At 45.3% G+C, this 72089-nt stretch overlaps 1 long non-coding RNA gene across 1 annotated transcript; it reads left to right on the top strand.

Annotated features, from left to right (window-relative positions):
• Positions 1–49775: 49775 nt before the first annotated feature.
• LOC105881044 (uncharacterized) lies at positions 49776–68603 on the top strand. Its single transcript, XR_012914513.1, has 4 exons — positions 49776–50071; positions 62695–62856; positions 67594–67640; positions 68502–68603. It is a non-coding gene; the product is annotated as an uncharacterized LOC105881044 (long non-coding RNA).
• Positions 68604–72089: the final 3486 nt, after the last annotated feature.

Here is a 72089-nt window from a genome sequence, read left to right as displayed (position 1 = left end):
ATTTACCAAAGTTTCAGTATTTGATGACAGAATGTGCTAAAGGCCAAAAAATGACAGCTAAGCCTGCTCTTCACGCTTTCTATTGCGGCTCCATTCCCCGCTCAAGGTAGAAAGAAGAATGTTTGAAGTAACAAAACCTGAATAATTCTAGCCACAAATCTAAGCCCCAGCCTCCAGACTGTGGATTCTCTGGAACATTCCTGAGATAGGCGCTTCCACCCTGACTCTTGTCTGTGAAGTTCATTGCCAGTTTCAAGGGGTTGCAATGTCTTTTCTGGTATTTATGAGTTTAGATTCCTGTAAGCCAGAAGTATCACAGGACCCAATCTACTAGGTTCTAAGGTCCTCTCTAACAGGTCAGCATCCAACCCAACTACTGAGACAAGTGTTGTCATCAGAGGTCTAAATCCTGGGTGATAGCATGATGAACTCACTTCCACCCTGGTTCAGAGCCCAGCTGCAGAGACCTGGGCACGTGAGTGGCCTGCTCAGCTTCAGGCCACTCACGTGCAGGTTCTGCCTTGCCTTGCCTTCTTTGCTCCCCCAGTTCTTGTCCTTTTTATCCCCTCTGGTCACATCAAAGCCACAGAATGGTATAGCTGGAAGAGTTTAGCTGTGCCTAACTTCCCCTGCCCATCACACAACCAGTTAGAAATAGTATTAATAGTAGTAACAGCAACAAACACAGACAGCATTCACTATGACCAGGCACCAGACTAAAGTCTTAAATATAGCAACTCATTTCATCTGTGTCGCAACGCTGTAAGATGGACACTGTTATTATCACACCCACCTGGATGAGGAAACAGCCTCCCAGAGCTTAAGCAACTTCCCCAAGTTCATGCACTGCCAGAACTCAAGCCCATGCACGTGGTGACCAGGACCCTTGCTCACCTGATTTACCATTCAGTGTTTTTTCCCAAAATACCACGGCATTACCTGGAACTCAAAAGCTCATAGCAGCAGCCAACACCATTAGAATCTTTCTCTTGACTCTGCTGGACCAGACAGAAAATAAGTAAAATACTCTTATATCAGAGGTGCAAAAAAAAAAAAAAAGTCCATTTGATTCTATCTCAAAAACATGTTCTGACCCCCAGCCTTGCGTGTCAGGCACTGTGGGAAAGCCAGAGAAAGATAAACACGGGGCACTGCCTTCATTTAACTTAGAACATAATAGGGCGAGATGGAAGAATGAAATAGGTTGACTACTGATACATGTTGTAGGAAAAGGGCTTTTTTGTCTTTTACTTTTTTTAAGGACTGGGCACAATACAAACATTAAACTGCAATAAAAACAAGGAGTCCTGACCCTCCCACCATCGTACCCTTCGCCAACACCAACCGTGCAGGTTAAGACCCTCAGCCGGCCAAGGCTATGATCAGCCAAAGGAAGGGGAAGGGAGTTCATACTGGTTGATGATCCCATGTGTGCTTACAAGGATGCTAGGTATTAGCCCCATTTTAAAGATAAGGCATCTGTGGCTCAGAGAGGTTCACTAATTTGCCTCTAAAGTTACAAAACTAGTTGGCTTTAGTATGTTGCAAAGACAGGGTTTGAAACCCCGTCTGGGCCCAAAGCAGATGCACCTGCCATTGCCCTGCACTCCTTCCACTGGCTCTCTTCCCTAGACCTGTCTCCCAACACAGCCTTCACCCCTGGGTCCCATTTGGTGAGTGATGGATGAGCGTTTCTGGGCAACGCCAGCCCCTCCTCTACGCCTGGCCTGGCTGCTTTGCCATTCCAGAACAAACCCATGTTTGATCTACGAGGCTACTTTGTTGCCATGAAAGGATGTGTCTCCCAGGTGACCTCTTCCTTGGTAGTTGGAGAGAAAGTGTGATAAAAAGCAAAAGCCGTGTCCTTTGAAGATAATTCATATGTTGGCCAAGAGATGCGATAAAGTAGCTGGAAATCCAGCACAGGCTACAAACAACTCCACATTAAAGGCATCTGTGTTTAATAAAACTAATAAATCAAGCGCTGTGAGGTGGCGCCTCTTGGCTATGTTTTAGGCCCCTAATTGGTGCACGTGGATATGATACAAAAATAAAAGGCATTGAGTCAGCAGAGAAGCTGCTAACCTCTGATGAGGCCCTCAAGTATTTCTAGGATTCTCTCCACGATTTTGTTTGGGGAAGTGTATTGAAAAGCAGAGTCCCTCTGCTAGAAAAGAGCCAGGCTATCAATTCATGTGCAAAAATGGGCAGCGTGCCCTGTCTCCGAGAATCTGCAAGGGCAATGAAAAAGCCAGGGAGGAAAGGAAAGGTAGGAAAGGGGAAAAATAATTAAGTGCCATATAGCAATCTGTTGTGCATTCCGCACGTGCACTTTCCATGTATTTTCCGATTTACTTCTCACAACAACCCTGTGAGAGACATGACAGCATCCACTTGTTGCAGGTGAGAAGACGTTATGTCAGTTAAATGACTTGTCCAACAGCAAAGTAGTGGGCTCCAGACCCAGGGAAGGAAAAGGCTAAAGAAGCCTGGATTATTTGGCTTGGAGAAGATAGGACTAGGAGAACAGCTCCTCCAAACTTTAGGTTGGTCTGCAGTTATTACTTAGATTATTTATTGAAAGAGTGGAAATCCGCGTGCATTAGGGCAGAAGAGAAGGTTTTAGATACAGAAGGAGGGATACATATTAGGCGTCTCTGAAGGCTGGTAGACCTGAAAGAAAGTGGTAGAAATTCCTTGCCTGGGGAGAGCCCCAGTCCCCCAGATAGCTCGGAGCAGTGATGTTGTACTATAAAGGACATTTGATAAGGTCCATGCCTAGGGGCTGGCACTCGCAAGCAGCATGACTTTCGGCATGCTACAACCTATGTGACCTTCAATGTGCTTTGTAAAATGGAGACAGTCATAACTAATTTGAAGTATTTGGGGGAAGCAGTAAATGAAATGATGTATGTAAAATGCTTGGTAAACACTAAAGTGCTATCAAGCATGGGGATTGTTATTACTCCACCTTTCTGGAACTTTTAAAAAAATATATAATACAGCGTAGAGACAGAGGCATGGACTAAATGACTTATTGTGGCTCCTTTTTTTCCCCGGCAGAAGTAGATTATTCAAAGCTTGGGAGTGAAGTCAAGCTGTTTCTAGGGATCATTAGCTTTATAGTTTTCAGGAAAACCTCAGCCTAAAATAAAGATCACTTATTCCTCCCCTCCCCAGTAAAAGGCTTCGATGGTATAGTGAGCTCCACCTCTAGCAGAGTTTGAGAGCTGTGGGACAGGTCAAGGTCAGCCTCCTCCTGCCGGGAAGGAAGATGATTAGGGTGAGGAGTAAGAATACCACAATACCAAAGGTGGGTCATGGTCCGGGGCTAGAAGAAATTGGCCTTTTGCCTCACGGGACATTTATTGCCATGAGATTCCTTTCAGAGGCCAACTCTGAAAAAAAACAAAAAACAAAAAAAACCACTGTGGCCTTAATTATTATATTATAACAGATCGGTTAGTTAGGGACAGATGGCTTGAGGTCTATTCCCCACACTCTTCCTATACCTTACATGCTACACACTAAATTCATCTCTTAACCAATGTTGTAAATAGCTACCTCCTTTCATTAAATGAGAGGTAGTATCAATCTTTAATGATCAGTAATATGCAATGTCTATTTTATTCTTTGGTACCTAGAGGAAGGACTGTACAAGCTGGTAAGAAGGAATGGGCTCAAAAATGTTAAGAAGCATTTAGGTGTACAAAAATACAGAAACAGAAATTCATATAGATATGCTTAGCATGAAGAATTAAATAGCAAAGCAGTCTGAGATCTTATCTGTCATTTGTTTAAATAGTGAGAAGCTCCATCTACTTCACAACTGCACCCTTATTCTCGCAATACTTTGAAAGGCCTTCTGATTTTTAATAGGTTAATAGCACTTTGGTCTTTTTGAAAGACTTGGAGTATGATTTAGATAAACTCTCCCATATAAGTCAAGAGAAATCCTTCATCAGACTAATTACATCACCAGAAGTGACTGCCTTTCTTTTTCTGTTTTTGAGAATGAGTCTCACTGTGTTGCCCAGGCTAGAGTGCTGTGGCCTCAACCTAGCTCACAGCAACCTCCAACTCCTGGGCTCAAGAGATCCTCCTGCCTCAGCCTCCCGAGTAGCTGGGACTACAGGCATGCACCACCATGCCCGTCTAGTTTTTTCTATATATTTTTAGTTGGCCAATTAGTTTCTTTCTATTTTTAGTAGAGACAGGGTCTTGCTCTTGCTCAGGCTGGTTTCAAACTCCTGACCTTGAGCGATCCACCTGCCTTGTCCTCCCAGAGTGCTAGGATTACAGGCATGGGCCACCGCACCCGGCCTGTGACTGCCTTTCTTAAGGAATCTTGCAGATTACAGGTGAAATGAACATCAGCCTGGTACAGAAAAGATGTTCTTAGATGGGAGATGTTAGCTCTGACCACACAGAGGCACTACCGGAGGAGGGTTTTCTTCTTACACGATTCCTGAGCATTTCGTAGAGCCTGCAAAGTCGGAAGTGGGAGACTTGCTCAGCCACCCTCTTCAGTTCTGTGCTCAGTATGTGGTGGCAACTACCTACCTTACCCCATGCCTTCCCTCAAGGAGTTTACTAAATGTCAAGATGACAAGACAGGGTGATGTTTCAAGCCACAGGTGGTAACCCACATTCTTCTGTTCTCAACGCCACGTGAGCATGATAGATGTTGAAAGTTACAAACCTTCAGAGGAGGGAGAGATCACTTTTACACAGAGTCACTCTGACTTAAGGACGTTCTGAAAGGGCACAGTGAGAATCCATCAAACCACTGGTGGCTCCTCGGTATTCTGTTAGCTATGGGCAAACGGACTGTAGAATGTTATTCTAAAACCAGTTAACATCTCAGCTCTCAAAGGAATTTTCCATTTGCCTCTTGGCCCTCCAACCCAAGTCTTAGCAACAGGAAACTTCAATGCCTATGAAACTATATTATTTGATATAGCACTGGATTTTCAACTTGACCTCAACGGTCAAAATGTAATATTGCAGTCCTTTGTGTTGCGAAATTATTTCTACTTTTTAAAGAGTGCTCCCATTTTGGGGCTATTTCATCTTCATAGGATTTATTCATAGGAATAATTTCCAAACAGGACTTATTAACCTCAATTTACACATGAAATAACTGAGGTCCAGCAAAGTTGTTCAAGACCACACAGAAGTCCTGAGCAGAGGCAGGCCCAGGACCCAGGGCCTCCCAACCCCCTGGTCCAAGCAGGGAGATGAAATTGTCAACTGCAGCCATCTGACATCAAGGTAGGAAGGCGTGATTAATGGCTGTTTGCCAGGTATCTGCAGATCCTAGGAGGAAAAGGCATTATAAAAGGGTTTACATTTTAAGCTAATTAGCAGGAGGGGAAATTCCTTGAATGGCATTTCAATCAGAGGCTCTCTTTAGAGGCTCCACAAACAGTTGGTGGCTCTGTAAAGCCAACTTTCCCCCGTGGTGCAGAAATCATAACCACAGTGTGGCCATGCCTCTCCCGCACAGAGCAGAGACCTGAACAGAATAAGAAACTGCTTTCAGCTCCCAAGGAGTTGGGTTGTAGACTGAACATTTGCCCTGAACCTGCTTCATTGTAAATGAAACCAAGCTTTCACTCCAACTGGGGCTGGCTTCTCCGGGCAGGGAAGATGATGTGGAAAGAATCTATGCTGATTTCCAAGAGTGAAGGCGGCAAAGAGAGCAATGTTTATTGAACGTCTACAGTGTGCCAGGCCATTTTGCATGTACCCTGGCATTTAACAGTCACCACACCCTATGAGGGACGGACAATTGTACTCCTCTAAAGGGCAGGGGGGGTCTTGCAGAGGCTAACAAATGTGCTCCGTGTCACATGGGTAGTAAGCGGCAGGCTCCCAGCCAGCACCTGACCCAAGGCCCATCCATGTCTTTTGCTTTCTCGATTCTAAGCCAAGCCAGTCACTGAAATGAGGCAAGAAAGAACAGAGTCAAGTCTTAGAGAGAAATTTTATCTCTGGCCAAATTTCTCTGCAGTAGGACGGGCTATATAACCTATGGGGCCCAGTGCAAAGTGAAAATGCAGGACTCCTTATGCAGAAATTATTAAGAATTTCAGGACAGTGACAGCAGAGCATTACACTGAAGACAGGGAACTGCTGAGGACCACACCGTGTGCAGCCGCACAGATTGTGAGGCCAGGAAGCTGGCACTGTGCCACCGAGTCCAAAGGAAGGGACAAAAGTGGGAATGCAAATGTCTTCCGTGGGCCCTGCAGTCCACATCCCACTGTGGACCTGTTCGTTACACCCTTGCTGTGCACGCTTGCACGGCGCACACACACTCACACTCACACACACACAGGCACGCACACTGCCCAGGGGAACTCACAGATCAAGACTGATAAAAATTACATGGCAAGGCCCCGAGGGCAATTGTAATCCTTTTTCTAATCTCAGGAAGATTCGAAATAGCATCCCGGTGACACAGCGAATGAGAGAACATCACCCCTATTGCAGCTGTCACTTGTATCTGCAATCGGGTGAATTATAGAGATTAGCCACGTCCAAGAATTACTGCACTTTTTGCATGGTTCTGTGCATGGCCCTTCTTAAGGTGGAATTGCTCAGTTTGCATCCAGCCTTAGAAGGAGGCTTAGGAAGTTCTGTGCTGCCACCCAGTGTTCAGGCGCGGGCCCAGGAGGACGGAGGCCTGGTGCACGTGGCAGGCTCTGGAGGGGCTGGAACAGGCAGGAAGCCACAGAGAAAAGAGCTGCAACACTTTCCTGGGCCTCTCAAGTAAGCTTCTTTTAGAGGTTGCATCCCAAACCACATCAAAGATATTAAGATGCACGCACTTCCCGCACTAAATACCTTTGCATGTAACTGAGAGTTGACTTGAGCTGCTTTTGAGTTGGTTAACATGTTCTGTTCTGTTAACATGTTTGCTTAGTTCAACATTTCTTAATTTTGACTTTTCTGTTTTCCATTTGAATTACAGATCCCGTGTGAGGTTTTGTGGTAGGGAAGAGGGATGTTTAACCTTCCCCTAAGTCAGAAATATCTGAAAAGCTCCTACCTAGACCCCGAGCTTGGTGATTTCAGTGCCTGCTCCTGTGGGGAGACATGAGCACAGAGGAAGGCCGTGGAAGAAGAGAACACACAAGAGATACTTGGGTTTGGTCACCTCTGACAATCAGTGCACTACAACTATTACCGTGTTTCCCCCAAAATAAGGCAGGGTCTTATATTTTTCCTCAAGAAGGCACCCTAGGGCTTATTTTCAGGGGATGTGTTATTTTCCCCTCAAAGCCTCAGCTTGCAGCACACACAGAGTGGCCGGGACCTGACAGGAGGAGCCGACCTTGGTGGGGCTGTCCACACCATTCTGGTCACCTCTGGGATAGTAGCTGTCACAATGGGGCAGATGAGAGGGGCTGCTCGTCTTCTTTTCCGCTCCTCGACAACATGCACGGGTTGTGCAGATGCGCTGCATAGCCACGCCCATCACTAGGTCCTATTTTTGGGGTAGGACTTCTATTGTACAAATGCTTAGAAATCCTGCTAGGGCTTATTTTATGGGTAGGTCTTATTTTTGGGGAAACACAGTAAACCTTTAGTTTTTTCCCATATAATTTAGCAGCCTCAGTCTGCTGAACTTATCTAGAGGAATCGCAGGCAAACCATGGCCAGGATCGGTCACACCTTAGTGTGATAAGTGGAATAAAATTTTAAAAAAAAGATTGCATTTTAAAATAGCAAAAACAAAAAACTCCTGGTCAGGTGTCCCATCCCAACTGGCAGGCGTGGGCAACCTGTGGTCTCAAGGCTATATCTAGCGCAGTTCCCAAAAAGGGCCCAGGTCCCCCCCACAGCTCCGGGTGGCAGCTGCTAACGGCAGCCGACACTGAGTTTCACGCCCTTATGTCTCCGAACCCTCCTGGAGATGAAGAGAAGAGGGCATGGTGAGCGACTTTTAATTACATGGGATAATAAATGCGGAAGCCCCTTGCACAGCTCCCGGGACAGAGACACAGCATGCAAATATTAATCCCCTGCGTCTCCCATGTGGCTCGTGCCCCTGGTTAACAAGGTCAGCCAACTCCGTCATGTGGCGGTGCAGAGGCAAAACCAGGGGGTGCAAAAATAACCGGCTTTATGTAAATGGGGACAAATTGGACCAGGAAAAGAAGTACATTCATGCTGGAAAAAGCTACAGAGGGCATTTAATCCATCCCCCTGCTCTCTGGCAGAAGTGAAGTGGATCTGTTTTGGTCCCCTTGTCACTTACGGACTGGTTTCACAACCCTGCACCTTTGTGGATTCAGGATTTCTGTAGATTTAGGACATGAAAGGTTTTATTCTGCCACCTAGTCTCTCTTTTTCTCCCTTCCATTATCTGTTCTTCGGACTCTTTAATTTTATCTTCAACCACATTGGTCAAGACCCTATTGGCTCCTTTAACTATCTGTGACGAGCCTGTATGACCCAGCCTACACACACACACACACACATACACACATGGATTATGGGATCACGTGATTCACAGTTGGCAGAGCCTTTGTGAATAACATCTAGCTCCATCTGGAGCCAGGATCTTCTTACAAGGCTCTTGCAGACTCTGCCTCAATACTTACTTCTTGGCCGGGCGCAGTAGCTCACGCCTGTAATCTTAGCACTCTGGGAGGCTGAGGCATGTGGATTGCTCGAGGTCAGGAGTTCGAAACCAGCCTAAGCAAGAGCGAGACCCCGTCTCTACTATAAATAGAAAGAAATTCATTGGCCAACTAACACATATAGAAAAAATTAGCCGGGCATGGTGGCGTATGCCTGTAGTCCCAGCTACTCGGGAGGCTGAGGCAGGAGGATTGCTTGAGCCCAGGAGATTGAGGTTGCTGTGAGCTAGGCTGATGCCAGGGCACTCACTGTAGCCTGGGCAACAAAGTGAGACTCTGTCTCGAAAAAAAAAAAAAAAAACTTCTTGAGCAAAGAGGCTGTAACTTTCTGAAGCAGAGAGAAGCACATCTTTCTTCTACTCTCCCTTTAAGATTTACACCACGGTGAGTGAGTGCTGCTGCGTTTGGGAGTGGGCATTTGACTCCTCTCTGCTACAGGGCACCAGTGGAAGCTCTATATAGCCTTGGAGGACTCCACAGGGAACTGGCAACACCCCACACAGAGAGACACAGAGACAGCAAAACATCAGCCCCCCACCCCCTCCCGCCATATCCCCTCCAAATGCCTGCAAGGATTCCGGACGTTGGTGAAAGACTTTAACTTAGGGACCCCGGGGACAATTGAGCCTGGAAGACAGTGGCCAACGTCTTTCTTACACTTGTGGCAGGGCTCAGTCTTGCTCTGAGATCCCGGAGCTCTTCTTTGTCTAAGCTATCCAACAGCATTCTTGAAATGTCTGAAACCAGGACCCTGCAGAGACCTTCATGCATACTTCTTTACACCGAGCGTGAAACTGCCACTCCAGGGCCTTGACTATGTGTGGTTTTAAATGTGGGTGGGTGGGTGTCCAAATGCTGAAACCTGAGGCCTGGGCTTCTGAAATCCAGAAGGAAAAAGCATGGAGTGTGAAGGGAATGCCACATTTGCTTTGAACTTTATACTGCCTGCATAAGAAGAGAAGAAAATGAGCCCTGAGGTCCTGCTTCGGAGGAAGGCATGCTTCAGAGAACAGACAGTAGCTTTGGGGATTCCATCCATCCATCCATCGCAAAGCAAGTGATTATGAGTTGACTGAGGAGCTGCTGGGCTTGGTGCTAAGTGCTAGGTACGTGGGAATGAACAGAGCAAACACAAATTCCTGGCATTCCAGGGCTTAAAGGGAATAGAAACAATTAAACAACTAAAAATATTCTTTTTTTTTTTTCCAGACAGAGTCTTACTCTGTTGCCTGGGCTAGAGTGAGTGCCATGGTGTCAGCTTAGCTCACAGCAACCTCAAACTCCTGCGCTCAAGCGATCCTCCTGCCTCAGCCTCCCAAGTAGCTGGGACTACAGGCATGCACCACCATGCCCGGCTTATTTTTTTTTCTATATATTTTTAGTTGTCCAGATAATTTCTTTCTATTTTCAGTAGAGACAGGGTCTCACTCTTGCTCAGGCTGGTTTCAAACTCCTGACCTTGAGCGGTCCACCCACTTTGGCTTCCCAGAGTGCTAGGATTACAGGCGTGAGCCACCGTGCCCGACCTAAAAATATTCTTGAAGCCGAGTTTAAGGTGCAATGATTCTTCTAACGGGAGGACCTTTCAGTCTACTGATGATTGTGCACTTTCCCCAACTGTAAGTAACTATGGCCTAAGAAGGATGGTCTCTAAACCGGAAGCTCTTCCAGGCCCCGTCCTACCCCTCCTGCACCCAGCAGGACCCAACAGTGGGCAGGGATCTGAGGAAAGTGTTGTATTAGTTTGCCGCTGTAACAAACTGCCACACACTTAGGGGTAAAAATGTGTTCTCTTACAGTTCTTAGGTCGGAAGTCTCACTGGACTAAAATCACAGTGCCAGCAGGGCTGTGTTGCCTTCTAGAGGCTCTTGGGGATAATTTGTTCCCTTGCTTCTAGAAGCTCCCTGCATGTCTAGGGGGATGGCCTCTTCCTCCATCTTCAAAACCAGCAACGTGGCATCCTCAAATCCCTATGACGCTGACCTCTCCTGTCACCTTCTTTATAAATTGTCACCGTAACCCGCAGTGACTACATTGGGCCCACCCGATGATCAGAATCATCTTCCCACTCAGGATTCTTAATTTAGCCACATCTGCAAAGTCCTTTTTGCCAGGTAACCACACGTGTTCACAAGTTTCAGGAATTAGGATGAGGATATCTTGGGGAAGGGGCCATTATTCTGCCTACTTACATGTGTCATCTCTTCTGTTCATTTTTCAACACAAATAATCCATGTTCATTCTAGAAAAATTGGAAAACACAGAGAAGGTTAAAATTGGAAAATATAGAAAATTACCACTTTCAAAAATCTCCAATTTAAAAAAAAAATACCAACTATTCTCTTAATGCACGTTACTCGCTTTACAATAGAATATGATCATCCTCCTGCACCAACAAATAGAACTCTGTATATCAGCGTTTTAATGGCTATCCAATATTCTGTTATGACATTGTACTATAATTTTTGAACATGTAGGTGGTTTACAGTTTCCTGTACACCCAAATACTGCTGTCATCGACATTCTTGTTCATGCATATTTGTGTATTTGCCTGATATTTTCTGAGAGTGAATTCCCAGAAATGTACTTACTGGGCCAATGGCTGTGGCTGCTTTTAAGGCTTTCAGTGTGCTTGGACTAAGTGCCTGCAAGAACTTCGTGCCAATCCACAGACTCCTCTGCAGAACTGGAAACTGTTACCTCACATGCTCAGAACCCTGGCCGGGACCAGATGTTCAATCCCTTACCAAACTGATATCCCATTATTGTCTTAAATCTAATTTCTTGGATAACCATAAGGTTGTGTGTTTTTCATACACTTTTGTTACTTGCCACCTTATGTCCTCTCTATATTGAAGTGCTTACATTTTTCTTAAGCTTTAATAACTCTGAGTGTTAACCCCTATGTCATATTGGCTGCAAATAATTTTCTCAGTTTGATGTTTAAAAAAAAAAAGCTTATTTTATCCATTGAGTTTTTATTGCACAGGGTTTTGAAAATTTTTGTGTGGTTAGATCTATCAATCTTTTTATTTATAGTTTCTGCCTTAGATTTCACACTTAGTATCACAGCATCATGGTATCTATCACAGGCCTCAACCACCTTAATAGTATATAAATGACCACTGGAAGAGTTATTAATCCATCTTGATTGTTTTGCCTAAAACATGTGTTAGTGCCATTTGTTGCAAGCATTCTGTTAAGGCAGTCACTTGAAGCACAGAGGTGCAGCTTCTTGCAGGGTTGATTGACATCAGGCCACATCAGGTGGCCTTGTCCAAAGCCCTGGCAGTCCTGTCTCCCACTGGGGCTATGAGTGAGGTCCTAATTCACTGTGCATTTTAAATGGAGTGAGGAGCCTTCAGAGAGAGAGAAGACCTACCACGTCTTTCCATGCAGTTGAGAAAAATATGACCCAGCTTGTGCTTTTCATGGTGGAACAGTTTATTTTCATTTTCCATGTCATTTACCTCTGTAGCTCTTTGGATCGCTGAAGTGTGGGCAGAGATTCCATGAGATGGGGTCCAGGCCCATGGAGTTCTTAGCTCTGGCTATGCTGCTCTAGGCTAAGGCCGAGGGGAGTCAGGGAGTGAGAGGTTTAGGAAATTTGAACTCAAAGAGGTGACTGCACAAGACCCACCAACGACAACTGCCCACCACTCAGAGGGGAGACATCTGTTTGTTCTTATCTCATCTGGATGGGTGTTTGCTGCTGAGTCTGGGCAGGTGCAAGAAAGCCAGGCTGGCATGGAGGGGACTCTGCTTACCAGACAGGCTTGGCTGCACTCTGAAAACCTAATGAGTTAGAGATGAAAGCACTTCTATTTTCCTGCAAGTCTAACTGAGTCCTAGAACTTTCTGTTGAACAGAGGAATTACATGCTGAATAGCCTCTGTCCTGCCCAGGTCTGCAAATGAGTGAGTAGAAAATCCACCAGGGACAAAGCCTCATTACTAAGGACAACCCTCATTAAAGTAGCAAAGTGAACCATACCTACTTTCTAGTCTATTTACTCAACAAGCAGTATTGACGGTCTGCTTCACACAGTCGCTGGTGCTGTTTCCTCTGCCTGGCACACCTTCCTCTGCACCCAGCCTGTGAGATCGCAGTCATCAAGGTCCAACGCAACATCTGCCTTTAATTTAAAGACTTTCTCAGCATCTCTCCAACCTGCCTGTCTCTCCTTCCTCTTCCTCCCCTCAACCCCATCTACCACCTGCACAGTGGCTTTGGAGCCAAGTGCACTTGGATTCTGATTCTTCCACCTAATTCTTTGCTCCATTTGGAAACTTTGGGATATAGACTTAACAGCTCTGAGCCTCAGCTTCTTCATCGAGAAGATGAAAAGACACTAACCTGCATCAGGGTGTTGTTTTGTGAATTAACTTCGATAACATCCAAGATGAATAAAAGAAGGTCTCTGGCTTCCACACACTTATATTATTAAGTGCTTAAAACCATAACACAGGACAATATCACTGTCACAAAAGGGATACAAAAGGCTTCAGCAGTACAGAGAAAGAAAAAAATCTCATCAACTTGGAATAATCAGGAAGAGTTAACGGAAGAGGGAACATTAAGGCTCTTGAAAAAGGAAAGGGGTAAAAAGCCCACCAGGTAAAGTGAAGGGGAAGGACAGGTCTGATTGAGGGAACTCTGTGAGCCAAGAATAAAGAAAGGAATATCAGTCTGTGCTTAGAGAAGAGAAAATAGGCCCCAGCAGAACTGTTAACAAAATAGAATTTTGTTTTTAAATGTCAAAGATCTCTAAGCATAAACGGATATCATTGGAATTATGTGGGTGATAATTCTAATCAACGTGGCGATTGTATAAAGTTTAGAGGGTATTCATTGACCAGTTAAGAAGGAAATCCAACCCTTTGTATTGGAAAGAACAGCCTTAATTCTGGAGCCAATAAAATCGACCCAAATTGCAACTTGATTGGATGTGAGAAAGGGGAGGGAGATGTCAAAGAGGATTTGGAGTATGGCGGGCCCATTAAAGGAAAAAGAAACCCTTAGAGAACCACTTTTTGACCCGTTGGGATGGAGAACCCGGGAAGAGGAACCATCTGGTGGGATTTTCAGCAGGGTTCATGCCCAAGATAAAACTTTAGGGTTTATCCACAAAAATGAGTTAACGGGCATTGTGTACATGGATGAGACGCCCAAAGTTTAGAAATAAAAGAGGACCAATAACAGAATCTTAAGTCATGTTTACAATTTAGGGAGCAAGAGCAGGAAGCAAGACCAGCATGAAGCAATATCACATCTGCATGTGGTATTTTTCCTTCATCTGCAACATTCCCTGAGGTTTCCTTCCTTAATTTAAATTATCATCATTCTTCCAGGCCTAACACAACACTTCCATGAAACAATTATTAATAGCTTGAATTTATTGAGTGTGTGCTAGATGCCAGCCACTTTATGTGTATTTATTACCTGTTTCCCAGGTACATTATGCAGGCACATTAATTATACCCATTTTACAGACGAGGAATTAAGATTCAGGACGATTTAGTGATTAGCTAAGGTTTAACAGCCTAAACAAATCCAGGTTGTCTGGCTCCAAAAATCCAACTCTATCTCCATTATGGCACTGCCTTTAGCTGGCCCCCCAAATTTTGGGGGAAAAATGAAAAATTTTTTCATTTTTTGAAGCCCTACTGGTGATCCTAGGAGCACCCTATTTGAGAACCCTGCTAGCTACTGCAGTGGTTAATAGCAATTCTGGCCTCTGCAATGACAACATGTGTGCCTTTGGACTAATCTCTTTACCTCTTAGGTCTTAGTTACCTCTTCTGCAGAATAGAAATACCACTTACCTTACAGAATCAGTATAAAGGTTAAATGAGGAAGGCAGAGATAAAGTGCCTAGGCACTATTACTATTATTACTGTGGTAGTTGTTGATAGGCACTCTCCCACCTCCCTGGCAGCTGCTTCCTCTCCCTGTATGTATTCTAAATTTCTTTCTGTGAGTCCAAGTTCTCAGGCAGCTTTCATCTGCAGTATTTTTTATCTAATGTACTGCCTAGCTCCCCCCCGCCCCCCGGGAGGCAGCATTTTCCAGGGTACTTGTTGGGGTTTGACAAAGCGGTTTGGATACTCCAGGAGAGACAACTTGACCCATTCAGACGTGATTAGGGAAGCCACGCGGCTGATGATGGATGACAGTGGTCTGAGCTCTCGTTCCTTTCTTCTCTCTGATCTGCCCACCTAGCAATGCCAATGCCCTGATTTCCATTCCCAGTGGGGGTGAGTGAGCATGCTTACACGCTTCAGCTCCTGGAGAATATGCCACCCGAGCATGTGATTTCCCCGCACCAGCCAGCTCCTCTGCTTCCTCATCCAGTTGAAGAGTCTAGTTTGTTCATTTGGGGCCTAGGCCCATGCACAAAGCTAAATTCCCTACGCCTGCTGTCTCCCAAGACCTTCTGCTTGGATGTTACAATGTCTGCTCCTGCCAAACCTCACTCCCGTGTTCCACTTCCAGGAGGGGAAAGCATATGGACTGTTATTTATTTATTTTTTTTTGCCAAAACTGATCAGAGAACAGAGCTCAGTTTTCATAAAAAATTGCACAGTACCTGCTCCTCTTTCTTTGCTGACAATAAAAATGAAGCTCGAGCCCAGGGAGATATCTTTCTTGAAGGAGATATTTTTCATTCAGATCTAACTCCTAACTCTGTCATTTCTCACCTGCTCAAACACCCCGTCGCCAGGGGAAAAGCCTATAAATAACTGAAATTATAATTTTGTTAACAATTACATTTTATACACAATAATTTCTAGACATTTCCCCTGAAATAGTTGATAATTTTAGAAATCACCTTTCAGAGGTGGAAAGGAATCCACCTCTTTTTCTCCATTTTAATTACTCACTGAATAAAATCTGAAAGTGTTTAATTATTAGATTTATGCCTCAAGATAAGTTCAATGGTAATTACAGGATGTCTTTTTTTATTCTAATTCCAAATAATTAAATCCCAAACACATTGGATCATTATGATCATAATTAGAATAAAGGTGTCTTATATTTGAAACCAAAGTTTGGCTCTTTGTTTAACCTTCTTTGCACCTCATCAAAGGGTAATGCTTTGGAACGAAATCTGTTTCAATCTCTCTAATGCTGCTTTAAAACAATATTTAAAAAGTTGTCTGCAGGAAGGCTTCTCCGTTGCAATATTTGGCAGGGAGAAGCGAGCACCGAGCTTTCTGCTCACTTGAGGTTCCAGGCATGCTAACTTTTCAATCGCCATTTGTCATCTTCGGACAGAGGGAGAACTCAGAAACCAGGCAAAAAGGTGAAGAAGCTGCAGTGAGACTATAAAGCCAATTGTGGCAGAGGATCTGTGAAATAATCCATCTCCCTTTACCTGCAGTTTTGGGGTAACTTTTTCTGAGCTCCCCTTTGCACTCGGATGCCAAGTGTGACTCGACACGGTTAGCATCGGTAGCAGTAAGAGAAAAAAAGCAAGCGAGTGCAAAGGGTTAAAAATGAATGGATAGAGACAGGCTGGGATTGGGCAGAGGCCTTGGAGGGAGCCATGCAGAGACTAGAAAAATCTAAAAGCAAAATCGATAAAACAAGACCTCTCACTAAAGCTCAGAAGGTATTTAATGCCTGGGGCCTGGCGACAAGGATTAATTGAGAGAAAATGTGCCTGTCTTTTTGTTGTTTGCTACCTCTGTTGAGAACCCTTGCTAGGTTGGCTCAAAAAGTACACGAATGTGGCTCGCCATCCTGCGGACATCCCTGCACCAGGCTTTGGCATTTGGGAAGTGGTCAAGGTGGTGCTTTGCGGTCTCCAGGAGGAGTGGCAGGGAGGGGGTTCAGGAAGGAGAGGAGACACACATTTTTTAAAAAAGAGTAAATAAACCAAACCCACATATCTTCCCTTGCCTGCTAGACAGGGAGCAGAGCACGTGCCTGCAGAAGAGCATCTGAAGGCTAGGGAGGTGGGAGTCTGGAAGGAGGGAAGCAAAGAAGCTATAAAAAGAAGGCCAGAGAGCAATCATAATGCTTAGAAAAATGTCACATTAAAGCCTCAGCTGCCGGCGGCTGGAGGGAAAGGAGTTCCAGACAATAGCTGAGGGGACAAGTTGAATCTTGTGTTCATTCCTGTGGTTAAAACAAGTCTGTACGACCGCAAGGAAAATTCCATTCTCCCCAGACCTTAACTCCCTGCTTACCTGAGCTCAAGACGCTTTGTGTCTAAAGGCCCCTTAAAGTGAGAACCGGCAAAGCACAAAGACCCCGGTGCCCGCCTATCTTAACATGTCTCTTATGTTTGCTCCTCACATCTTAAGAATTGCCTGCTTTCCTTTGAGGGGCCCGGTGACCGCTTTGATGAAAGGCTTAAATAATAGAGCGGAGTTCAGGAAAAGGACAGACGCCCTTGACACCCTCCCCACGCTCCGACCACACGCTGCATTCGTTTTCCAAACCTTGAGACTCGTGGATGTCAAATAAAATGATTCACTAATTCGTCAAATGGTTATCGGATGCCTACTAGGCATTTAGGGAGGACGACCGAGATCAAGCTGTTATGAAGAACTTCCGCGTCAGGAAGCCCAAGAAATAGGGGATTCCACGTGCTGCTCGCTGTGTGACAGACACAGTGAATGCTGGACATTGGGAACACGGAACATGATCTTTTCCTTTCCTTCTTTGGGATTTTCTAAGTCCAGCTGACAAGCGAGGGGCCTGCTGGAAGTGGGTCCAGCCAAGGATCGCTGTTCCTCACCGACATTCCCAGCACCTGCTCCTTTTTCATCCCTCCTATACAAGCCTTGGGCCAACTTGCCCTGGTAACTCTTCTGTTGGAGGAGAGACATTAGCAGTAATTGTCCTGGGTCCAGGGGAAGCTGGAAAACAAGTTTCCTTCTTGTTGTTCTTTAAACAACTTCTTTGATTCCTAATTCAACAGGGTCTGATTAACACACCCAGGAGAGGGAGAATTTACTCAGGCGTGGATGATGGTGGGGTCAAGCACACCTCCCCAGGGAGAACAAATAACATCAATAATATAATACGGTAGAGAGACTGTGGCACTTCACAGAGAGTGTAACTTATTTACAGTCGAACTGGGGAAGATCTGTAACCTAATACGTCTTCTGTGTTCATCTGCAAAAGCTTTCCGCACACTCCATGTGTGCTCAGTGATATGCAAGGAAAACTATAGGAATTCGTCTGTGCCCTTGGGGAGCTTACTGCAGTGCTGTGTTGGTAAATTTTAAGAACCAGTTCTTTAAAAAGGGGGACGGGGGGAAGAACTCTGTTTCTTAGTTTTTGCCAATTTTCATGGTATAAATATTCCCACAGTGGTTGATTTTTAGATGCCAACAAGACGTCACTGAAAGAAGAGATGAGAAGAAATGTGCACAGTCAGCTCTTTCTAGGTGACATGAGCTGGCTTCAGAATGAGAGTGGCTTGTAGTCTAATGCACTAATACAGGTAAACATGGAATACACGGAATCTCCTGATCAGTTGAGTGTTTAGCATCAGATGAAACATCTTTGACCAACACACAAACTGGAGGAGCAATTTTTTTGTCTCTTTTTTTTTTTTTTTTTTTTTTTTTGTCTTTTATTTTGTAGAGACAGGATCTCACTCTGTCACCCAGGCTAGAGTGCAGTGGCATCATCATAGCTCACTGCAGGCTCAAACACCTGGACTCAAGTGATCCTCCCACCTCAGCCTCCCATGTAGCTGGAACTACAGGCGCATGCCACCACATCTGGTTAATTTTTTTTAATTTTTATTTTTTTGTAGAGATGGGGTCTTGCTATGTTGCCCAGGCTGGTCTCAAACTCCTGGCCTCAAGTGATCTTCCCAACTCAGCCTCCCGCATAGCTGGTATCACAGGTGCCCAGCACCCCCAGTGGAAGCATATTTTAGTGGTAGCAGGGAAAATAACCACTGTTGTCTTAAGTGGAGAACAGTATCTGACTGTATTGCCCCTCCTGGTTCCTTAGAAGCACAGAGAACAATGGAAGAGTGCAAAAACTTTGGAGACAATAAGGACCAATCCCCCACCTCAGCCTTAGAGAAGGAGAAACTGAGGCACGCAATAGTGGAATGGTTTAGACAGTCTCAGCTTCAAACATACCACTTTCACATATGGCTTCAGTTTCCCTGCCGTTAGCCAGGGGTATTGAGCAGAAACTTTGCACATAAAGAAGAGGATTAAAAAAGAAAATCAATCAGAATTCACTGGGCCTCTCCAAGCACCCACAGAGCACAGGTGACTGTCTGTACAGGTGACCAAGAGTGGGTGAAGGTACCACCCGCATGAAGGCACAGATTCTGTTCAAATGTGTTATTCACTAACCTGCCCCACACACAAGCTTTCCTGCAGAACAGAAACAAAACCACAAGTCTGCCGGGCTGTAGCTGGCTTAGCCTTTGAATCATCGTAGCTGGCTGAGCTCCGTCTAGGAGGAGAAAAAGAGTACATTCCCACGCGAAGAAGCCCAGCAATAATTTTCTGGGCGGGAGAACTACTGCTGCATCTCCTGGGCAAATGTAATGGGATGGCAAAGTCTTCGGTGCTGAGGGAGCTCCAGCTCCTTGCTGCCCGTAATTCATGATCCCTGAGACAATTATGAGCAATGAAAAGGCATAAGTCAAAGGAACATCAAGTAAAGTTAGATTTAGGAAAATAACACATTACATTTAAATATCCATATATATTTAATCTGTGTTTAATAATGCAAGGAATGCATTAGTCAAGGCTTAGGCAGATTACACATTTATGTTAGTTACAGAGCAGCCTGGCCCTCTGAAGTTCCCCAGCCTTGGCGCCACAGGAATGAAGACTTGCGGAGGAATCGAGCGTGTCATTGCAAACCTGGGGCACTGCAGAAATGCAAATGGAGGGACTGCGGAGGTCACCGCAAAGTCAGGTTTGCTGCAGAGGATAGGACGAGGGGTGAGCGGGAGACAGCCACAGCTGCGGCCTCTGGACTGACTTGTTCACCTGCTACGCTCTGCAGGGCAGGGGCAGGGGTGGGAGGCAATGCCATAGAGGGACAGAGGGACTGGAGTCACTATGCCAGCTGTTGTTTGACCTAAGATCTTCTCTACTGTCCTTAGGCTTTAATTCTAGATCCATCAGATGGAGAATGGCTGCCCAGGCCCCTGGGGGACATCAGGACACGTTCCCAGGGGGCAATGCCCAGCCCCCGGGGCTCTTGCTGCCATCTGGCAGGGTGACCCAGGTGAGCGTACTCAAGGATGAAGGAGGAATGGCGAGCATACCCGGTCTGTAGTGTAGTCCTGCTCCTCCAAAAGCTGGAAAGGGACCCAGTGGGGACACAGTGCAGTACACACCAAATGACATCTAGGACCTGGAAAGAGGGAGTGAGAGGCGGGACTGCCCCAAAAGCAGAAGAAATCCTCCTGTCTGGTTGGATCGTCACCCAATACAACAATCATAAAACTCCAAGCACTTTGGTCTTGTCATGACGTTCCTACTCCACGTGGGCAACTCACTCCCCAGACCCGAGAGTCCCACTCTGTGCTTTACGTCACTCCCGGTCTCGAAGAAGTTAGCCTCAGGAGCAAAATATCTCAGAGACTATCTGACCTAATCTTCTGATTTTACAGATGAAAATACTGAGGCCCAGGGAAGCAAAGCAGCCCCTCCAAGGCCACCCAATCAGTGAGCGGATAGCCGGGGTGAAAGCCCAGGTCTCATTCCAGGGATCTGTCCACGTGCAACTCTGCCCCTCCCATGAAGCCCTGCATCAGTTTGGGCGGTCTGTAGTAAGAGCAAGTCAAGCAAGCAATTAATGCCAGGCGCTATGCTAAGAGCTTGAATATATATTACCTCCAAAAGATTAAATGCTAACCAACTCTATAAAATTTACAGTAAAAAAAGGAAGCTTGGCTCTTCCTTTGATATCAGGTTGATATCAGATTGGTCACTGCACTTCTCCAGGTGTCCTTTTGTCCTGACACCTGCAGAGCCTCCCTATTTCATCCCAGAATGGGCGCAAGTCTAGTCCAAAGCACAAGCGAAGAGATGAGAAAAACGAAACCTAGACAGGGGCGGCAAATAAATGTGCTTCTCACCGGTGCCTGAGAGAAGCGGAATTGTGAGGAAGTTTGACGTGACCCAGTCCACATTCTCGATAAGTCAGGAAACACCTCTATTTCCTCATCTCTACTCCGGAACTACTCACCCTAACTCCATTCCCTATAAAAGTCATCCCATGAGTCAAAATGCTCCAAGCTGTTTCAAGAAAAGAATGGCGAGGAGTATCTCCTTGGTTTGTTTCAGGCTTACTTTTAAGAACTGACTCCCTGAAAATCCAAACCATCTGCAATGTCCTAATCTCACGCAGGGATCCACCCTTGGAAGGAAAGCCAAGTTACCTCTCGGTGTCTGTTTAGGTTAAGCGCAACGTTGAGGAGCACGCTCATTCTGGCAGTTGGAGCTTGGAAAAAAACATGAGCTGTGACTCACCAGTCAGTGTGAGCCAAGTATTTTTTAATCTGCTCAGGGCAGGAAAATGGCCAGGGGGTGGAGGGAAGGCAAGGGGAGGGGAGGACCCACAGAGATGATGGCTTAGAACTATCTGACTTGCTTCCAAGAAAGCAAGTACAGGGGAGACTCTCAGAGCGTATGCTCCTGTTCTTGTTGTTTCACTGCCCAGGGCCTCCTAAATCATTGCGAAATGGCTGCTTTCTGCCCACCTCGATCATGTATTATGGGGCATTAATAAATAATGGAAGGTTGTAGGACCAAAAGGCAGGAAAACCCAAAGGGGAGGTGATGGAGAGGCATAATTTAACAAGTAAATGAAAGAAGCTATTAAATCATAGTTAAATTATGCTGGCACTGGCAAAAAATAAAAAAATAAAAAATAAAGAATTACCCACTGTAAAATGCTTTCAATAAAATATTAAAATTTCTCTCCGGGCTGACAGAGGCATCTCCCAATCATAAGAATAGGAGTCTGTAGTCCATGGTTCCCCTTAGATACTGAGCTTGGGCAGGGCCGCTGAAGATGGAGAGTTTCAAGGTGCTTCTCAGCACATAGCTTTCCTAAGATGGGTCTACACAATCAGCATGTGATACCCCATCTATGATAAAACTGTTGCTAGTGACCTCAGTGGCCAGTTCTCCACTCTATGCCTATTTCTCCATTCACTCCCTACGGTGCACTTGGAGATTTCCACCTTAGAGGAGGGGAAATTGAGATTTCCAAAGCTGTGACTTAAAAACAACCCTTTGGCTGTGTGTACAACTTTATGTTTTTTTCAAGAACCATCACGGCCATTTACTCATTTGCATTTGCCATAACCTATCAGGTAGGAAGTGAACTCTTTCAGTGGGCCTGCTATATCATGTTCATCTTTGTCCCTAAAAAATTGCACGTTTAATAAATATTGAATTGGATGGATGGATGGATGGATGGATGGATGGATGGATGGATGGATGGATGGATGGATGGGTGGGTGGGTGGATGGAGAGGTGGGTGAATGAATAAATTCTCATCTAATAGCTGAGAGGCTCGGAGAGGTTAGTGACTTGCCTGAGACTGAACTACACAGCATGTCGGAGTTGGAACCGGTAGCCAGGCTTTCAGAATCTCAGCCCTGTGTTCTTTCAACACAATATGTTGTCTCTCTTCAAAGTCACACAGTAACTGAGATCAGAGCCAGTGTCTGGGATCACCGTGACTCCACACCAGCAAAGAGCAGGCACATTTCTCCCTGATGGGATTGCCCGTGGCATAGACTATTGCTGAACACTTGAAGGACCTTGAGGATCCCTGCACCTGAAGGAAGCTTCTGGAATCCCCTGGCAGAAGATTCACACAGAAGCCAGGACACCTCACAGCGAGGCTCTCCGTTTTCTTGTTTCCAGGGACGTTTGCTTTGGTCTTGGCAGAAAAACTCGCTGTGGTTCAATTTCTCAGACATGCTGGGGCCCCAGGCCCCAGTGGGAGAAGCCTGTGTACCGACACGCCAGGAGAATACAGTCACGGCAGAGTAGATGTGTTTGGACAGGCAGGCTCAGCGGTCTGACAGGGCATGCGAGACAGCCACGCTACTCTGCGGTTTAAGAAGGAGCTAGTTGGGCAGTTCAGGGATAAGTTTATCCAGGTCCCTGAGTGGTCAGGGGTACTGAGTTTCAAACATCTCTTAAGACAGTGAAAGGGGCTCTGAAACTCTCTCCAGGCAGTGGCTACTCAACAAAACTATGCTGGTTTGGAAGAATCTTCAGACCAGGAGAGAAGACAAGAAGCTCACTTCAGTAGCTTGTCCTCGCTGGCATGAAGTACAGTACAGCAGGAAGAGACTCTGCCCTGGGCTTTGGAATCAGAGAGAGCCAGGCTCCACCACTTACAGTTTGCTACCTGTATAATATTAAGAAAGTTATTTAACCTCTTTGAGCCTCACTTGCTTCCTCTTTTAAATGGGAATATTTGTTAATTAGTGTTAGATTCAGCTACAGGTGATAGAAACTCTAAAACCCCAAGTGACTCAAACAAAATGTCAAAAAGAATAAAAATAATCTGGATGCAAGTAGTGCTGGACTAGTAAGAAGCTCAACAGATCATCAGGGATCTAGGCTCCTTTTATCAGGTTGTTCCGTCTTTCCCCAGACATTTACTTACACCACGTGGCTCAAGATGACTACAAGCTCCAGGCACTTCGTTCAAAGTCCAGCCAGCAGGCAAGAGGGGAACACACCATCCTTTAAGGATATTTCTCAGAAGTTCTACATAACCCTTCCTCTTATATTCTACTGGCCAGAACCTAGTCACAGGGCTACATCTTTATGCAAAGAGTCTGGGGGATCTAGTTTTTATTCCTAGTGTCCATGTGCTCAGCTAAAACTCAGAGGTTCCATTTCCCAGTAAATGGGGAGGATGAATATAGGGGGATAATTAGTCTGTCCTGTCTAATATACAGGCTAAAATGAGATGATGTGCGTAAACCTTCAGAATCTAGCATGTAGGTAGTACTCAGTAAATGGGAATGCCTGCTGTGGTCAAGGTTGAGGGACCCCCACCCAGGAACAGATTTTGGTGGGAAATCTTGGCAATGCCCAACATTTAACTTCATCATGTAATCATCATATAATCCCATCACATTTATTGTTGAGATCAAAGAGACGATCCCAATAAAATCAAGTAGTGAACTTGAAGAGTGCTCAAAGGAGAGAAACGAAGATGTGTAAAGCACTGCTAAATAGGCCCTAGGGTTGAGACAGTGAGGAAGCCACGAGGGTTTCAACTAGAAGCCAGGGGTCTTCAAAGCTGTGAAAGTCTGTTCCATCAGGGGCGACTGCCAAGCTGTGCTTTCCTCCACCGATGGCAGAAGCAAAGAAGAAGACGTGAAACAGGTGAGAGCTGGGTGGTGCCAGGGCTTCTCATGTATATAGGTTTTTTGCAGGGAAAAGAGATGGAAGAGATAGAGGCATGCACTGTTGGTTTAAAGAAGAGCTGTTTTGTTGGCACCTAATAGATATTCAGTAAGTATTTCTTGAATAGATGAAGAAATTGCCATCTTTCTGGAGGAAGACAATATGGACATGAAGACTATATTAGTCAATCAGTCATGATTATCTAGAGAAACAAAATCAATAGGATGTGTGTATGTACAAGATATGTAAGTATATACACTTATATAAGATGTATAAGTATATGTATGTGTGTGTGTGTATATATATATATATATATATATATAGAGAGAGAGAGAGAGAGAGAGAGGCAGAGACAGAGATAGAGAAAGACACATAAAGAGAGACAGAAGAGAGAAATATTTATTTTAAGGAATTGACTCATGCAAATAAGGGTTGTGGCAAAACCTAGATCTGTAGGATGGAATAGGGTGCTGGAGAGTCAGAGAAAGGTTGATATTGCAGTTGGAGTCTGAAGGCAGCCTGCCACTGCCTGGAGAAATCTCTCTTCATCCAGAAAGCTCTGTCTTTTTCTGAAGGTTTTCAACTGCTTGGACGACTCCCACCCATGTTATGGAGGACAACCTACTTTACTCAAAATCTACTGATTCAAATGTGAATCTCATCTAAAAAATATCTTCATAGCAACATGCAGACGTGTTTGACCAAATATCTGTGTCCTATGGCCTAGTCTAGTTTGACATATGAAATCAACCATCACAAAGACCTTCAGAGTCTTATCCAGAAATGGAATCATATCCACTTGGGGACCTTTTGTTGCCATTAGATTTTCTTTGCTCAAGAAGTTTTTAGTAGACAAAACAAACAGATTACTCAAAGAAATACTATGAAATGTAAAAAGGGCATCAGCAAAGGGGTTAGGCTGAAAAAAGGTAACAGGTAATAGATTTTCCTTTCGGAGTTTAAAAAAATAATAAGAACAAAAACGAGGGGAGGAGAGTTGGGCATTCAGACTGGACAGCACGGAGCACACCGAAATGTTAGGAAATGATTAAAGCCACAGGAGGTGGCTGATGGAGAACCCTGACGGATGAAAAGTCCATTATTGACTAAAGCAGGAGATGGAGATTTCATAGAAATTAATTGAGTTTTTGCCCTTATTGCTCCCAACAGAAGCGGGTAGCAGGGGTGGGGTGGAGTGAGCGAGTGGGTCTGTTGAATGTGTAAGTGTGCATGTGTTTCTGTTTGAGACATAGTTAAATAGAGGAGAGAGGAATAGGGAAGAAAAGGGCAAGAATGCAAATATTTAAGGAAGCTTTATTTTTTCCTAGGGCAAGGAATAAGAGAGGAAACTGAGGGTCTCAAGGTCCACCTTGTCTTTCCGTGACCAGCGCGAGAGAGGAAGACCTATGGATGATCTAAGGGGAGCTTTGAAGGTGCCTGTCAGCTCCCTTCTCTTCTGGTCACACTTCTTGGAAAACCCACCACGAGTCGCTCCCTTGGGGTACAGCACCAGATGGGCTGGCACATGGAGCAGAGATCCGCCCTTGGCATCTAGGAGCTCCAGACCACGGGGATCAGGGAGGACTCCCGCAGTGCACATCCCAGTCCTGAGCAAGTGGAGTCCAGAACACCTCCACCCAGCCCAGCTGTGATCATTCCTCTCTCAGCTCAGAAGACCCCAGAGGCTTCCACGGCCAAATGAATTCAGCAGTGGCATCTCTACGCTCATGCCATGGCCTGACTGTCCCTTCTGGCCTTACCTGCCGCTGTGCACCTGCCCACGTCCAACACTACAGCCCAACCTTCCTATTTCCAGCTCCCTGAGCCTTTTCAAGGTTTCAAGTTTTGCCTATCTCTTGTGCTTTCCTTTGTGCTAGGTCTTTGGTCTGGAATAAACCTTCTCAGACTGCCTTCAGCCCATCCACAGAGTTTTCCAAATCCAGTCATATGCTACCTTCACCATGAAGTCTTTTCTCTTTTATTTTAATTGCAACAGGAAAGAATTTATTATTAAAAAATATTCAGTCCAACTAGGAAAGCATAAAGTAAGAAGGTTCTCCACACTGTACCTCCTTTCATTACTACTGAGAAAAACAAACTGCCTCCCAGGTGCCAAGTTATAATAGCTGTAATCAGTTTGGTGGGTATCTAAGGCGCTTTCCTACCCCCGTTTAGATAATTGGATAAGATCTCTCCACCTCTGCCCTAGCATTTAGTATTCCTCTTACAATATCTACCTTATTCTGCATTGTGTTACAGTTATACTTACTTACCTTACTTAATCTTCACATTCAAGTCTTACGCTTACTAAAGTGTAATTTATTTGAGGGTTGTCCACATTACCCTGTTATAGATCTTAGGACAACTGACATTTGATGTAGTCCATCAAACCTTTATGAACACCTATCCTGGGCCCTCCTGAGGTAGGGGCCAAGGATCCAGAAACAAATAAAAGACAGCCCAGCCTTAAAGGAACCTAAAGTTCAGGTGACATTTTTCTCCCACCAACAAGCAAACAAAAAGTTTGCAGAATTGTTAGATGCTAACTACCTAGAAGGAATAAGTCCTGATTCTATGCAGGTAACACACACTTGTGCTAATAGTTGCTTGCCAAAGATATTTAAGAGCACAACAAAGCAACAGTCAAATATGAACAAATGATACTGATTTCAAAAAGAGGGCAAAGAATGAGAAGAGACATCATATCAGTTGAGAGGTGTTTGCAAAGCTCCCGTAAGAGTGTGACTGAGGCTCATAGTTGAACACCTGGGACATTATTTATGATACATTGAAGGCTGTCATCAGCATTCTCTGAGAGAATTTCGCCTGCAAAGGGGAAGTCGTTAAAAGAGGAGGCACTGCCACAACAGAATGGATAAAGCCTTCCAGCTTCTAGTTTAATCTCTCTGACCCTGAAGATGAAGTTTCTTTTTCCGTTGATTTTTTCTGGTTCTCAGTCATTGACTATTATTCAACCAGCGTAGCACCCAGTGAGGAGGTGTTGACGTCAGCTACAGCCCAGGGTTCCAATGTGGGCTCTGACGCCTACTGACTGGGGGCCACTGGGAAACTGGAAGCCTGAATTTCCCCATCTGAAAAATGGGAATAACAGCATCAGAGGGCTATTGGGAAGATAAAAATTAATTGCTTTTGGAAAGGTGGCACAAAACAAGTACTCAATGAAAAGGAGCTATGTGCATTGTTAGACCCACTGCCTCTGATTAGAGGCAATCATTACAAAGAGAAGGAGAACCCATTTCATGCTTCTCTGTACTCCCAGAGCTTAGCCGAGTTCCCACACACCAAGGGCATTCTTTAACTGAGGCTGTCTTTCTTGCCTCTGCTTGAAGAATGCTGCTCCCAAAGGAAATGCAAATACATAACCCTTATACCAGCTCACCACGAACGCAGCCAACAAGTGGGAGAGACGGACGAAAAGTATCCCATAAAAGTGTGCAAGAGCCAGGTAGGGGATGAAAAAAGAGAATCAGTATGAGCAGGAGTGTATCAGCAGTCCTCAACCTACAGTGAGTTGCATAATTATTTCATTATATATTACAATGTAGTCATAATAGAAATAAAGCACACAATAAATGTCATGTGCTTGAGTCATCCCTAAACCATCGGCCCCTCCCTGGTCTGTGGAAAAACTGTTGTCCATGAAAAAACTGTCGTTCATGAAAATGGTCCCAGGTGCCAAAAAGGTTGGGGACTGCTGGAGCTGACCAAAGGACACTGACCATTCAACTGGGCTTGAGATGCCCTGTCCAAAATTCAACTTCTTTGGTCTTATCAAGCCAAGGTTAAATAGAGAAACAGTTTACATTTTGTTCCATGGAAAGAAGTTATTTATGTGAAATATGACATCTTATCTCAATGTGCAACGGGGACAAAGCCATAGCTTTTGAGGAAATATGGCTATGAGGATATGAATTGAAATGTGGAGAAAACTGAGCTCAGATCTTTGCATTGATCCCAAATATTTGAAAGTGGTGGGAAGAAATATGCTCGCCAAAGAGGAGATGAATATGGATGACTCATTCCACCGGTTCCCTTAAACCTTACAAAAGCATATTTTCATATCAAACCTCACTCTATATACTTACTATACACAAGATCAAACTTAAGAGAGATGAGATCAATATTGAAGCTCTGTCTGAGATCCCATCTCTTTAATATCTTTCTCATTTCCTTTAGTAGTAGAAATAGAGCGAATCTCTGGTTTTCAAATAGATGTTTTGCATTTTTTGATCATGGAGAATTAGATTGAATTAAATGGATCTGGAGTGGTTATTAGAACCATTGCATTTGGCATAATGGACATATCTAGAGGAAACATTTACATAAGGAAATCAAAGCTTGGCTTATTTTTTTATCCAGTGCTCTGACCTCTATTGGAGCTCTGACATACAGGATTTATCTGAATATCTCTTAAGATGGTACATATAAGAGTAAAATGCATCCCCTAAGATACTTACATAAATCAACATCTCCATTTGCTGAAAGGAAAAAAAAATTGCCCAAAAAAGAGGTCTATTCAAATATTTATAGGCATATTTTCCATTTGAGTCCTTATCTGAATTTTACTCTCACTTAGAATACAATATTCTGAAATCGCCACCATTAATGCCAACCCTGGCAATATTCCATGAAAAAACACCAATGTAACCCCAAATCTAGATGTGCAGAGAATTACGATGTCACATTAAAAGAAGGGAATGAAGAATTAAAATAAGAGATATATCTGGAATGATCAGAAATAGCATTCTCCTGGGAATAAAACGGTCGCTTCCAGAAATGCAGCCATTTGAAATAAGATTAAAGTGATATTTTATAAGCACTAAAGCAGAATACAAACTATTTGCTCCCTGAATGAACTCAAAGTCACATATAATGAAGGGTAAATGAAAAGAGGACATTTTTAGGCTATTAGACTAAAGCTTCTCCACTTTGCTCGGCAATTTCTCAGCACAAGCTCCTGCATCAGTAACATCAGGGTTTTGTGTTAATGATGCAAATCCTAGGGCCCCATTGTGTCAGAATCAGAATGGATTGGGGGGGGTGGGTGGGAGGCCTCTGCAATTTCAAAAGCACGCCCCCCCCCATCAGATAATTTTAAAACTTGCTAGTGTTCGAGAATCCAAGGATGTCTGGGAACAACGGTGGATGAGGACATCTTTATTTTATTTCAAGAAGAAACTGAAGTCAGAGAGGGGAAGGGACCTCTCTAAAAGTACACAACCTGTCACTGGCAAAGGTGGGACCAGAGCCCTGAAGTTTTGCAACTTCTCTCTCCAGCAAATCCTTCATCTCTAAGGATGTAACACGCCACTTTACCTTAAGAAAGCACCCCAGATCCTCACACCCATCCCTATCAGAGCACAACTTCCCACTTGGTTTCCAAATGGGTCAAGGAAATCTCCATAAAAATGCAGTGCGGCAGCAGCTCCCTGACTAAGCTGAACTTGACCCTGGGAGGTGCTAGCCCTTCACCGTTTCTTCCACCGCAAATCTCTTCCCTATACGCCACCCCAACCCCTGCCACCCCGCTGTCCTCACCCACCACCTTCTCAGAGCGTGCTTCTCTGATAATCTCGACCCAAACAGCACCCCACATGCACACACACGTCTATTGACTACCGTATGTCTCTGATTTTGCAATTCCACGGAAAATTGTAGAGACCTAAATATGACCTTATTTTATTTGTCTATTTTGTTTATTGGCTGGCTTCTCACATCAGAACGTAAGCCTCATGAGGTCAGGAACCCCCTCTGTCTCTTTCTCTGTAATATCTCCGGCACCTAGAAGACTGCTTGGTACAGAGCTGGCACTTCATTATTTCCTATGATATACCTGAATGTATGAATGAACTGAAAAGCAGCTGAACTCTAGTTGTGCCTTACAGACATAGCAGAAGAAGTCTGCACAGAGAGGAAGGAAGGAAGGAGATGATCTTTGATACAGACCCTGCTGGCCAGTGAAGTCTAGAATGTCAGCCCTTAATGGCCACATTCTCTTGGTTAACTGCAAATCAAGGGGCAAAAAGAGATAATATTGGGCTAAGCATTTGAACAAATTGTCTAATTTATCCACAGGGGCGGTGTGGAATTTTAGTCCGTTAGTGATACAACATCTCTGACACTCTACACATACACACAAGGGAATGTGCACGCACACATACACTCACTCACACTCTCCTGTTACCTCCTATCTGTTAGACACGCCCCAACAAAAGCTCTCAAACTAAAAATGAAGTGATGCTGATAGGTTTCTCAGGGAAACCCACCTACGGTGGAACCCAAGAGAACAGAGAGGCTGGCCTCCCTAGAAAAATAAAACAGAGTCCAAAATCAATTCTCTTTGTCATTTTTCACTGGAAATATTTGCTTAATCCAAGATCTCGCAAAGAAGAGTTTTTGAAAAAAAGAGAGACTTTTGATGTCATTTGTTTTTTCGTACAGATACATGACTTCTGTATTAGAGGTACATACAACATTAAGATATGAACATCCTCCAACTTTAATTTTTTTTTAAAGTTAGGGTTTAAAAAAAAAAAAAAAGCAAAGGCCCACAATGCAAATTCATTTCTTATTAAGTACTGTATACATCCAGCTATGGCTGAGAATTTAGAAGGAAACAAATTCAAACTCCAGTTTAATTTCCTTTTTCCCTGTTTGGCTGCAAGCTCAGTGGGTGATCTTACAAGTTGACAGGGGCAACATCACACCTATTAGCACTCATCAACCAAAAGTAGATTGTTAGGGTTTCAATAAATGTTTTTTGAATTGGATTTCGGTTGACGAGAAAATAAATTAAGTCAGAAATTCTTTGAGGCGAATTACATATTGAAATGAACAGTTTGATGCTCGTTCCCTCCCCTTCCCTTGGAAAATAAAAAAAAAAGGACAGAAAGAAAAGGAAAAAAAGCAGAAGTCTGTCTTGCTTGTCTAAGCTGTGAGAATTTCTTCTGCTGCTACATCTGTGCATGCTCTATAAGGCAGTGTCTACAGTTGGCGTTTTACAGCGGCGTATGTTTGATTGGGGTTTACATGACATCTGGGGCTATATTTTTGGAGAAATTTCAAAGCCAGCGATTTCCAGTTTTTAATCACTGGGGTATTTATTTTCTACCCTGGCATAATTGCTCGTGGCTCCACATTGACTTTTTTTTTTTTTATGGGAGACAATGCAAAATGAAAATCAGGGTGAATTAGTAATGTGATCTTGTATCTGTCAAGACTTGATGGCTCGTACCTGCTCTAGAGGCTAGAAGGCAACATGCTGACCTCATCATGTTGGAAAATTGAACACATCGCTGTTGTCAAGGACAAGACACTCTCAGTCACAAGAACAAAGGGAGCAGGATAGGCTAATGAGGGAAAAGGCCACTCTCCCCTGACAAGCACACAGCCTCCCTGCCCCTCTGCTCAGATCCTGGGTCTGTGTTTGCAGCCACGTGCAGAAGGGTAGGCTGTGCAGAAATTATTTTTGCTCCTTCCTACTGAGAAAGAAAAACACCACAATGGAGCAGCCTGCTCCTCAGTAAGCGAGTGAATAAGCACTTGCTTTGCATTGTGGTTTTCTCAAACACCCTGGCATGCATGCAGTGAGCGCTGGGCAAGGGCTGCTCACCCACAAACTCACCAGGGCCTCTCCTGCCCAGCATTATGGGATTTTTATTTTTTTTTTCTTGGTTGTTGTCGTTGGTTTCTTTTTTCATATGCTTTTGGATTAAGCTATTTACACCCAAGAAATAGCAGCCACTAGACCTGTATCTAAGAAGGTAAATGATTTGCCCAGGGTCACACTGGCTAGTGGAAGAACTAGTCTTTGCAGGACTCCTTTGCATAAACCAAAGCAAGTGAGGTAGGGAGGATAAACGAAAAGGAGGGTGAAGTGAGGGACTGAGATTTTTTAAGAGCTCCATGAAATGGAGGAGCTTGAAAGAAAATTGATAGATAGGAGCCCCGCCTCCCCCTGCAGCTGCTGGCTTCACCATTCTCCAAGCCCTTCTTTTCTCTGAGTTCTGCCTGGGCAAGCCCTGAGCTCCTGGAATGCGTCTCTTGCCTTCCTTATCTGGGAGCTAATCACTAAATAGCAGGTGGCGAAGATTCTGTTTTTCATCTCTCTTGCTCTCTCCTCTCCTCTCTTTTATTCATTTCCTTGGGGCTATGAATTTCTGAATCTTAAACAGGAAACCTCCCTGATTTGTTCACACCTGGAGTATCATTCTCTCTTTGTTTGAAGAGCATAGAAATGAGCGGGAGAATCAAGAGAAGGACCCTCCTGCCTAAAGAGGAAAGAGGGATGTCAGCACAGAAACCTTAACACACACAGGCACGTATGCACGCACGCATTTTAAACTAAGCACCCTTTTCTTTCAACTCCTGTATTTTCCTACTCTTCTCCACTCCCAGCAAATGTCTTACAAGACAAAGAGTATTTACTATGTGTCACTTCAGTTATCAACACTCCACACAACTAGGTTGACAGAGGAAACAGGCAAAGGACGTCCAGCAGGCTTGTTTGGGGTTGAAATAACAACAAGACTGCCTAGAGGCCCCTGGAGATTAGCTTACTTTTTGCTCTTGCAAATGTTAGGAGCTGGCTCTTGAGAGAAGCTTTCATCCACATCCCTGTCCCTGTGGATGCCGGGAAGTCTCAGCCTTCTTTAAGTGAGGCGTTCTGTGGTCTCTTCGCGGACTTCCCATTTCTGGAAAGGACCTGGGGAGGTCAACTGGTCCGGGCTCCTGCCTTTAGTCATAGCATTTGTCTCTAAACCTGCAGACCAATGTTTGTGGTCTACTGAGCAGTAAAATCCCTGTGAGGAAAATGGAACAAAATATGGGACATAAATCCAAGGACGTAAATCTAAATCATGGTTTCTAATCTGTGGGCCCTAGAACGCAGGGAATCACCATATTTGCATGAGTCAGTGCCTAAAGTTTGACCAGACAAGCATGATATTCTAATACTTCTACTGTGTTTATTCATTCATTCCACAAATATCCATAAAATGTTACTTTGTAAGTAACTATGCTGGGCCAAGAACTACGCTGGGTGCTGAATATCCAATAAATAGATGGGGAACAAGTCAAACTGACTCTGCCCTCATGGAGCTTCCAGTCCAGTGGTGATGACAAGGACAGAGAGCTTCAGAAACACAGAGTGACAGAGTGAGAGCAATAGCTCAGATTTGCAATATTACACAGAGAAAGTTGTGATTAATAGAATTCAAATTTCTTTAACTATGGCAGTCTCTGTTATTAAGCATTTGTTCTGCCAATGCATATTCCTATGTGTACTTTTATCTGCGGGACTATACTTTCTTTTGTAGATTAAAACATGGTCTCCTTAATAAAAAGGTTTCACACCACAGACCTACATCTCCAAGGGGTACCTTTCCTATCCCAGGTAAATGAATTAAATAGCAATGTAGGAGTGAAGGGAAGACTTCCCCTTCGCCCTTGGAAGGTTTGCTGAAAAACCAACACACAAAAGGCAGATTGATAAAAGAAGAGGCATGCAAATTTATCAGTGTGCGTGGGAGAGGATCACAGAGTGATTGCCCATTTCCCAATAAGGTCCGGATGCTTACACGCCCTGTAAACTTTGCTAGGGAAAAGGGGTGAGGAAGCGTGGATGATTTTAGGGGAGTAGTAAATGATTTCTAGGAGAAGTCAATGGATTTAAAGAACATACAAAGGCCTGAGACAAAGTCTGTAGGGCCTGCAGAGCAGACAATAGATTGAGACAAAAGTCTGCCCTGGTTTGTTGACAGACTTCAGTCTTTCTTCCTATCATATGAGTTCAGTTAATGAAAGAAAACTCAGGGAAAGGATCAGAGTCAATTGTTCTCTTCTATTCTTTGATAGGTCCATATTTTAGGCAGATAAGGAGACTTGAGAGAACAACTTCACCCTGCGTTTTGGAAGAGGTAGACGTTTGAGAGATAGAAATGGGGAGGGAAGAAATAACAATTGTTCTCCTTGGTGAGTCTGTACTGTCTATATGTAGATGTGGGACAGTCCCTTCCAGCGTCTGTTGATCTCTAACGGCCTTTAATTCAAAGTACTCACTATACCAGGGAGCCATATTCTAGGGTGAAGTTCCCTGCACTCCTTCAGCAAGGAGTGATATTGCACCAATATTCCAGTCACCCAAAGGTAGGCAGTTCTTTCCTAGATCTGAGCTGGCTTTGTTTTACTGAAAGTTAATCTCAGAGCTCTCTGTATCCCACCACTCAAGAATGCTACCCCTCTGGGGAGCCCTGTATAAATCGAGAAAGGGCAAACCCTTTGGTCACAGATTCCACGTCCCCAGGGGACAGCCCCATCCCCACCCTTGGCATGGGTGAGGTTGGAGGCAAACCCTTGCGGGTTGACTTTGGTATGCTGTGGAATGGCAGGCCGGGAGCCACGGGACGTGACTTGTTGCTCTGTTAGACATGCCAGATAATCTCCTGAAAAAAAAAAAAGAAAAAAAAAGAAACGAAGCAAAGATTAGATGGGAGGATTTTCCTGTCAAGAATTATGAATGCAAAAATAACCCAGAAAATAGAGCTGTATTTGAGTAGGGGCCAGGCACGATAATGGATGGTTAAGACTTGTTAAACACGGAGTCCTACTTAAATCCGAATGATCTGATTTATGTAACCAAAACGTTAGTACCCCCATAATATTCTGAAATTTAAAAAAAAAAAAAAAAGAAGAGTTTTTAAAGCAAAAATAAATAAATAAATAAAAATGATTTCCCAAATCCCAGCTCCCAATGGGGTCTCTGTGCATATTCAAGGGACATTTTAGGGACATACATATAGGGACAACATATTATAGGGACACTTACAGTATCAATTCTGTATTAGACAATGTGATGGGCACTAAGCCTACAAATACTAACAAAATATAGTCCTTCTATAACTGTCTTTTTTATAACTTTTTCTATAACTTATAAAACTGTCTTTTTTTTAGTAAAGGAAAGGGAATCGGCAATACTCATTTAAAAAGACGATTAAACAGTATTTTAAGCTTTGTGACAATGGGCAGAAGGGCAACACGAAAGCCGGTCAGAGCACTGGGTTTGGAGTGCGGAGACTGAGTTCTGTCCTGCTTCTCTGTCTGATTCCATTCTTACCTTTGGCAAATCACCTCCCTCTTATCTTCAACTCAGTTTCCTGACCTGTAAAACGTCAAAAGTTACTTCCAGCTTCCAGTTTTAGGGTTCCAGGTCCAGTACCAGAAAGGGTTTCTGGTAAAGGTCCCCCCGAAACGTATCTGGTCGGTTATCCTTCCCACAGACTTCCCCCTGCGGGGCAGAAACTCCGCCTGTTTGCGTGAGGCCCGGCTTGTGGGGTGAGATATTTCCTGACAGAACCCAAAAGTCTCCATCCTCAGGTCCCCTCCATGGAAAGTCCTGTTAAAGGAAGGAATAAACAAGCCAAACGGTGAGACCAAATTAAAAAGCGTCCTTTAGGAAAATGATCTGTTTACTTAGGAACTTAAAATACGCATGTAGTGTATGTCCCCCTGGCCCCTACCCTGGCCCCGCCGCCACCATGGCCACAGAGAGAGAAAGAGCACAGTCAGACCTCACCCCTTATTCTCAGCGCTGGTCTTTCGCTGAGGTAATACCTGTGCCTGCTGCCAACTGGACCTGTTGGTGTCTGTCTGCAACTATTGCTTCACTCTGACTCATCACACCTCCTTGCAGCAGTGAATCCAGAAGCCATTGTTTCCTGGTGATCTCTGGCCTACTTTCTCCACAGTGCTGTGAGGCGGCCGGCCGCGGAGCATTGTGGGATGGGTCGACTATTATCTCCTGATACCCCCCGAAGCCCGGGGTTGGGGGCGGGGGAGTTCCAGAAGGGTGGGCCCCCTCCTAAGTGACAATACAGAAGTGCCAGTAAATGCTTCCCAGGTTCTGTCAATTCTACAAGGGACTTTTAAAGAACAAGATCTGGGAGCCCGGGGCCTCCAGAAAGTACCACACGTACTCCGGCCTCCAAACCTGGTTAGCTGAGGAGAAGGAGCACTGTGGGAAGAGCACTTGCACGTTGAGGTCAGGTAAACCCCAGGTGACCAATCCCAGTCCACCATAGAGCTGTTTTTAGTGCCACAGACCTTGCCGTATTTTAATTCCATGCCTTTACTCATGCTGCCTGGTCTTTCCGGAATGCCCTCTCCCACCCCTGAGGCTCTCTTCACTGAGCCAACTCCCCCAGTCCTCAACTCTCAGCTCAAACATCACCCCCTCCCCCAGGACGCCCCCGCCGGCCCTCCCCACTGCACTGGCTGCTTCCCTGGTGGCCTCTGTGCAGCTCCGTCTGCACTGACCAAGGTGTCTACAATTACCTGTCGTCCTCACCCACACTGCAAACTTCCAGTGCGCCAGAACCAACTCATCTTATTCGTCTCTGTCCCTCTCCATAGCTTTCCACGTAGCCTTGTATGTTTATTGCATGAATAAATGATCTGCGTCGTCCACTTGTTAGCAGTGGACGACAGGCAGTCTCACTGACTTCTCTGAGCCTCGGTTTTCTCGTCTGTAGATGGGAGACGACAACCCAGGCCTCACAGAGACTCTGTTCATGTGAGGAGGTAACAGGTGGAAAGGCCTCTGCAACGCCGGCCCCTGGGCACAGAGAGCCAATCACACAGGGCTGCGGATCTGCGCAGGAAGTTGTATATAAAGAATAAATAAATAAAAAGCAGAAGAAGCAAGCTTATTTCAGAGCACTGAAGACTCCTGCAGTCAGTTTGCAGTCCCACTTTTCCAAGGATATATTGTCCCAGCCACTAGCTCCCTCACTGCAAGAGAGCCTGGAAGTCTGTCTTTCTTTCTTTCCTTCTTTCTTTCTCTTTCTTTTCTTCTTTCCTTCCTTCCTTCCTTCCTTCCCTCCTTCCTTCTTTCTTTCTTTCTTTCTTTCTTTCTTTCTTTCTTTCTTTCTTTCTTTCTTTCTTTCTCTTTCCTTCCTTCTTTCTTTCTTTTTCTTCTTTCTTTCTTTCTTTCTTTCTTTCTCTTTCCTTCCTTCCTTCTTTCTTTCTTTCTCTTTCTTTTTCCTTCCTTCCTTCCTTCCTTCCTTCCTTCCTTCCTTCCTTCCTTCCTTCCTTCCTTCCTTCTCTCTCTTTCTTTCTATTTCTCTCTCTCTTTCTTTCTTTTTTTCTCTCCTTTCTTAAATAAGAAACACATAAGCATGTCATTCCTAAAAGTTTTCCTGGGAATGCAGCATCAATAGCTAGAATATTGATTAACACAGTTACTCTTATCATTCCTTCCATTGACCTCTCAAGCTTAGACCTCCCCTTTTGTAAACGGGTCCTTTCAACTGAGACCAGGCTTACCCAGAGAGTTTCTGGTGGTTTATCCATATATTCTGGGTAGGAAAAGAGAAAGCAGCAGTGATTGGAGCCTCCTGGAAACTGAGCAAGTAGCCTGACACTTGGAGGGTTTGTTCAAGGTAGCCAGTAAAGTTTCCGAGTCCTGGAGATCAGGGAGCAAGGGCACACTACCAGAAGGCCAGGCAGGTAGCGTGTTGGCAAGTGCTGCTGGCTCCACCCCACAGTATCATGCCACAGAACCATCCCCACCCATCCCCCCATTCCCTGTCCCCAAAGCCACACATGCATGCTCCCCAACCAGCCCCCAGCACACTGCCTGTTCCCCTCTGGAGACATGCAGGGCCCTCCACTGGTCAAATGCCCCCAAATTCTCTAGTGATAGTGAGTCAGGCTGAACCAGCCAGTGAGTCATTAGAGCATATCCCACCCAGGGTTCATTTATTAAACAGCTGCTGACGGAGCACGTTCCCACTGCCAGGCTCTGTGCTGGGCACTGCAGGATGCTGCCTTCCAGAACATGCTTGACAGCCTTTCTCCCCAAGTCACCTCGGGAAGGAGAGACCATTTTAATCAAGTATGCTGAGTCAGGAGCTTGGCATGGAGGCGTTACCAAGGAAGAGATCTGTGCCGAGCCTGCGCACAGATCATTAGCATGTAATTCATTCTACAGGGGCACATGAGGTTGTGTAAAACCACTCCCAGGGACCCACAAGACAGTCATCAAAGCAGAGCATGGGTGCTGTGGCAAGTGCATGGGGGCATCAGGGATGAGAGAAGAGCAAAGGAAAGGAGGATTTCCCCAGAAGACCTGCTGCTCTTAAACACAACCATGTCCAAAGAACCAAGGAGCATGTTAGCAACTGCCCCATGGTCGCTTCCAAAGTGTCCCAGGGTCTGAGAGGTGGAGGGGAGCGAGCTCCTTATAGGGAAACTGACAGAGAGTCATAGTGGGACCTAGTTTGGATTTGGCAACGTGGGCTACTGTGCAGGTTTTAAAACACAAAAATGCAGAGCACAGAGGATCTGTAGGGCAGGAAACTACTCCGTATGATGCCAGAATGGTGAATATTTGTCATTATACGTTTATTCAAACCCACAGAATATACAACACCAAGAGTGATCCCTACTGTGAACTATGGACTTTAGGTGATAATGTTGCATCAGTGTAGATTCATCGATTATATGAAATGTACCATTCTGTGGGGCACGTTGATAATGGAAGAGACTGTGCCTGGGTAGGGGCAGGGAGTAGAGTGCATATCACCATTTCTTCCATTCAATTTTGCTGTGAACCTAAAGCAGCTCTAAAAAAATGAAGTATATTGAAATTAAAAAAACAAACAAACAAAAAAAAACAGATGTCAGCAAATTCTTTGACAATCCTCCTAAGGAGAAGAAAGGTCTTTACATCTGTTCCCCTTGACTCTGAGTGAGCTTCTGACTTGCTTGTAATCAAGGGAATGTGGCAGAAGTTATGTTCCATGACCTCCAAAGCTAGGTGGCAGAAGACCTTGCAGCTTCCATCTTCTTCTCAGGAACACTTGCACTTGGAGCTCTGATCCTTGAGCCACTGTGTAAGAATCCTGCTGCCCTGCAGCGGCCATGCTGTGAGGAAGCTCAGGCATCTGGGAGGTCATGTATGATATGCTGGCTGGCAGCCCCAGCTGAGGGCCCAGCCCAGAGCCAGCAACATCTGTTAGTCACATGAATAAGTCAGCCTCTGCATAATCCCAGTTCCCTATAACCTTGAATTTTTCAGAGTCTTTGAGTCTTCCCAGATGAGGCCACAGATGTCGTGGAGCAGAGATAAGCAGTCCCTGCTACGTTCTGTTCACAGCCCTGGCCTACAGGATCTGCGAGCCAGGCAAAATGGCTGTTTTACGCCACTAAGTACGAGCCATCTGTAGTGACTGGCAGGGCTTCAGTGACCCAGTGACGGGGAAGGGGGTGAGGGTGAAAGGTATTAGAAAATGAAGAGAGAGAGAGATGAACAGATCAGAGGATGACACGATGGAAGACAGACAATGACCTGAACAATGCTGTTTACACAGACGGTCCACAACTTATGATGGTTTGACTTACAACTTTTCAACTTTACCATGATGCAAAAGCAACACGTTCAGTAGAAACCTTGCCTCAAGTTCCCGTATACCATGCCGTTTTCCATTTTCAGTAAATTACATGAGATACTCAACACTTTATAATAAAATAGGCTTTGTGTTAGATGATTTTGCCCAACTGTAGGCTGGTGTGAGTGTTCTGAGCACGTTTAATGTAGGCTGGGCGTACTAAATGCATTTTTGACCCTTACTATTTTCGGCTTATGATGGGTCTATCAGGACACGACCCCAGCGTAAGTTGAGGAGCATCTTTACTGTTTTCATTTTTGAGGTGAAAAAGGAACCGAATGTAATTGCATTTCATACACGATCCCTGGGCCCGGCTCCTGGCGGCACAGCCTTGTGGTGGTCAGTGGGCACTCACATGCCTCTCTTTTACTGCCACCTTGCTCAAGGGGACAGGATTCTCCTGTCCTTCAGAGGCCCCCCCATGGTTGGAATCCAAATGACTTCATGGTGGGACACCCATCTGTTTCAGGTTGGCTCCCTGGGGAAGTGCTGCAGTGGACCCGATTTGAAGGCTTGGTGGAGGGAGGGGTGGTCATCCTGATGTTTCAGACCTGGCCAGGGGCTTCTAGAGCTGGGGCTTCTGCCACCCCTTGCTTCTTCCCTCACCCACCTCTCAGGGGTTCTTTAGGATTGTGTCTCTCCAAAAGGCATCCCAGATATTGCCCTGAGATTATTGACAATTGTCACACTGAAAGAGACTGTAACAAGCACTTAGGAGTGCTGATTTTATGCTAGCTCCAGAGAGTTCCTTGTTGCAAAGAGCTCTCTTTGTTTACTCTTTGTATTTCTTTTATTTCCACTGCTTGGAAGAAAAGATCACCTTTTCACCCGTACTTCTCCCACCAGACCTCTAGGAATATTTATCCTTGTTTAAACAGTCCCTTATTGGAGCTCAAGTTCATTTTAAGAAAAGCCTTCAAGTCCTTTGCTCTAGGAGGAAAGGGAGGGTGGACTCAACAGACCCAGGCCAGGAGCCTGGGAGCTCACCCAGTGGGCAGGTTGCGGGTTGGGAAGCCTAGAGAACCTCTGGAGTCCTTGCAAACAGGTGTGGTCAGACTCCATACATTGAGTGGAGGGGTGGGCAGGGGTCCCAGTTCTTCAGAGCTCACCCATTGATCTCCATTTTGGTTTTCTAAATAGCTCCATTTTCTAAGGGCCCACACATGTAGTCAGAAGGCCTTTCCATCTACTTTGGTTTACTCTGATTTCAGTCTCCTGCTTCAACTTGGTGAGTGAATAAGACCTGAAGTTATGGACTATTTGAATTAGAAGAGACCTTCGAACTCCCCTAAGTCAACCCCTAGGAAGGGAAAGTGACTTATCCATGGTCACACAGCAAAGGTTCTACAGTGTCAGAGCCAGGACTAGAACTAGGGTCTCTTCCTCCAAGCTAAGGCTCTTTGCAGAGTGCTATTAGACTCACCCCACCTACCCACCCCTATACACACCCAGCTGGCCATCCCAGAGAGGATGGATGAATTCAGAGAATCTGCTTGAGGTCAACCAACCACAAGACTTCTGGTGCCAAAACCTCCACTCCTTCCCCCTCTCCTTCCAACCCAATTCCAGCCTCCTAAACCTCTAGAATATTTTGGAGGTGAGCAAAAGCAATCTGCTAAGGCAATGCTCCATTCTTTAGGCATCCTTAGAATTAAAGCTCCTTCCCATTTTAGAAATTAAGACTTTCCCACTCATCAGTCTCTCCTCTTTTCAATTTCCTCCCCACCCTGGCTCTGATTTCATGTCTGTTTTTCTGTTTTTTGGCTACATGAAACATTTCATATGGACAAGTTGCCATGCAGACTATTCCCTATAAATGCAAACGCTGTACTTGGACATGCTGATAAAACTTAACTGTGGTCAATGTGCTGTTCGGGGGAGGTTTTAATAACCCATATTCCTTGGACATGATTTGAAACAAACTGAAACCTGAAGAAACGAAGAACATAATTAGTTGCAGACAATGGAGGAACTACTTCAACACAAAGACTGTAATAGAGGGACGGATTGTCCTGTATTATAGCTGTAAGTGTCTGTTTTCCTCACTGGAACTGACTGCTCAATGGTTTATATCATGTCTGTTTCAATTCCGCATCCTTCACTTTCCCAATCATAGTGCTTTTTGCACATGAGGGCCTGTATGTAGACATGTTTGTTAAATTGAATATTTTTAAGTGTTGTGAGAGTATACTATGGGGTAGAGTCCTCGATGTTTTCATGGCTTTTTAAAAAATTGATCCCTGTGACCAAGCTGTGTCAGGCATTTATCGCCACAATGGTGACGTTTCACAAACCACCCTAAAACTTAGTAGATTAAAACAATAAGCTGCTATTATTTTTTTTTTTTTTTTTTTTTTTTTTTTTTTTTTTTTTGAGACAGAGTCTCGCTTTGTTGCCCAGGCTAGAGTGAGTGCCGTGGCGTCAGCCTAGCTCACAGCAACCTCAAACTCCTGGGCTCCAGTGATCCTTCTGCCTCAGCCTCCCGGGTAGCTGGGACTACAGGCATGCGCCACCATGCCCGGCTAATTTTTTTATATATATATCAGTTGGCCAATTAATTTCTTTCTATTTATAGTAGAGACGGGGTCTCGCTCTTGCTCAGGCTGGTTTTGAACTCCTGACCTTGAGCAATCCGCCCGCCTCGGCCTCCCAAGAGCTAGGATTACAGGCGTGAGCCACAGCGCCCGGCCTGCTATTATTTTTGATGGGCTTACAGGTTAGCAAGCCAATTCTGATGACCTAGGCTGGGCTTAGTCCATCTTTCTGGAGTGTGTTCATGCATCTGTGGTCAGAGAAGTGGATCTAAGGTGGCCTGAGCGAGGGCAACTGAAATGATTGGGGCCTTTCCTCATGCGATTTTTCATTCTCCAGCCGGCTAGCCCAACCTTACACTGATGGTGGAGACAGCAGGGTTTTAAAGACCAGGCGGAAACGTGCAAGGCCTTTTGAGGTCTGGGCTCAGAACTGGCACACCGTCCCTTGGACCACGCTCCATTGGCCAAAGCAAGTCACAAGGCCGGTCTCAGATTCCAAAGCCGAAGAAATCAATACCACCTCTTAGCCGAAGAAATCAGTACCACCTCTTGATGGAAGGAGTAGCAAATTCACATCGAGATAGGTTGGAAAACTATGGTCATTTTTGCATAAGTCTAATTTTAAGGTGAAGGAAGAAAATAGGAATAGTGAAAATGTTATAAAACTGGATTGTGTAGCCGGACGCGGTGGCTCACGCCTGTAATCCTAGCACTCTGGGAGGCCGAAGCGGGTGGATTGCTCGAGGTCAGGAGTTCGAAACCAGCCTGAGCAAGACCCCATCTCTACTAAAAATAGAAAGAAATTAATTGACTAACTAAAAATATACATGCAAAAAATTAGCCGGGCATGGTGGCACATGTCTGTATTCCCAGCTACTCGGGAGGCTGAGGCAGGAGGATTGCTTGAGCCCAGGAGATTGAGGTTGCTGTGAGCTAGGCTGATGCCACAGCACTCACTCTAGCCTGGGCAACAAAGTGAGACTCTGTCTCAAAAAAAAACACAAAAAACTGGATTGTGGTGACGGTTGAAGTTTCAGTAAAACTACAGATTTATTAAAAATCATTGAACTGTACCCCTACAATGGGTGAATTTTTTGATATGTAAATTATCCCCTCAGTAAAGCTGTTGGAAATAAAACCCTGAAAATATTTTTTAAATGTATTGAAGAACACTCAACTCATAATTATCCAAATCTGTATTTAAACTCAGGTATTCTAGCATGAAACTCAGTAATCTTTCCATTGCAATATATTTATCATACCTAAAGTATTAGATTCTCAGAAGCAGGGAGTCTCAGAACTAGAAAGAACTTCTATAGATTATTGATTCCATCCCTCCTTCAAGCGGGTGACTGGGTGAGCCATCTAGCTCAGGTGCGAAAATCCTCTCCTTAGGCTGAAAATAGAAACTCTCTATAGGAGACCTGAGCCAGGTGAAAAAGATGTCTCACCTTCTTGCGTGCTTTTGGGATCCAGGGTGATTAGTACTAGAAAGAACTTGAACCACTGTTCTTTTCAGAACCAGAAACTACAGACAAGTTTTTAGGTTTTACTCCTTTCATTTTAAGGAGATGAGCATCTCCTTGAGTAGCCAGAGTCCCGGATGTGCTCAGATTCTGGTATTAACAGCATTCTCGTTTTCCTTCTATTTTATCACCCAGTGTCCAAATCTAAATGTCCTCTTTAGGGATGAAAGGGGCTGCATTCAAATCAAAGGTCACCCAAGGAACTTCCTTTGTGGGCTAAAACCTCTGACATAAAGACTCTGGGAAGGAGAACAGTTTTTAAAAAGGTGGGTGTGTACGATGCGGTCCTTCTCTTGCGTGCACCAGGGGTCGGTGAGGATGATGAACAAGTGGGAAGTGGCTGGTTTTACTCTGTAATTTGGACTTGTTTTCTGGAGGGGGAAGAAAAAGAGCGGAGTGGTGAGGAGATGGCATCCAGCACTCCATAAGCAGAGCTTTGAAGAGCAAATTGAGCGGCTTTCATCAACGGTGCGGGGACCACATCAAAGCCGCCCAGGGAGCATCCCTCCTCCGTCCGACGTCAGGCAGGTCGCCCGGGCGTTATCAAACACTCTTTCAAGGTATTATGAACCGGAGTCACAGAGACAGGAGAGGAGGTAAGGAGGAGTGCCGGAAATAAGATCACAGGGATGGGAGACAAGGCAAAGAAGGAGATGCAGCAGCGGCGAAGAGCACGTGGAGGGACAAGAAAGAGGAAGGAGAGGGGAGAGAGACGCACGAGAGGAGACATGAACAGAGAGCAACAGACAGGAGCGGAGGGGACCCTGTAGCAGAACAGAACAAATGTCGATCAGCAGCCAATAGAGGCAGCTGGGAAACGGGAGGGAGAGAGAAACAGCCTTTCTGCAGGGGTGAAGGCCGTGGTGGCGGCCATCTGTCCCCAGGGTGGGTCATCTAGCTTGACTTTTGTTGAGGATTAGTCAGAGCAGCCCGGTGAGTTTCCACATTGTAGAGGGACATCATCACGTCTCAGTAAACGGGGGTGGAGAGCAAAGGAAAAGCAAACGCTTCCGTCTTCTTCCTCTCCCGCTCCCCAAACTATGTTTTATATCCGAGGAAAGGGCTATTTGATCAGCCGGGCTGGCCTCACTCGGGCGCTGAAAATCGGAGGGAACACAGTCATTAGAAACCAGCTCGGCGTCCCTCCCAGTCCCCCGGTGGAGCGATTTCATCTTTTTATTACAACGAAGCTCAGGCAGTCCGTGTATACACCTGCCTTCTTCATAGATCGAGTTCGATTTCCCAACTAATTGGAGGGAAACAAACCCACTCCTGGGTCCAACTGAGAAGATTTCCCCATCTCTGTACGGGACCAGGCTCTGTCTTAATCAGGAGGTAAGGGCCTGGGGGCCTGGGTGTTCCACGCGGAGCTCTGGACAGCCGGGGGTCAGCGGGAGGGCACCCCATAAAGAGATATTAGAAATAACACGCATGAAAAGACAGGGTCCCAGTAACAGCCTGACTATTGGTACTCCCTGAACATGGGTTGAAATAAGGCAAGAAACTAGGAGCAATTGGCCAGCGGTTCCCAATTCTTTACTGAAGGGTTTGGATAGGAGCTGAGAGAGTAATAATTGTACCTAGAGTTTATTGAGCCCATCATTTTTAATGCGCCGTTCTACTTAACCCTCACAATAACCTTCTCGGGGAGACATTCTTCTTATTGCTATTCCCATTTTGCTGATGAGGAAACAGAGGCTCAGAGAGGTTAAACGACTGACCCGAAGTCACAGAGCGGGAGGTGGAGGAGCAGACATCTGAGCTGCAGCTGACTGCAGAGCTGGTCTCAGCCCTTCTGTAGCCCATGTGGCTCCAGTGGCAGAGGGATGTGATGGAAGAGCACGTTGGCCCTGTCTACTCATGAGCAGCGTGCAGGGCGGGGACAAAGGGGACAGCCCTGGAAGCCGGCACTCAGGAGCAGGTGCAATCCAGTGGGGAAGGGATCAGGGTTTGCAGTAGGATGGTAACAGTCCATGTCGCCAAGACGAGGCCAATTTACCACATGAAAAATTTCTGAGCTTTGAGATAAATGGTGCAGTCATTGGCCTAGACGGAAAGTAGCATTACGGTGGGCAGCAGCAAGTTCAGGGAGCTCCCTAAACTTTTCTGTTTCTCTTTATGAAAGCAGAAGACCAGAAAATTGTCCGTAATTACTGAGCCATCGGCACTTAATTACAACACCTCTTGCACGGGCCAACGTGGCAAATGACTGCAGAGCATTAATGAGTGTCCCGGAGTCCTCCTCCTCCCACCCCAGCCCTGCCTGGGAACACCCTGGCAAAGGAAGCTCTCCCAGCCCACCCTGTGCAACTGAGGGCTCAGAGCACAGGCTGTGCGGTCAGACAGACCTGTGTTCGGGTCTTGTCTCCACCACTTACTACCTGAATAAATTTAGACACTGTGCCTACCTTCTCTGAGCCACGCTTTCTTCACCTGTAAAATAGGGGCTATAAAAATACCTTCGCACCAGGTAATGTTAGAATAAAATAAAAAGATGAATGCATAACACCTAGGACAATGCCTAGCATATAATAAGCACTCCAAGAAAAGCTATTATTATTATATTTTCCCAACCCTTCATCTTACCCATTTGAAGCCAAAAGAGGAAGAGGCAAAGCAAGTGAAATTGCTCACATAAAAGCCACATAGAGCCTGGCTGTCCCACCAAAGGCAATAATTACAAAGCTGCTTCAGAGCACAGAGAGTTCCAAGAATGGAATACACATTTGGAACAAGTTCATTAAAAAATTGCTTACTCATAAAAGCCACTGTCGTTACGGCCTGACAAATGGAAGACACGGCACCGATAAATAAGAAGCCGCAGTAAACAAGCCGGCTACACCCGGGGTCCCTTGATTGCCGTCTTCCCATCCTTCAACTGTTTCTTAACCTTTTATGGGGTTATAATGACAAGTTCAGGTAGGTTTTATGTGCCTGTTTACTCTGAGTTTTCCCCAAACTCCAAATAGAGAGAAGAAGCCTCCAGGCTTGTGTGCTTAGTCTCCCGGAATGAAATGAGGCAGCCGCAGCCCTGGCAGGCCTGGCTCCCCCTGTGCCTGTTGTCATGGCCTACCCAGCGTCCCCCGGACCCCCAGCACCTCTGCTCCAGTGCCTCCCCTCACGTCTCGTGAGTCCATTCCAAGAAGACTTGTCTCCCTCCCAGTCTGTCCCCTGCTGCCTTGCTCCCTCCCAAATAGGTCACCGTCACCGTAGTGCAATGAGTCCTAAATGGAAAGTCAGGTGACTGGGATGACAATGCAGCCCGGACACTTACTAAATGGACATTGTCACTTAACTTCCCTGAGTCTCAGTTTTGCTGTCTATAAAATGGGGATAATGAACCCGCTTGATAGTGTTCCTGGAAGGTTGCATAAGTTTACAGTCGTGAACTTGCCCTATAGAGTGTCTGGCACATGTTGCAGACGCATGTTAGTTAGTCAATGGCAATGATTAAGCACCCCATATCTGAGCTCTGTCCCATGAATTTGGGGGCAGGGTTGGCAATGGGAAGAGGGGGAATGCCAACAAGGGTCTACCCTCCGAGTTTCGTGACCCCATGCCATAGAGATCGATAAGACTTCAGATGCTTTCAAAGAGTTTCCAAGTGCAGACATGACCCAGGAAATGGGGTGAAGAGAGCTGGGTGCAGGTACCACCCCTGCTCTCACCCTGTCCCCACCTTCCCCCGCCCCACAGGACTTGGCTATGTCTTGCTCCCGTGCCAAGGGAAGGCCAGTAACATCAGAAAGGAAGCAGCTTAGTGCTTTTACAGAGCCTGGGGCCAAACACAAACTTGTGCCAGCATTTACCAGAAACCATGGTAAATCTTACAAATTCTTACATAACGAAAGCAAGTCATTTCTGAGCCCACGTTCTCCCTTTCCACTAAAGCCCCACCTACGTGACTACAGTTTTTCAGGAGGTTAAAACAAAAACGATGCGTCACTTAGTTACACAAATCAGCAGCCAATGTGGACTTTGAAAACCTTTATTTATTTTGTAAAAAGGGAGCTAAAGCACTAAGTAAGGAATTTGGGGAGCAAAATTTTCTAAAGAATCAGCTTTCTGGGTGTGGGTGCCCACCCATTGTGCTTGAAGACAGGCAGTAGCTAGCTTGGATTTGAATATACAAATGCTAGGTGGTTAGGTACCCACTCTCTTATTCTAGAAATATTTATGAATACCCACAGTGTGCAAAGCATTGTGCTAGCCACTAAGACACCAAGATCAGAAGGCTCAAAAAGTAAAGGCAGACTGTCTCTCAACTAAGATGCTGCTGGAGCCTCTTCTCAGTGATCTTTTTAGCCTTAGCAACAGGCCATGCGTCAATATTTCATTAGAATCTTCATTCCACTGGCTCTTGCTCCAAACCAGCATCTTGGTCGGAAGATAACGGTCAGTCTCTCTGATTTAACTGTAAGCTCCTTGGCGGGGGATAAGAACGGGGTCTTAATCCTTATTTTTCTGCAGCTCCAGGTTTAATGCCAGCCCCACCCCTAAGAGGCACTCCAGGGGAGTTGGGCAGGCCTGGGCTCTGAGCACTGGGGCATTCTGAGCAGGTGCCGCTGACAAAGTGATTCAGCTCATTTAAGCTGCAGCTTCCTCACTTGTAAGATGGAGACACTTCTGATTTGCAAAGTTTGGAGGGAGGAACAGAGAAAGGGTCTGTAATGAGCTGGCCTGGGGACCAGTCCTATAGCAGGATATCAGCGCATCATGAGAGCTCCTATTATTAAAAGTAGACCCTCCCAGGGTCCCATGTGAGGGGGCCCAGTGACACCAGGGTGGAGCCAGGGGTCGTAGACTATGGGAAGTCAGATGCTACAGCTAAAAAAAGCAAAAAGGCTCAAGTGAATTTTTTCCCCATTTTGCTAAAATAATATGCTCTAAGCCCGAGACCTTTTCACTCCTGTCTGCTGCCCGAAACTCATTTCTCCAACAGAGATCTAAGCCACCATAAATCCCATCCGGGGTCAAAACGGCTGACACAATTTTAACTACAAGAGAGCACAGCATAAATGGTGTCATTATTATCCCCAAGGGCTGCTCTCTGCCTTTTCTAGGGGACAAAAGAAAAAGTCATATTTTTTAGCCTAGAAATATATATTAATAGTATTCTAGAATTTTTGTGGGACAGATTCAAGAACCCAGAAGCACAAAAAAAATTATTATAGGAAAGTATGACCAGACATAAAGTGAACAACCTTTTTGCTTCTTTTATTTTTTTTAATCTCCTTACTGCTATCCTACCCCAAAACCTAGAGAAGCTGTTTCTAAGTTATAAAATCAGCTCTGCCTTCAATCTCCTGTGACTCTCAGCCCTTTATGTTCTATACCAAATCCGCTCTAGTGAGCAACACTCACTCGTCACCGAGACCTCATGCGCCCTCCTGGGGAGGTACAATCTGCAATGTGATTCTGACACTAAGCACCCTGAGTTAGTGCAGACTCCACGAGAGGACAGTCCCCGACAAGACCACCTCACTACAGTCATCAGCTACAGGTACAGGGGTGTCCAGGCCACCTGTACTTGTGACTAAGTGGCTAAAAATTTGGGGGGGAAGGTTCCTACAGCCCCCTCAGGCTCAATGAATCACTAGAATGACTCACAAAACTCAGGAAAGTACTATACTTATGATTAAAGCTTTATTATACTATAAAGGATACAAATCAGGGCCAGCCAAATGCAAAGATACACAAAGCAGAGTCTGGGAGGGTCCTGAACGAGGAGCTTCCGTGGCCCCTCCCTGTGGACTCAGGATGTGCCACCCTCCTGGCACGTTGGCATGCCACCAACCAGAGAGATCATCTGAGCTTCCGTGTCCAGAGTTTTCACTGGGGTTTCATCATGTAGCATCGCTGACTGAATCACTGGCCAAGGGGTTAAACTCAATCTCCAGCCCCCTGCCCTCCCTGCCCCCCAGTTTGGACCAATACCCTGTGGCTCAAACCCCTAACCCTCCAATAACATAGCTGGTCTCCCCAGCATGTCCTGAAACTCTCCAGGGGCTCACTGTGAGCCATCTCGTTAGCATATACTCAGGCAGGGAGGTCCCAAGGGCTCACCATGGATAACAAAGATACTCTTATCACTTGGGAAATTCCAAGGATTTGTTTAGAAGCTACCTCCCAGGTACCCAGGACAAAGATCAGGCAAATACTTTATTATTACATCAGGAGGGAAGGTTCTAGAATCCTAGAAACAATCTAGATCCAAATGCCTGTTCACCTGTTGCCAACTTCAGCAAGTCAAACTCCTCCCTGATGACTTCTCAGTCTCTTCGTTCTGGGTACCATTGTGCCTGGCCAACCTCATTTCCACTGGCCCCCATCACAAAATCCGCCTCCCACCCCTGCTGCTCTACCTCAGTCTCCCCAGACAAGTCACAGGATACCGAGAGAACCTCAGATGCACAGACAAATAAGACCAGCAGGACAGAGCCCACGCTAATACTTAAAAGCGAGCAGAGGGAGAGAAGCCCAGACAGGAGTCTGAAGAGGTAGGAGAATCCAGCTGCTACCTGTGCTCATAGGGGCCCAGGGGAAAAAAAACGTTGTTCACTATGCAGGGGAGAGCCAACATGTGTCAACTACTGCAGGGAGGTCAAGGAAGATAATGGCTTAACAGTTGCATTGGATTCTGCAATAAAGTAGTCATCGATGACCTTGCTGAGAGCAGTTTCAGGAGAGTGATGAGGGCAGGAGCCAGATTGCAATGGGTGGAATACAGAGTGGGAAGGAAAGAAGCATAGAAACAGCCACACATGTCTCTTTACAGAGAAAGCAGTGGGTGAAAAGTGCCATGGGGCCGGAAAGGACTTGGATATACAAGATGGAAGGCTTGAGCATGTTCAAGAGCTGAAAGGTCAAGGGCAAGAGAGAGAGAGAGGGGGACAGGATGAATACACAGACAAGAGAGAGGGAGAAGTGACCAAGTCAGGCTGCTAAGGAGCCAGGAGAGAGAAGCTGCAGAGGACAAGGGGAAGGATGAGCCCACACAAGGAGAAGCTCTTCCTCCATGATATCCAAGGTGCAGGAGGGAGGCATGGAGGTGGACAGGGGTGGTTTACAGGTTTGGTGACAACGAGTTAAGGACAGGGACATCCTCATCTTTGGCTTCCATACCCTCTGTGAAGTAGATGGCACTATCCAATGCTTACCTTGTGAAGGTCAAATATTTGAGGGGAGGAGGAGAGCCGAGGAGGCATGAAAAAGCTAGGCTGGAGGACTAGAGAGAGTGCTAACTTAGGGACCCCAGGAGCAATTACAGGGCACAGGCTGAGAACAGTGGAGTCTGGGAGCCAGCAGGCTGCAGTGAATAAACCTATAGATAGATGTGTGTGGGTTTCTTTCTCTAGGACATGCAGCAACATCGGTAGAGGTGGCTGATAGTTTATTAGCTCCAGGGTTCAGTTTTTGCTAGCAAAGTACAAAAGAGAGACAATGAAGCACCAATATTACCAACACAGAGGCTGAAGTACAACCAAGCTGGAGAGGGCATGAGAAGGGGCCTGAAGATATGAATGCCACAGAGACAGAGGGTGAGATTGATAGTCTGGGAGTCCCTAGTTAAAATGAAAAAAAAAAAAAATAGAAATAATGTGAATTATTGAGTAAAAGAGGTAGAAAGATAGGAGGTTGTAGGAGGTGACATAAAAGAGGACAAGGTCCAGGTGGGCCCATGCAGGTGCACGGCTCAGATGGAAGGGGCATGCGGGGGAGAAGTGGGAAGAGGCAAGAGTGGGGGTTTAGGGTGTCATTGGCATTCTCGTGAGCACCGAGGGAGCCCAGGATGGGAGCAGGGTTCGAACGGAGACAAAGACTGGAGTCACATGCCACTGTCCTTAGTGAACGGGGAGAGTGACTAAGAGACCGTTAGATGAGGATGAGGAAATGCAGGGTGGAAATTACAAATCAGAGGCCTACGGGCCAAGTCTGATCAATAGCCAGGTTTCCTTTGGCTGGCACAGTGGATTTTGCTTATTTGTTTTATGATGGATTACTACCTACCTTTTAAAAATCAGGAGAGTTCACGTAAAAGTCTGGCTTGTTGGAAGGCTGCTCTTAAAAACCTTGAGGATTTGCAACACGGGACTCGTCTCCCTCCATCGTGCGCTGCGGAGCAACTGTGCCCTTCTCCAAGTATCAAGGAGTCTCTAGCTCACTGCCCCCACCATGGGGCTTGAGTCACTTACTTAAGGGACAGTCCAGCCCTTGTCACATTTCACTGGGGACCTCAAGGAAAGTGCAGGCAATGCCAGCCAGCAAGAGCCAAAAAGAGGCCAAGATTTTCACAGGAGTCATTTTGGGGAGTGATGGCGAGGAGCAGGGATGGTGCCAGTGCCACCTGCCGAACCTGAGATCTGGGGCAATTAGCAGTCTCCCCTTGGGAAGGTGGCGAGGAAGTGGAATACTCAAGGGACACCCCGGTCCAGATGGAAAGGTGGAGGGAACAGAGCGGCAGATGAAGGGTCCGAGATTATGAATGAGTTTGTGCATTGTGGAAATTCCAGGAACAGATATAAAAGTGTTGGTAGGGGCTGGGCCAGGTACGAGGGAGCACAGAGCAATGTAGCATAGGACAGGAAGTCACATGGGAAAACATACATTTGAAATGCCAGCCTCTAATGAGAAGCCTCAAAAATTTCAAACAAATTATTTTTAGGAGCAGCCCGGTGGCTGGAATGGAGTCACTGACTTGGACCCTGAGTACCCAAATTCTCTTAGGAGGGTCCCTGCCAGGACAGCTCCAAAACACCCAAAATTAACCTTAAGACCAAGGCACGGGGGAGTGAATCGGGCTAGGTCTGCTTGAAAATTTCACCAGCGCTTGGCTCAAGATCCAGGAGAAAGGAGTAGAAACTCTTCGACCTTCTCTTCCCTCACCACACAGATTTCTAGCACCATCACACAAAAACTCTTAGCTATGCATTTCTGCCAAAATAATATGTATTGAACGGACTTTTGTGAGCAGGCCAAGGAAGCAGGTCACCCTATTAAAGGACTATTTTCCAAGTAAATTGTGTTCCAGCTTTTAAAAAACCAACCTGTAAATTTCAGCACACAGCTAATCGGTAGGGTAAAGATTGCCTATATATTAAACCAAATTTCAGAAAACATGTAAAGGTTTCGGATTGTTTTGCTCAATAACACTATCAATCACGGCATCTGCACTTACACCTTCTGACAATAACTACGTATTCATCAAACACTCCCTTGGTTCATTTTACAAAAAGCTTCTTGCTCACTCCTCCCTGGAATCAGCCCAGGTTCCTCCTGAAGTGCTCTGGCAGGTGCTAAGACGCTGTGGACTTCGGTGGCCCTGTGGCCTTCACTGCAGGCTGTGGCCCCTCAGTAGGGGATGACTGGGGTAAGTGGCATGACCTCAAGGATCGACAGGGAGGTGACGCCGATCGGTCTGCCCCCTGTCCTACCCCATTGTGAAATACCCATCACACACTCTCTCCACGCCCTTCCTCTCTCACTACCTTGCTCTCCGATCTTAAACAAACTCAGAGAGATCTGCCATCTCGAGACGGCTTTCCATTCTGATTTCCTATTATAAATTTCCTTCCTCTTTTGCCTTTTCTTCTGTTCTCTCCTTGTCAAAAAAAAAAAGGAGCAATAAAAGCAATCGAAGAACTCACACTTTCTCACCTTGTCTCACTGCAGCCTAAACAAGAAAATGTCTTATTAAAAAAAAAAAAAAGAGGGTGGAGTGGTGGTGAGGGGAGGGTGGAGAAAGGTGATATTTAATTTTATTGGGGAGAACGAATCATTGCTGGAGAGTGCCTGTGGCTAAATGAGACCATCAAACCAAGAGCGGAGCGGCGAGGCACGCACAAATATGAAGTAATATCTCTCTACTCTGAGGGAAGCTGACACTCAATTTCAGGAGCTTCAGGCAGGCAGCCACGGCTACCTTCTTGCAACCATTTTCAACTGCTCCTACTCTCTGCAGTGAAAGCTTAAAAATGCAAATGAAATGGGGCCATTTAAAGAAAAATATCCCTTCGAACTGTGCTCTGGGAAAGGAAAAAAAAAGAAAAAAAATGCCTGTAGCTCAGAGGGCAATCTTAAAGTCAATGAAACTCGGCGGTGCTGGGCGATGCTTCATGCTGATGGATAATGTGTGCTGTGCTTCTCCCTCATGAGTTTAGAAGTATTTAAAGAAAAGGGTAAAATCACCCTGTTTAGGAGATTAATTTCTTTTCTGAAAAAATGTCTGTTTTTGCTGTCACTTCTGGTTTGATGAAGGGGAAAACCAGAGCTTTTTCTGAACGTTTGCTGCTGAACATTACCAAATGTCTGTGTGTGTAGCGGGGAAAGGTGGTTGGGAACAATACCCTCAGGGGGTCAAATCCTGCCCCATCTCCTCCAGCAAATTCTAAGGCTCCTGTTATCCTGAAAGCCATTGTAAAAGTACTTCTTCAGGGACAGAGATTCTAATAATATGCCAAACATCTACTGAACACTAAACACCAGGGACCGAATTTAGCACTCTGCATGAATTATCTCACCTTCGTAACTCCCTCTCCCTCCAAACACACATACACACAGCAGGTTCTATTACTCTACCCATTTTACAGGTGAGGCAACTGAAGGTATAGAGATCAAACAACTTGCTTATGGTTTACAGAGCCAGAAAGTGGCCAGGCTAGAGTTCCAGTTCAGACCGTCAGCTCCAGAGCCCAAAGCTACACAATGCTGCGTGGTCCATAACATCCTCTCAAGGAATGTTCGTCTTAATTCCATTCAATAAGCCTCACCAAATTAACATCATTCGATCAATGATGTCTTGCTTTCAAATTTCTTTCTTTGAAAGGGAAAAGCCCTTTACAAAATGACCACGTGGATGACAGAAGGTAGTCAGTATTTCGTAAGCAGGCACTATAAACCTAGGGCTGCAGGACAAAGTGGGGACAGAGGCAGTTAACCAAGGACATTTTGCAGTTCACACCCTTCCTGTGCTTGAGATACAACTGGAAGCCTGTCTCTACTAAGCCACTTAACACAGAAGCCCCTTAACATAGAAGTACCTCCATTGATTTGGAACCTAAATTTTTCTTGGTGCAACTCAAGTACGTTTTCCCACTTTACGGTGAGGTATTTGAGCCAGCTGCCAACCTCGCCACCTTCTCTAATTCTTAGGGAAAGAGTACAGTGAGAAGATGACGATATGCAGAGCAATAAGCACTCTCCTACACTGCTGGTGGCAATGGAGATTGATACAGTCATTGGGGAAAATCGTTTGGCATTATCTCGAAAATTTGGAGCTGTGTATACAGCCTGCAACCCAGAATTTCCGACCTTAATGCATGAGCACCAGAAGTCAGTCATGCATATGAATGTTCCTAGCAGCCAGCATATATAAAAACTTTTGACACTGATCTATTGAAAATAAATTAATTACAGCCGCATGCATGTATCAACATGGTTGAACCTCAGAAGCATAATGAGCTAAAGAAAGAAGTGACAGATGGAAACATAGTGTGTGATACACAGAATGTTCAAAACAGGCAAAACTAAGCTATTAATACATTGTTTAGGGATACGTAATAGGTAGTAAAGCTATTTTATTTATTTATTTATTTTTAATCTGCATCACATGGGCAAGACGAGGGGGAGAGAGAGTGTGTGTGTGTGTGTGCAAAGCTATTTTTTTTAAAAAAAGCAAAAACAATTCATCACAAAAGTCAGGAGAGTGGTCATCTTGGGAAAGAAGAGAAGAACACGATGGGAAAGAGCACCTGACGGGGGGTGGGGGGTCTTCTAAGATACCGGCAAGGCCCCAGTATTGAATCTGGATGGGGCTAAAAGGGTACCCCTTTCTGAAAGATCCATTAAACAATATATAGTAAAATGCATGTTGGTTGTCAAACATGGTCTTTTGTGGGTATAATATATGTGAATATACTTTTGTGTATATATATCCCAATATCAAGAAAGTATGCATCCTGGCTCAATCTATGGCATACAGTGATCCTCTATTCTTATGTGGAGTTTTAGAAACTCTGAAATCATTGGGGTTCTGCTTAGTCTGAAATTCTCTCTAGAGCATGTCACCATGAGACTGTCCCATCCCTGTTTGGTTGCCTACGGTTACAGGAAACTCAATACCTTTCATATAAGGCCATTTCTTCTTTATTTAGGGTTTATTCCACAGGCAATGGAGCCCCCAGTTTGTTTTTTAACTGTGGAAAAATATACAGAACATAAAGTTTGCCATTTTAGCCATTTTGAAGTATACAGTTAGTAGCAATAAATCAATTCATATTGCTATGCTACCATCACTATCCTCCATCTCTAGAACTTTCATCTTCCCAACCTGAAACTCTGTGCCCATTAAACACAAGCTCCCCATTCTGCCCTCCCTCAAGTCCCTGGTAACCATTATTCTACTGTCTGCTTCTATGAATTTGACTTCAGCACTTCATGTAAGTAGAATCATATAATCATATAATAAAAAAGTAGAATCATAGAATTTATCTTTTTGTGATTGGCTTATTTTATTTAGCATAATATCTCCAAGGTTCATCCATATTGTAGTATTTGTCAGAATTTCTTTCCTTTTGAAGGCTAAATAAAATTCCATTGTACATATATAGCACATTTTGTTCATCCATTCATGTGTGGATGGACACTTGGGTTACTACTACCACCTTTCAGCTCTTATAAGTAATGCTGCTCTGAACATGAGTGGAAGCCCATTTTTTCTTGACTGTTAATAAGTTTTTCCTTATGCTCAACTAAAATTTTTCTCCTTATAATTTCTGCTGGTTGATCTTCATTCTCCTACCTTAATTCTTTGCAAGGCCAATCCTCTCACTTTTCCTCACAAGGAAACCTTAGACATTGGAAGACAACGTTGACATTCTACTTGCCTCTTCTTTAGTCCAGATGTTACAAAGTTCTTTCAATCATTTCCCCTATGACATATTTTCCATGTCTTTCATCATCCTAACATGCTTCTCTGGATACATTGTAGATTACATTAACTTTTAGGAAAATCCCATCTCACTATTGTTTGATCTTATGCTTATGGTCCAATAAAAGCCCTTTACTTAAAGCCCTTTCCTTTGCAATGTTAGCATCTGCAAAACCAGGTCTCCCTTGTTCTGTGGTTGTGCCATTGATTTTTTTTTCTTTTTGAGCTTCATTGCAGTAGATTAGCATTTATATGTGTTAAATCTTATCTTCTTGAATTTGGACCAGACTTCCAGTCTACAGAAATACATTTAATGTTATTCCACATGACTCAATGTCATAAAAAAAGGAAATCATGTTTGTCATTGTGTTCCTTCAAATTATTGATTTATATGTTAAACAGAACCTAATGAAAGCAAAGGTAAATCTCACCAACTTCTCCTTCCAAATTATGACTTTGCAACATGCTTTAAATACATAAATTCAACCAACTAGAAATCCACATAACTTCAATATAATCTAATTCAGCTATCATAGTCTCATCCACTAGAACATCATAGAACACCTTGGCAAATATTTTGTGGAAACCAAGAAATTCTAGGTTTATGGACCTTCACAGATTTGCCAGTATAGTCAGTCCATAATGGGTCGGTTTATGGTCCAGTATCTGTACTGGCTTCTAGCAGTCACCTCATTCTTTTCTAAGCATGCACAAAGCATGAGTTTAGTGCTCTGTTGATAAGTTTTGTCAGATCCCATATCCAATTGTCTCAGAAGTGGCTTCCAAAACTCCTTTTCCCCTCTTTTTGAAAAGTAGAAGAAAATTTTTCTATTTCTAATATTCTGGGAACTTTTCCATTCGTCGTGATTGTGGAAAACAAGAGTTTTGAGCTTCCATCTGCAAATGCCTTTATTACATAATAAGGATGCAACCACCTGGAGTGGGATCTGGTTCAAAATGACTATGTATTATTATCTTCCCAGTCACTCTTAAATTATGCATTCTAACCTCTCTTATTTGACTTCCCTGTTCTTAATAGAGACTAAACTTAAACTCCCACTGGGCTTCCATCTTCTCTCATCCATTGATGTTACAATGTCCTCAAGCATTCGGTCCATCCATTCTTGGTCATTTTCATTGTTCTTCCTACACTTTTAAGCCATTTTGTTGGTTGGAAGAAGATTTGTGGTCCCCAGTGGAAAAGAAGGAAAAGACAGGTATCCAGGTACCAAGACTGACACCAAGTTGGTTCTTTCACATTAGAAGGAAGAAGGTTTCTCCATACCAGCTGTGCAACTGGTAAAATTGGAATAAGGGAACAAAAAAAAACTAAGTCACATCAGATAGTTGTGGAAGTCAACCCTACTCATTGCCATTTTACTGACTGGGAGAATATCAGGCCTTAGTACCATCATATCTCAAATGAGGAGCTGGACTCAATCTTCTAAGCAGAGGTACTACTTGAACCTTGAATAGGGAAATTCTCTGCTTTGTAGACCTATCTCACACTCTGTAGAATGCTTAGCATCCATGATTGCAGGACACTAAATGCCATTGTGCCCCTTGGTCAATATCACTGTGAAAATCCAAAGCAACCATAAACATTTCCAAATGCTCCTGGATGAAATCCACTGGTAGATGCTCTTTAATGTCCCTTTTGGCTCTGAACTTCTGGATCAATTATATAATTCTTCGCAGTCAGATGCTTGGAAGTTTTAAATCATTAATAACTTTACGTTAAGTTTTAGTCAATAACATATTAAATATTATTGGACGTCTGGATGAAATAGAGGTTGTCTGTTCAATTACAGCAGACATGCAACATTTTTATTCAATTTTTTAAAATTAGCAGGAGTAACTAATTACAAATCTAGACACTAAGAAAGGCGGGTACACCATTAATCATTTAAGTCAATCGGATGAAGAGCTTAGATGAATAAAAAATGTTGAGAAATTCTTATCACAGTAAAGAAAAGCAAGCTGCTAAATCTTCATTTTTTTCCCTTTGTTTTAAAAGAGTGAAAGTCTAACACATTTCTTATTCTCTACTCTACCTTGAAATTCTTCTGCAGATCAAAAGAATTTCCCCAAATCCGGGAGAATTATCTTCCCGCTCAAAACTGTATGTTTGCTTTCTCTCAGAGCAAATAATTTAGTCCACCCACATGGTGCCTTCCAAGGAGGCTTATTTTTTTATCCTTCCCCTTTACAATACCTTCCTGCCCCCTCCCCCACCCCAACACACGCACCAACCCCTTCCTTCACCCCCACCACCATCACCACCACCACCCCGCAAGGGGACCTAGAATGACAGCCAGCCGGCTTCCTTTCTGCAGAAATGGGCATGACCACTCTGTGCAAAGCCGGGCTCTGTATAGGCAATGTGTTCCGTAAGTGTTTTCCCAACGAAGCACAAGGCCACCCTCCCACAAAGATATCTGGCCCCTTCCAAGGCTTCTGAGCAAGTCCAGACAGAGAAGGAAAGATTGTGAAACTTGAAGATGGATCTTCCTCCTCCCCCCTTGGTAGGGGAATGAAAAATGGGGAAGGAGTACTTTTAAAACAATGAATTCTGTCAGGCTTCCTCTCTCCCTTCCCAACAGTTCTAGGATCTAGCATCAGCAAAACACGTTATGTCATGTTCTGGTGCAGAGACAAAAAGTGAAAGAATTCAAACAGCAATGGGTGGGGCTTTAAGACACTTGGCTTCTCTACATATTAGTATCTTCTCTTACTGCTTTCTCCTTTCTTACTGGTCTTTGGGCAAAAGGAAAAGACTGCAAAGGATTTAGGGGCTGCACAAAAAAGGAGGGAAGGAACAGCGTATGTGAGAAACCGAAATGTGCATAGCTACGTGAAGAAATGGAAAGTTGAGCCCAAACCTCAAATTCATTTTTTGTTTTTCTGCTAATTATCTGGCATGGAGAGACAGCCCTGGGGCAGCTGCTTTCCCAGCAAATGAATCCAGGTCTCTAGGCTGGACTGGAACCAGGCTTTAGACAAAGGCTGTATAATACCCACAGCTCCTTCTGCCATATACAGAAGAAATGGGACTAGCTATTCTTTATTAAGGACAGAGACAGAAAAAAATGGGTTCTTAGTGCAGCTGTTGGGATCTAGGTTAGCTAATGAAGCTACTGGCAACGTGTCCTGCAACAAAGGGATATTGTGAAATGTCTCAACCAGAGATCTTAATATCTGAAGAGTTTCTCATCTCTGTCCTGTGTCTTATCTGGTCCTTTCAGGAGGCAGTAGAGTTGGTAATAGCTTCATTCTTCTTTTCTTCCTTTCTCCATTTCTTAATTTAGCAAACATTTATTCAGTATCTATTGTGTAGGGTTTTGGACTTGAAACTTGGAGCGGGGGGGAAAAGAAAACCAGCAAGAGCCTTTTGATTCTCACACAGGTGATTTATATCCATGGTCTGCACCAGTGTAGCAATAATGGGAAAGAACAGAAACCATTACACTCAAGGCATATTCACGTGGTACAATTGATGGATTTTGATGACAAATAGCATATGAGGGTGAGCAGGGAGAGAAAAGCCAGGGGTAACGCCTCAATTTCTGGCTTAATCCACTTAGTGAAAGGTGTCGTCATTTACAGAGAAAATAAAGCACAAGAGTGTTTGGGATAGAAAGTTTTGGGGGAAATATGATGAATTCAATTTTAGACAAGTTGAGTTTGAACTGCATGTGGAATATCCAAGTAGAGAGGTTAACGAGACAGTTGGAGAAATAGGTCTTGTGCTTAGGGCAAAGGTCTGAGCTAAAGACGTGAATTTGGGAAGCCCTAAATATAAGCAATTCATTAAGGAGGAAGAAAAGAAAGGTTGGAAAAGTTGTGTGTATCTTTCTAGCCCCCAAAGGGATAAGATGACTCAAATGAAAATCCCACAGTGCTGCTTTGGGAATTGATCACAAGCCTGGATTCCCAAGAAAGACGCTGGATCAGTGGGGAGAATCCCAGTAAATCACAAAAGGCAGCCTTTGGTGGCCCAGAGCGCTAGCACCTTTCAGTAACAGGCAAACTGAGCCCTGAGCAGCAGCTGCACAGAGCCTGCCTTGTCACCCACCAGGCCTGGCCAATGGTGGCATGACCGTCACCCCGAGCACAGCAAAGGCTTTATGAACAGAGCTCCCAGCATTCAGCTACACAGCGCTGCCAAACCCAGCTTCCCCAAAATGATTTCACACCATGGGAATTAAACAGCAGGGTCTATACTTTTAAAAATTATTTTTTAAGGGAAGTTGACCTGGTTCCATCCCAAGAGCTTTACCATCTTCCAAGCCCTTGCTGCTTTTGCCTCCAAGAAGAAATGAGAAATCAGAAGAAAATCCTAAAGGTCTTATTATTAAATGACACTTAAATTCTTCTGCCAACACAAAAGTATCAGAAATGTATACATTTTCCCAAAACATCCACACCCATAGCACAAATATGATTTTAGGTTACCCGGAAGCGTTTTTCCCAGAAATGGCCACTAGAACATTAACCAACGAAAGAGGAAAAACAGCAAGTTCATCTTCAGGATCAACTCAGGCCCATCTCATTCCAATTTCTGGCCAAATTAAAAGCATTACAGCAGGAGCATTTTCTGGAAGAAAATCCTAGTATCTTCTAAGTGCAGGGATATAATAGCAGTAAATATTTTTCTTTTCATTTTTTTTTTATTCTTAACAAGAACAGCCTTAGATTTACTTTTCCCCCTTTCTTTTCAATTTTGCACAATACTATTTAAAACACACACACACACACATTTGATTAATCAAGTTCTGATGAAGTGACTTGAGGAGCCACCAGCAGGACTGCCCAACCTTTAAGAAACCCAGACTCCTAAGATGAGCTTAGGCTAAGACAAGAAACCAGCTGTTAGCCTCACAGGGATGTCTGAGGCTTCAAGCTAAGCATTTTTAGTAAGTCCAGCTGAAGCCAAACTCTTGGTATGTTTACAGAACAACTTGAATATAAAAGTATCCCTGAGTTCTTAGCACTTTACAATTTACAAAGCGCTTCATTATATGTCAGTTCATCCTTACGACAACTCTCTGAGCTTTGCCATGCTGTGTGACAGATCAGGAAACTAAGGCACACAGAGATAGAGAAAACCAAAGGGACAATGTTAGAAAAGACCAGGGCTAGAACCAAAATATAGGTCTTCTAAGTGCAAGCCAGCTGTCACAGCCCTGGTGCTGAAGAGAGAATAGGGATCCCAAGAGACCAGGGAGGAAACACGTTAGGAAGCACAAATGCCTAGTAGAGTCACGCTCATTGGGCATCTTCAGAGAGCATTTCCCTACTGGAAACATGAATTCCCCGTTCACATGCTGTGTCTCCAGCATTTGCTAACATATAGTCTGCAGAGACAAGGCTGCCCCCATTTCTCCCTTTCTGGCTAAGCCCAAGTAGAAGCCTACCAGTTTCCCACGGCTGGCTCCCCTCCCAGGGTACAACTGATGCACTGAGGCATTAGAATTTGCAAGAAAGAGGTGTGGTCCACCCTTCCAATCCCAGTTGACCAGGCCTGTATACTATGGTGAAACCATTATGCCCCCTTGGTCTTCTTGCCACCTGGCTCTCTGGGTCATAAGTCAGAGTTTCTCAAATTTGAATGAATTACCTGGGGATCTTATTTAAAATGCAGGTTCTGATTCAGTAAGTCCCAAGTAAGTCCTGATAAGATGCATTCCCAGGAGGCTCCTGGGTACTTGCTGCTGACCAATGACCACACTTTCAGTGGCAGGGGTGTGGGGACTCTCAGAGCTAGAGTGGGCCATGGGGACCACCTTTCTCCGCGTTTTTCAAACTGTGTTCTTGGGAAGTCCCAATAAGGTATTTCAGGGGATAATTTGAAAGACAAGAATGAAATCGAGAGTCCCTCTGCACTCTTGCTTTAACCAGAATGGCTGTTTATTCTATCTAGAAATTGGAATTCCTTATAGGATTTCATTTGATAAAAAGGTTCTTTTGCTTTTATAAGTTTGAAAGCTACCATTTTAATGCAACAACTTCACTTTAAAGAAGAGGAGCTTGAGAGTAAGAGAGGGCAAGTCAGTGGTGTGAAATGACGCAACTAACAGGTGGCCAAGCTCAATCTGATTAGAGTCCTGGTCTCTTCTTCCCACTCTCTTCTTGCTCTCCCTGGGTGAAGACTTCAGAAATGCACGATTCAGTGGTTTCTCCTCTTGTCCTTAGGTTTTCCAAAGTCAACCCACCAGAACGCAAGATGCCTCAGCTCCCGGGAGGCACATGTCCTGCCTCTCCCCACCAAGGGCTGGCTCATCAGGACTGCCCCGCCATCCCCACCTGACAAGTCAGAGCAGCCAGCGGAGGAGGGAAGAAGCTCACTCGAGTGAGGTAAAAGTAAGAAGCGTTCCCAGAAGCAGGGCCGGGGTTGGCTGTGGAATTGTTCCGCAGATGGGCAGGTGTGTGCTTGCAGGACCTCAGAATTCCTTGTCTCCAAGGAGGGGCCCGACTGACTCACCAGGGGCCCTTCCAGACAGCTTACTTCAAGCTGATCTGCAGGGCGTGCTGGGGCAGGGCAGGGCCCAGCTGTGCAGGAAGGTTTGTCACTGGCAGGAGCAAAGCAGGAGCTGGGGGAAGTGCAAGGAGGCAGGGGAAAGTCCCCAGTGAAGAATAAAACCTGTGACCATGGAAGATCAAACAGTCTGATAGAGAGGACAGCAAGACTGGGCCAGGGGCAATTGGAGAAAAGCAGAAGACATGGTCCCCAGCCCCAAGGGGGGACCCTATGGTCTAGAGAGGTCGTGAAGAGGTAACTAAAAATCGTGGAACAATGAGTAGACAATACAAAACAGCATGTAATGAACAGCTAGACCGAGAGGCTCAAAACATAACAGCCACAAGTCAGAGCAAAAGAGACCAGCGTTGGCTGGTGCATCTGCTACAGGCCACACAGCAGCACAGAGGACGCATGGAGCAAGACAGGAGGAGAGAAATAAGTCACTAGTGGCTATCCATGTGGTCAGAGTAACCAGTGGGTGCTACCAACAGCGTGCAGGGGGGTGCAACATGAATTAAATTCTCAAGAAGGCAAGTGAGGGTGTGACTGGCTTGGGATCAGACTCCTCCTAGCAGAACCACAACTGATCCAATCCAGCCCAGCCCAATTCCAAATCGTCTCTGAATTTGCACAGGGCCTTTCTGATTTCCTGAGCTATCAGGCAACTCCAAGAATCTTGCTAGGATATGAGCAAAAGGAGTAAGCTCTCCACTTCGTGGTGGTCCTGAGCCAACGTCAAGGTTACACATCGAAAAATCAATATCCATTCGTTGTTTCTGGCTCTGGCTGAAGCTTTGACATCCAAAGACTTGAATCCATCTAGAGAATAGAATCAGATCAGTCCCAGGAAAGACAGCCCCAGAGATTCAGAGAGGATAAACGCTTTGTTAGAAACCACTCAGTCAATGATGACAGAGAATTCCATCACCACTTCTCCTCTCCACACTCCTATCTCTGGTCTGACCCAAATGAAAAGAGCAAGAATGAGTCTTGTTAAAATATGATCCTGACTCACACACAGTCTCCCCATATCTACAGCTCCAGGGTAGTTAAGTCTGAGCGAAACCCACTTCCCAAGGATGCCCTGCTCAGTCTATGACCCTAAGAATGGAACTACCAAACTCTTGGCTTCCTGTCTCACGACCCATCACCCACCTTCATGGAACCATCTTCCAACTGTGCACGGTATAGTCAAATCAACCCAGCAGCCTGGCATTCTTCACACTGGCTGCAATTCCAAAGAGTTGTAAACAACATGTCATAGAGTCCTGCTCCTTGACCCCAACCTCTCTATCTGATCCATCCCAGAATCATACTTTCTCCTTCTGTCCTTCAGCAATCTGATTTGAGTCTGTCCCAAAGTCTACCTACAACCTTCCCAGGAGTCAAACTTCTACCTTAAGAATCATCTAAGACTGTTAGAGCTGGAGGGAGCCTTGGAGACCAACTTCTCCAACTCCATCCTTTGACAAATGAAAAAACTAAAATGCACAGGTGTGAAGTGACTTGGCCAGGGTCTCACACAGATCCTTGGTAGTGGGTGTAGGCTAGAATCCAGGTCCTCTAATTCCCAGAGCACAGGGAGTTTGAATCGCCTTATGAGAAGATGAAATTATTGCCCAAGACCCTGCCTGGCCTCCACTTCCATGTCTGTGGAGCCCTTTGCAAGTGAAGACATGTGTCTGATGACCACGTCACCCATAAAGGATCCTGGTGTGGGAAGGAGATGAGCCTTAGTCGGCTGTTTTATTTTATTTCCTTTCATTTTAAAGCATCAGGCAGAGATGATTATGGCGCTGACCTAGATGGCATGCCTATATTGCAGTCACCTCACAAAGAAAGGTAAGGCACATTGAAGGCACGTCTGTGCAAACTGCCTCATTAAAGAGCAAAATGGCAAAGGGGAGCCTATGAACGACTTGGTTCTATCTTGCAACAATTGTGTGATTAATTCAGGTCACTCCCTGATGCTTCTTTTCAGACATTCAAACCACTCATTGTCTGCAGCCTTTTACTCAGGCCCCGAGCAACAGAAATCCCACGCTCACCTCATCTCCGAGTCTGCTGGGAAGAGTCTGTGTGTGTCTGGCAGGCTGTTCTGAGTGAAATGAGCACTGGGCTGAGAGCCCAGGACACCTGGGTTTATTTGTCACTCACTGAGTGACCTTGAGCAAGTGGGTTCACATCTCTGCCTTTCATCTGCGTGGGAGAGTTGAGCTGAAGATAGGGAAAAGTAAACAAAACAAACTCCCTGGGTGCGATCCTATGTAAGGAGTCTGTAACGTTGACTGGTAGCAATATCACTTGTCTGCTGGCATTTAGGGCAGAGTGAGAGTATGGGATGCTCATGGCTCCTGAACACCCCCCGTGTGCCAAGGACTGTGCTGGGGCTTGCACCAGCCCCTGACATAGGTCACGTAAGCCCCAGATGTGGAGACAGGGTTCAGAAATGTGACGTTGCTCACCCAAAGCAACACAGCTAGCGCGCAATGGTGCCTGGATTTAAATATGTTTCCCTGACACACACACACAAAAACCCTAAATCTTCTTAACATTTTGGGATCACACTGCCTTCAGTAAAACAGGAGCTCACATTACCGAAAGACAGGGGGAGGAAGGTGCTATGCAGAGTTGAGAGAGAAAGAGACATAGGCCCAAGGATACAAATTAAAAATGTCAACGGAGTCGAGAAGTTTCAGTAAATGAGTGACGAGGGCAGGAAGATAAATGATAGCCTGGTTGTTGCTCTAAAGAACCACAAAGATTCAAGTCCAGCAAAGGATGGCAATGAAGGAATTCAGGCCCTGGGCTGCCAGATTTTTTTTTTTCCTTTTTTTGAGAGGAGGCTGAAATCCAGCTTTTTATGTAACATCTCCTATTTACATATATGGCACCTAACCTACAGAAACTCTAAACACCATGCAGGCCAAATAATAGAAGCCCGTGCCAACATCCAACCAGTCTGCAAACTCTGGACATTTAGAATAACATCCTTACCATAGGAGTGAGAGAGAATAACATTCTCACCATAATATTTCACTTTGGGACTCCAGTAAGGCCTCTCTTTGGATTCCTTTTTTTTTTTTTTTTTTTTTTTTTTTTAGAGTAAATGAAGTTTCTGGAATATTTAGAGCTAGGGCGCTGTGATTAAACCAACCCCACTGAATTGCTAGAGCTCATACCAGCAATTCTCTTCTCTCTTGGGGAACGGGGAGAGCCGTACACAGGCCACACTAACACCAGCAAGAGCACCCTTTTTTTTTTCTAATAAGCAACAAATTATTTGAGGAGACTCGGTTGAGAACTAGTTCTGCCCCTATAGTTAAATCCAATTACACCATAATTACAGGGAGTCTGCACACATCAGAGCTTAGCTGGAAAAGAATAGGAACACCGCAATTCTTCAAAACGTTGGCCAGAGGTAAACCTATAATTTCACCTACTGTTGTCCTGGGGGAACCTTCATGGGAAAGAAGGCACACGTAGCTCCTGGTTTTCAATCCGAGGACAAGCCAGTGAGTGGCTCTTCACCTCTGCGTTGAGTGGCGTTGGCGCTCTTACCAATTCAGAAAAGGCGGGAGTAGGGAGGTGTCTCCCATTCCTTTACAAATGGACAGAAAATAAGGGTGGACTCATATTTCCAAGCACAAATACAGTAAAGCACTAAGCCTGTTGAGAAATAGGAAATTCTCATTTTAAAATCCTTATACTATTCCCTACTTTTAATTTTTGTCTTGAGTAGAGGTAGGAAGGGGGGATGTCCAGATTTTTTAAACATTTAAATCAGAAACTACAAAAAAAAACAAAACACTTTTATATGTATCTGTTATTCATTGCAAAAGAGCCTATGTAATTATCCATTTTCTGTTCTCCCGTGGACCCACGGTGCTCAAGTTGGAGGGGGAAGTTAAATTGTTCCTGTTGGCTACAGTAGGAACAAGAGGCAGAAGAGCTTTACTAAAGCTTAGAAGGTTTGATATGTGCAATATAATAATAACTACAAATTTTTTCTTTTCTTTTTTTTTTTTTTTTTGAGACAGAGTCTCACTCTATTACCCAGGCTAGAGTGTGGTGTCAGCCTAGCTCACAGCAACCTCAAACTCCTGGGCTCAAGCAATCCTCCTGCCTCAGCCTCCAGAGCAGCTGGGTCTACACGCATGCACCACCATGCCTAGCTAATATATATTTATTTTAGTTGTCCAGATCATTTGTTTCTATTTTTAGTAGAGATGGGGTCTCTCTCTTGCTCAGGCTAGTCTCGAACTCCTGACCTTGAGCGATCCTCCCGCCTCAGCCTCCCAGAGTGCTAGGATTACAGGCGCGAGCCATCACGCCTGGCTCCCAATTTTTTTTCAATAATATTCTTTGGCTAAAAGTCCATGGACACGTCCATTCTCCTGTTGAAATCTTTTCCACTGCATTATAAAAACTCAAGCTTTCGGAAGGGAACACCGAGCATAGTGCCTGCTGGGCTTGTATATTCTCAGGGCTTCCCTGAGAACAGGGTTGATTTTGCAGCAGTCGTATCATGCTGTAATTCCTCCCTAATCCCCATCTCATTTTTGTTACAGTATACGTGACTGAAAGGAAGGGAAGTTTTCGTGAATTCATCAAGCAGGTATTAAACCCTGATGATGTGCAGGGCGTCGTGCTGGGCTCTGCGGGGAAGAGAGAAATGGCTGAGAATCTGAAGACGAAATGGGAAAGGGGGGGGAAAGACCCTGGCCTGAGGAGTCACAAAAATCTGTTTCCAAATGGAGAGCTAACTCTTACAGGTGGTGTTATCTCCTACTAGTTATTTACCCTCTATTTGCTCATCTGTAAGAAGTCTGTGCTGTGAGGATTGCAGGAGTGAAATATGAGGAAGAGCCTGGCAGAATAACTGCAGGAGGGGACACTGAGGCATGGTAGTGGACTCTGGCAGCCTCTGCAGGTGGCAGGGAACGCACAACAGCCACCTGCCTGCCACGGAGCAGTGTGGGAGGCAGGGAGGCCTGCAGGAGGAGTGTGGGCAGAGATCAGGAAAGCGCGGGGAGAAGCCTTCAGGATTGTGTAGAGTTTCAGATGAACGTTCTGGGTGGAGGGAAGAGCGTAAGCAAAAGCACAGAGCGAAGAAACATGTGGATTGCGGGTATCTCTGGGGAGCGAAGGTGGCCCTGGGAGAGTGGAGTTTGGGTTGTGGGGCTGGAACCCGAGGCCTGCCAGGGCCCGCGGCAATCCCACGCTGGGTGTCATTGAGGAGCAAAGTGGCGGCCAGCAAGCTATGGGAAGCCTGAGCATTTCACACTCCATGGAAAACCAGTGGAGGGGGGAGGTGGAGTCATTCGTGCTGGTGACTGTCTTACAACTGGCTCTCAGGAACACCCTGATTTGTTGCATAGTACAAGCATTCCCACCATGGTTGCTTTCAAGCTACCAACATGTTTACTAATCAGATGGCAAGCTATTTCCTGAAATTTTAACAATTGACTCTCACCAGGTATTAGCCAGCTACACTCTGCTTCTTGGCTGTGCTGAGAAAAATTGGAGAATCTCAACCAGGTCCGCAGCACCCAACGCTGAAGCCAGACACCAGCTACACCTGGCAGCTCGTGCATTAAAATTCTGCATTTTAACATTTTGGAATCTCAGATGTGATAAACATTCACAACACAGTTATGGGGGAATGTTCCCACGCGTTATCCAGGCATTGCAACTATGCCCCTTTGACGGAGGAGGAAACAGAGTGTCAGAGTCCACGTGATGGCAAAACTGCACAATTAGCAATGTCTGGAGTCTGGGCTCAAGCCTAAGTCTGTTGTCTCTAAGTCTGTTCTCCCCTCCATCACCCCTGACCCCAGAGGAGTCTCACTGCCCAACACTGTGATCAGTCCAGTTCAGTAAGAATGATGAGAGCCCCTTCCCTGGCTCCTCCCCATTTTAAGTGTCAAATGACACTAGATTTAGGCCAAAGGTCCTCCCGGCCTCCAGAAAGCAAATATCAATGTGAAGGCTGAAGCCAGACCCTCTCTTTAACTAGCCCTGCCTCATCCTACCATCTAGCCCAGTGTCCCAAGCCCCAACTCCTGTTGCAGAAAAGGAAGGCAATCTCATCACCTCCAAACAAAAAAATTTGCTCCAGCCCTGCTGCATGTTCCTGCTTATTAGATTGGAGGATCACCCCATTCCGACACAGTGACAGGGCTCCTCGGCCACTTTATTGCTCTATTGCTCAGAACTGCTGAGCTCAGCACGAAAGCTGGCTTCTCCGGGCCTCGGGCGAGATGGATGAGCCGGCACCCGCCAGCGTGTTCTGAGAGCAGAGCCCCGTGTGTGCTGAGCCCCCAAACGATTCTCCCACTGAAGATCTGGTTCGTAATTGTTTTGTCTAAGGGCTGAGGGTATGAGAAGAGAGGCCCAAACTTGGCTTAGCTCTCCCCTCAAGCAGCTCACCGTATGTTTGTTAAGAACCTTGCACAGAAACGTTTTGCAACCGTTCCACCCTCCCCTTCTTTTCCTACCTCATCCATTTTGCCCACGTAATCTCCCTTCTTTGACGATTAGGCAAGCCAGGCTAAAACACGCTGGCATTATAATTAACTTGAAACTAGTAGCTCGCACACACGAAGGCATGCATGAACACACATAAACACACACACACACACAAACACGTGCACACCAGCCATCCCCTGTGCTGAGCCTGGTGGCCTCACAGCCTACCTGTCTCCCTTTACCAGCTCAGTGGTCATTTTCTCCCCATTAAAACTTGCCCCTCTCCTCCCAATTTTCCCTCTTTATTTAGCAAACTCTAACTGGCGGCTCATGAAACATACAAAAAACGTGGGGAGGCAGCCAAGAGAGACTGCCAAACTTGATTACCTGCGGAGACTCATCTCGCATGAGGAAGAGTTTGGCTTAGGTTTTTTTTTTTTCCTCCTAGGCAAAGTGGACTCCTTCAATCCCCTTGCATCCTTACCTCCAGACCCCCCAGGTGGTAAATCAGCATTTGCCCGGTGACCCATAATGAAGCTTGCATTTTTTTTATCTTTTACTTAGCAAGAAGTCAACCCTACCCGTCCCTGCTCAGCTCTCCCGCCCCAAAGAAGTCTCCACATTGTATTCCCTCCTGTCTCCGGGTGACACATTTTCTCTTACATCACAGCATTCAGTGGAGTGGCACCTCCTCGGTGAAGCCCTCCTGAGCTACAGGGCAGGGGTAGAGGCTCCTCCTTCCCAGCTCCTGCAGAGCCACCGCAGGGGCTACACACGTCCCTGTTACAGCATATGTCACGGAGGTGGCTCCCTCACCACAACCACTGGGAGGACTCTGTGTTCAAAGGTACAGCAACTGGCACATAGTAGGCACTCATGAAATAGGACGTGAAAATATGCATTCACAAACGACACATTCTGTATTCCCCACAGGCTTTAATTTTCCAAACTTTTCTAATCCAATTCTCCAAATCATGAGAGTCACAAGTCAAGGTGCAAACTGTCTCTCTAGCTCAGTGTTTCTGAGCCTCCCTCTTGGTATTTAATAACAGGAGCATCAAAGCCTCTTCTGTTAAGAATGCTACTCCCCCCACCCTCCGTGCTTTCCTAAGGTGGTATTTGGATGTGAATTTAGAAAGATGAAAACCCAAACACGCCTTCTCAGTGGAGATGGAAGTCCCCCAGTCCCACAAGGCCTGTAGGCAACTTGGAGAGATCGTTTGTGGTGCTTTATAGGTGCTGATAAATGCAGGGACTGGCCAGAGTGTCAGAGCTAAAGACAAAATGACTTTGCTTTCAAGTGCTGCAATGTCCCCTGGGCTCCCGCCTCTGTCTTCAGCAGGGGAGGAGACGAGAGGCGCGCTGGGAGGACTGGTTTAGGCCTGGGGAAAGGGGGGCCGGGGAGAGGAGAATGTACACAGAGCAGGCTTCAACCTGCCTCGCTCCCTCTGCGCTCCCCAGAGAACAAGCCCATCTCAGCAAATGGGGACCTCCAACCCCATTTGCAAGATCTATTTGGAAATAGATCTTTCTCTATTTCCCGAGAAATAGAGGGGTGGGCACCCAGCTGTCAGGTCCCCAAGAGCAACAACACATCAGGTGGCAGCTCCTGAAAATCTAGGCTAGGTTCCGATCCATATTGGAGGGGCAAGCAACAAGGCAAGGGAAGGGAGGGGTCCTCAAACCCAGACCCCAAGTCTCCCCAGCAACAGAGGCTCAGACCTCCTCCGTCAGGCCTCTCTTCGCCTTCACTCATTCAACAAATATTTACTGAGCACCTACTGCGTGCCAGGAACTTCTAGGTGCTAGGAATATCGGGCCTTCTTTCCTTTCTAGAAGCTCACCGTCCAGTAAAAGAGAAAGACTAGAATTCAATAACTGCAATAGGATGTGCTGTAGCAGTATGCACAGATCGCAGAGGGTAGGGGTGCAGGGTAGGGGTGCGGCTTCAGGCAACAGTCCATTTACAGAGGCCTGGCTATTGAAGAACAACCCAAAACCTAACTTCGGGGGCACTTAATCTGAGCGAGTCAGCCTTTAGCTCTTGTATCTCTTTAAAATACAATGAAGTGGGAGGGGAGGATGTATTCAAGGTGGGAGGAAGGGGCCTGGACTTGATTTACTGACTTAGGTTTAGGTCTCTGGCCCCACCTGTTCAGACAGGTGTTCTGTACTACCTGGTGGGAGCGTGCACGGTCTGGGGGTAGGAGCTGACCCTGCTTCCTGGTCCTTCTATTTATTCCTTAGGTGGAGGCTTTTTTGCCTCTCTCTCAGGCTGTATCAACTCCAGTATTATCAAGGTTTGTGTATGTCGCCTGCCTGTGTCCTCTATGGCCTGTTTCTAAAAAGGTGCATCTGTGGGGATCTGGAGATACAAAAGGAAATTATTCCTAGTTCTACCCTCTGGGACCACAAATCTCTTCTACATGACCCATCTTTGCGTACTTGAAAGCAGCTATCATTTTCCAACCCCCTACACGCCCCAGTCATCACTTCTCTAGACTGCACCCCCATCTCCTAATACCCTTCTCAACATGACCTATTTCCAAGCCCATGCACCATCTTGCTCACTTTTTTCTCATTTCAGATTTGTATT

Source organism: Microcebus murinus, chromosome 23 (assembly GCF_040939455.1).
Source record: "Microcebus murinus isolate Inina chromosome 23, M.murinus_Inina_mat1.0, whole genome shotgun sequence".
NCBI lineage: Eukaryota > Metazoa > Chordata > Mammalia > Primates > Cheirogaleidae > Microcebus > Microcebus murinus.
Note: the sequence above shows the minus strand (reverse complement) of the source record. Positions and strands in the feature narration are given on the sequence as shown.